Raw genomic sequence first — 70,913 nt, forward strand, 5'->3', positions numbered from 1 at the left:
TAGATGAGTCTGGCTGCAGCGTTCATAAAAGACAGAAATAATTTTCAGATTTCAGGGAACCCCTGCTCTAAATATATCCTCAGCACACAGTATATCAGCATGGTGGTCAGTAGGAAAAAGGACTCCTTTACATACAGCCAAAAAGATCATTGGTGTCAAATGACCAGAGAAATCCAAATTGCTCATTGCTCAAGGGACTCCTAACATCCTTTAGAGGAACCTAATGATGACAATTACCCAGTGGAATTAAATTAAGTCTTGCATGATAAATTTACAATTACTGTTTTGTCCACATATCGATTTCAAAGTCTCAGCTTGGGGGTCAGAGGCCCTTCAAGGTCTCAGTTTGATTGTCGAAAGGCCTATAATGTCTCAGCCTGGTAGCTGAAGGTTCCGTAAAGTCTCAGTTCAGTTCAGGTTCAGTAAAGTTTGTGGGTTGTCGGTCCCCTCAGGTCTCAGATTGATTGACAGAAGTCCCCTAATGTCTCAGCTTAAAGAATAAAGATTTCCCAATGTCTGAATGTCTCAGTTTGATTGCTGCAGGACCCCTAATGTCTCAGCTTGGTGGTTCCCTAAGGTTTCAGCATAAGGAACCCTGGTTGAGAAACACTGGAATAGAGGGAAATACTAGACGCCTTTAGGATAAATTGGAGCACCAAGTTTGAGCCAGGCCTTCTTGACCTCTCATGTCCAAGATTTGCTATAAGACCACTCCCGTGTCTATAGACTGCTATGGCACCACTCCCTTGTTTATAGACATTTATAACACCACCTTGTCAGTGGACAATCAAGGCACCCAAACCCTTTGGTCATGTCAGTTTATTAGCACCAACCCTTCTTCTTTTTCCTCTAATCATAGTTTTTTTATACAAAACTCTAATTTGAAAGCAATTTGTAGTTTGGTTGCTTAGTTATTATGTTAGAGAAATGGCTTAAAAATTAATGAATTGGTGCAAAGAAATTCCCTGATTGGTGGAGAGGCCAGTCACATGACACAGACTGGCCAGGTCCCTCTAGTTCTTTGATTTCTCCTTTTTAACATGTCCATCTTGCTTTAGAACATATTCCTCTGTTCTATAAAGGCACCTAGATGTTGCCTGTTGTTCTTAGTGCTCTTATGTGAACGCTATACAAGGGAGGGGAGCTGTAAATAAATAAAAGATCATCTTCATCAGCACCTGTTGCCTGACAGGTACACGCATGTGCAGTAGAGCCAGCAAGTCAAGCCACCACTCTGAGGCGACGTAAGGCTCCTGACGCACGCGCAGTACGTCACCTTTCAGTCAGGTGGGCGCTGGCTAGAGACCGGAAGTTGCGGCCGGGATTAGGAGCAGACAGGACACCGGCTAGACATGGAGGAGATTCGGGACCCGGTAACTGCACCTTCCCTGCTCCCTAAACCCAGCATCCAATATCATTACAGGAAAGACTAGAAGCCCCAGTCCTTTTGGTGTGTGGCACTACAAGGCTCAGCGGAGAGCAGCGTCCTCATCCTGCCCTAGAGGGGGCGCCAGTGGGCCCAGCAAGCCCAGCAAGTCTCCCTGACAGATCATTAGGGCTGCGGGGATGCAAAATGTCAGGGAGGGGCCAGTGATGTCACTTATGCAGACTGGGGGGACTACAAGTCCCAGCATGCACCTGGCCCTACACAGGCATGCTGGGATTTGTAGTCCACTGAAGGTGTTCTCTGTCATTACCAACACATCCTTGGAGAGGCCGATGGGTCATTTACCATCATTTCCTAAAGTGATTACAGGCAGAACTGTTAGAATCAATCACCGTTTATTCAGACGTTCACCTAATGCTAGGCATACACTGTGTTTTCACCCAATGTTCATACATTCATCTGAATTGTGATCACTTTTTTACCAAAATATCTCATCCTAATGATGACAACCGGTGCGAAAAATGAAAAGCCTTGCATGATAAATCGTCCATTAGCATTTTGTATAAATATTGGTTCTAAAGTCTCAGCTTCAGGGTTAGTGGCCCCTTTAGGGTCTCAATTTGATTGTCAGAGGGCCCCTAATGTCTCAGCCTGGGGGGTGCAGTCCCCTGAGGTCTCTGATTGTCAGAGGGCCTCTAATAACTCAGCCTGGGGGTTGCGGTCCCCTGAGGTCTCTGATTGTGGAAGAGCCCCTCATGTCTCAGCCTGGAGGTTGCGGTCCCCCGACGTGTCTGATTGTCGGAGGCCCCCTAAGGTTTTAGCTCATGGGGCAGAGGTCTCCCAAGGTCTCAGATTGAGGGTCCTTTAAAACCTCAGCTTGTCTGGGGGAGGTCCCCTAGGTTATCAATTTGAGGGCCAGAGATACCTTAAAGTTTTAGGATGAGGGCAAGCAATGTCATAAAGTCTGAGCTTCATTGATCAGAAGTCACCTGGCTACGCTTTAGATCACGGGTCCCCTAAAGTCATTTTTTAGGTCGGAGGTCCCCTAGGGTCTCAGTTTCAGGGTCAGAAACTCCGAAGTCTGGTCCTGAGGGTCGGTGGTCAGCTTGAGGTTCAGACGACCCCCAGTGTTTCCCCACCCCCTTATCCAGGTGCACTACCCTGCACTTTTCAGTAACCTCCCGGGCATTTTAAGGGGCTGGCACCTGCCTAAAATTTCTTCCCACCCAGATTAAAAAAAATTCTGCCCTAAAGTCAACGGTACCCCAAAGTTATTGGTTGCAGTTCAGGGTCCTCTAAGGTCTCAGATTGAGGGCTGTAGCTCCCCTAAGATCTCATCTTATGAGTCAGAAGCCATTCAAGTCCCAACATGAGGGTCGGAGGTCTCTTAAAGTCACAACATGAATTTCAGAGGCTCAGATTGAGGAACTCTTAAATCCCAGACCCTAATAAATCCATTTTCCTCTGTCCATGGGCCGCAATCCAGGTCACATGACTTACAGAGGAAACACATCTCTGGTGGTCCATGATTATTAATGTAAATATCCCAGTATTGGAAACTAGATTAGTGAATGTTGATAATGGAACGTGGATCATTCTGTAAAGAAATTACACTTTTATTCCTCCAACAAGATAAGCAGGGCTGGTGGTGTGGCTGTTTCTCTGACCAAAGCCCAGATTTGCTTGGCCAAGCTAATCATATAAATAGGGAGAGAGGTTAAGTCTGAGCCTCTTCTAGGAGAGTGCCCCCTGCTTCCTGCAGGATGTATAACACCCAAAATATGAAGCTAGAGCGCCCCTGGCTGCATGCAGGATGTATAACACCTATATTCTGAAGCTTTGCACTTTGGAAAGTTTGCTGCTCCCAGGGCTTGTTCCTGTAACGTTTCTTTGCTGGGATCTTCAGACACTCTTTATCACCACTATAGGGCTGTCCTTAAACAATACTTGGCTTGTTAATACGGTTTCCTTAAATCTTCCTGTTCCATTGGTTTACTTAATAATTTGCACAGAGCCTACAGTCACATTACAGTCATTCCTAGAACACCATTATGACCGTGCCCCAACAGTCTCCTCATATCAATATCTTTAATATCAAACGTAGAGACTTTTTGGTAATGTTATGTTTAACACAACACTATTGTAAGGCCCTGCGGCATTGGTTGGACTTTATTTTGAGACTCTTCTGCAATCATTCAGAATTCCTTAACTAGTGCAGTTGACCTATGTCTGGGTTGTATATGACTTTCTTCAAGTGGGTTTTGCACCTTGTATAAGAATGCTAAACCTGTTTCAGACAAAAAGGGCTATAGGTCGCTAATCAAATTCAAAGCATGGCATTACCCAGACGTCCTTTCTAGTAGGTAAACATCCCCAGGTAAATCTTCAGATCTTGCAGAAGATAGGCAAACTATCACATGTGATGGGATTTAATAAAGTTTTCTGATGTCTGTAGTTTCACTAAAAATAGAGAACTTTTCAGTACTGGCTGTGTTTGTGGTGGGTCTGTGTCTTTTTCCCATGTCCTCATTGTTCTCCGGTAGTGTAAGTGTGATACTAATGGGGGTCACCTCCTTATCCCTCTTTATTTCAGGGCACAGTGACATTTAATGATGTGGCTGTCTACTTCTCTCAGCGGGACTGGCAACTGATGGCTGACTGGCAGAGGAAACTCTACCGAAATATCATGAAGGAGATCCATGGAGCGCTCAATGCACTCGGTAAACTGTTTTTTCTGTGCTGTAAAGTTTTTCAGAATATGTGGGATTTATATGTGATAAAATGATCTGCTGTGGGGCATCGTGTATAGAGTAGGATCCATAGGGGGTGACCAACAGGCGGAGAATAGGAAGACTTCCTTTACCAGCCTATCCAGTGGCTTTAATGGTCACTGAAGTGTTGTTATTGGATGGCTGCTAATGGAGCGCAGTGTTCTCCCTGGCCCCTTTTAGCGGGGCGCTCCACCCGGCACTTTTTAGAAACCACCTGACTGTTCTTGGGTGGTTAATGAAGAGTTTTCACAATACATGGGCTGCCACCCACTAATTTCTTCCCTTAAAAAAAAAAAAAAAAAAAGTCTGGTTATTGTGTAATCTGTTCATGTTTATCTTTTAAAATGTTATAAAAATGTTGAAACAAAAAAAAAAAAAGACTCTGGGTTGAACACTGGAGCCTAGTCCTGACTTCAGAATTTATTGCTGTTTTATGAAATTGTAATAGTTTTTTTTTTCTGCCATTTTACATGAACAAATTGCTATTTTACATTTCTTTTAACTAATCAGTAACATTGTCTGTTTATAGTAATCCCAGACTGTTTTTCCCTTTCCTTGCAGGGTATGAGATTGCTAACCCTGGCATCCTGGTGAGGATTCAGCAGTCTGAAGAATTGTGTTTCAGCGATGAATTCAGTAAAGAGGAAATGTCAGCAAATGGTGAGGATCTCTTACATTGGGCCTGATTTTTGTAAAGCTCTCCAAGACTGGAGAAGACTATCATTGGAGTTACTGGATTTCTTAAAAATCATTTGCTATTAGATGGCAGATGTTTTAATTCCTGAACCAGATATATTCCAGGTTTGCTGGACTACCCAGGTTTCCCCATGATAGTCTATCCCCTCCGATCTTGGAAAGCTTTAATAAATCAGGCCCATTGTGTCTCATACTCAAATAGCTCTTTACAAGTTCAGTTTATTATTTACTTTTATTGTGATAAATACAGCCCAGATGTATTGAGATTGACACTATTCATCACAGATGGTAAATTACATGTATTGCTTAACTTCAACCTAATGTAGACTCTATATAGGGATTGTGTCATAAAAAATCACAGTGGCTGTCATTGCTGAGCTACTTTTGAAAGATTGTTTCCTGGGTGACGTGTTGACCCAGCTGGTTTGATGACCCAGAACAAGTATAGAAGTACTGACCCGCTGATAACACTTATTTACAGCTTGATTGTTCCAGGTTGTGACTCAGAAGTACAATAAGCTGATTTAACTCTCTACATTGTGTTTTTGGATTTCTGTTCACAGAGGAAACCAAGACATGGGGAGAACAGACCTTAGAACACTACTTAAGCTGTATACACACGTGCAATACCTGTCGTTGGAAAGGATCTTTCACGTTCCCTTCCAACGACTAATGACTGCATAATGCATGAATGAGTGCAGTACATACAGCACCATTCTGATCTATGGAGAGGGGAGAATGACAGAGCGGCACCCCGCTGTGCTCTCTACCCCTTCACTTGCATTACAATGGTTCATTGTCCATCATCCGTGGATCTGCCAAGATGGTCATTCAAAATATGAACGACAAGCCCTGTACACACACAAGATTCTTGTCCGATATCAGCCCTGAGCCGATTATCGGAAGGGAACCATTGCACGTGTGTACCTAGCCTTAGAAATTGTGTCCCTGGTTTACAGGAAAATGATTTGACTTGCAGCAGGGCAGTATGTCTAAAGCCAAACTATTTTTTGGATAGAGTATGCAATGGTTGAAGTCACCCTGTTGATACTGTCAAGGACATTATTATTATACATCATTTATATAGCGCGGACATATTATGTAGGGCTGTACAAAGTCCATAGTCATGTAACCAGCTGTCCCTCAAGAGAGCTCACAATCTAATATGCCTGCTATAGTTATATGTCTTTATTACATTCTATGGTCAATTTCGGTGGGAAGCCAATTAACCTAACTGAATGTTTTTGGAATGTGGGGGGAAACTGGAGTACCGGTGGAAACCCACGCAAACAAAGGGAGAACTTGCAAACTCCATGCAGATAATGTCCTAGTGGAGATTCCAACCTGGGACGCAGTGCTGCAAAGGACAGAGTGCTAACCACTGAGCCATAGTGCTGCCTGTAAATACATATCAGCCTATAAAAGAATCTGATGTACTACTTTGCCTTCAGCATCTTCAAGCTCTAATGCATTTATATTGTCTGGCAGCTGCTGGTATCAGACACTTCAGGTGTGTAATTTCAGCTGCAGAAATCATTAGTACATCAGAGTTTGAAGGTTGGAGCAATTGTATAAATTAATCAATGGATGTTTATCCTATTTTAAAGTGACCCTGTAAACTTTTCTGATGCTCCTCTGTTGTTTCTTTCTAGCCTGGGGTTCACGTGGCGATGTCCTGGAAGAACCCATGGCTGACACTTCTGACCGTGTACTAGAACTGCCACACACTAAACCCAACATCTTACTGCGGGTTAAAATGGAGGGTGTGACCAGCGAGCAGAGCAGCCAGACTTCTGTACCAAAAATAGAAGAAAGCACAGAATCCAGTAGGTTTGCAGCTGTCAGACCATGCTTCTTAAAATGTATTAGAAATAATTTCTTAAAGTTTATTTTAAAGAGCCAAAGGGGTGAGATCTGTTGTGTCTTTTGTGTCTGTGTTCACTTCCTGTCTTATACACACACATCATGTATTAAAAAAAAAATTGAAATTGTAGTTCCAATTGGAAGATTTCCTGTCAACTTTTTTGATTTCTTTTTGTCTTAGTACAGTGGTCACCAGGACAAATAGAGAAGGGAAATCTCCCCAATTGTGTACAAAGCAAAAAAAACCTTTGCATCTATGTCCACTCATAAGAAAAGAATACAAATTTGATGCAAATATTAGATCTCCAATAAACAGCAAGACAAAGCTGACAGTGTCTCTAATCCTTTTCTACTCTGACCCAACCTTAACAAAAAATGGCTTCAGATGTAAGGCTAGAAAACCCAGCATGAATGTGAACTATGAGGGAGTAGTGGACAATCCTGCTTAATCTCTGCTCTGTCATTGTAGCTTCTCCTGTGCAAATTTAAATACAGTAAGTAAGGTAAGCTGTTAGTGTACTTCTACAAATATTTTCTATCCACACCTTTGGTCAGCCACAGCGTTGATATCCTGTGCTGAAATCTTCTTTGCACTGCCACACATGCACAGTGTTGTTAGTTCTAGGAAGAATTATCTATAATATTTAAAAATCGAAGAGAATGATGGCAGTGGGATTCAAGTTAGTAGCCATTTGGGAATGGGACAGATGACCCACTGTTGACTACATAGAATGGGTAGAAGGGATATGTGTATTCTCTTAAGATTTTGTATGCAATGGGCCTGATTTATTAATGTTTCCAAGATATAAGCCAACCTGAGTGATCCAACAAACCTGGATTGGATTTATTTAAAATCATTTGATGTTGGCAAATGTTTTCAATCCAGAACTGATCCATTCCAGGTATGCTGGATGACCCAGGTTTTCTCATGACAGTCTTATCTTCTCTAGTCCTGGATAACTTCATTAAATTGGGCCCATGTATGTCTTTGTGTGTTTTGTTTTACACATTGAGCAGAATAATCATTGTTTACACCAGTCTTTTTTTTTATTTTGCCATCTGGTCCTAAGATTTTCACAACCCTTGTAGCCTGGTGACCTAACTTTTTGTGCTATGGTTAATCGGCACCACTCAATCACTTTCCCTTTCCAGCCTGTGAATGGACAGAAAGGGGACACAACAGACTAATATCACCTCTCTGCTCTCTTATTCTGTTATAAGGTTAAAATTAGGGCTTGACAAGTTTTTTACATCCATTCCTTTAGCTCCGGAGTAATGCGCTGTCAATCTGAAGGGCTGTGGATGAAGCTACGCATAGCTTTCACTGATAGACCTATCAATAATGCTACACCTAAGCATCTACAGCAGCAGGAAGAATTTTGTTACCCTATTGAAGTAACTATCCATTGGTTCTTGCTGATTGCTAGATTACCAAGTATTCACAAAATGTTCAAGGAGTAAGGAAAATAGAGACACTGAACTTATGGGTAGGGGCAACTTTCTCACATGTGTTTTTGCTTGCCTGTAGTTATGAGAGTGATTCCCTCTCATGTGATGTTGCTTTTTCTTGGTCAATTTGTAGGCCAGGCTACGTTCTGGACCAAGTTGTATTTGCTAATTGTAGTGGAGAAGTGAGGTCTGGCTATGCTGTTTGGATCACAAGACTGACTGAATAATATAGTTCCTGTTCTGTATTAAGCCAAAAGCCAGTAGTTATGCTTTCATTTTGAATTGTTTTATGACTTATTTTTCTAAGTCCTTGGTGTTGTTGAAGCATATTGAGGTGAGAAAAATGTGATAATTATGTTGAAGTTTTGGTAGACACCCTGCTGGTTTCTGTGATACTTTTACATATATATATTTTTTCCCTGTGCAGGCAACATGGTTTTTAATCCAGAGTTAGCACTATGGATCAAGCAGGAAGAAGCGCATTCATTTCCAGAGAAAGAGGACCGACCACAGCCTGCTGTGGAAGGTGAGTGGAGAAATTATAGTACACATAGTATAAAGTAGTATTGTTTTGGGCCCATATGTCTAAGGCTGGCACCAGGAGCCTATTGCTTGTATCTTACCTTTAGTGTCCAGTGGGCCTGGGAGCTTCCCCTGCAATACGAGCCTGTCTAAAGGTTACAGCCTAAAAGGACAAGAAGGCAGACCCCTTGTGCGCCGACTTTTGTCCGCTTTGCTCTTCTTTTTAGGTTTTGAGCGAGGTTGCTGATCTGGCTGTGCCTTCTTACAGGTTTGATTTAGATCACAAGAGTTGTTGAACATTACTAAAAATCATTTCTCAATTAACATTTGTTTCAACTGTTTATTTAGGTGTTTTCCTAAAATTGCAGGTTTAGGTTAATTTCTGTCATGTTAACTGTTAACCAAATTGTGATATCTGGACTTGTCATGGCAGGCTTTGAAGGGTATTCCGAGTATGCTGTGGTTTGTACCTACCAAAAGTGAACTGGGGTTGGAAGAAATTGGGTCTTGGGCACCCAAGGTACATTGACGCACCTGGAAGGCTGTCTTGCATTGTCCGATACCACAGAAATGTATACCGTTGCACAAATTGCTGAAAAACAAGACAAAATTCTAGTCTTCTGAAGCCTCTGCTGATAATAGTTACAGTTGCTGATGTGCTTATGTCATATCTCAACCAAGCATTCAAGCTTTAATAGTTTCTGAGGATAGGATGGTTTTAACTTGGATTTAATCATAACCTTGAGAATAGGTATCAGAACACACTGCATTGGAAAGTTTTAGGCGCTGGTTGCATAACCACAGACCAGTTGGGGTGTTCGTCCTGACCAACAAAATAGCATACAATGAGCATAATCATGCAACAACTGCAATGGAAGAAAGTGGCCTGGTCTCTACAGAAGAGATGGGACTAGTATGCAAAAGAACACTACAGACTAGTGGAGGCAATGTGTATTTCTATATGTGCTGTTAACATGTTGGTGCCATATAGCATAAGACACCTTGATATTGCGGGGTCAATGATTGATGGGTCAGTCAGTCATCTACATAGTATTAGACAGATGGCTTTATTATTTTGGCTGGTCACTGTATGGAGTATTAGTTTGCTTCAAGGTTGTGATCACTGACTATTGAGTATTTTTCAGTGATGGACATGTAGTTAATGAGGTTCGCCTAGGAAGTTTTTTTTGGTCATTCTTGCATGTTATTGTGTATCATACCAACATGTCCTTTTCTAATATAGTACCTGATTCTGACTTTGTCCTCTGATGTGTCATGTTGTAGAGGTTTTAAGGAAAAAAGCAGCAATCCAGATGTATTTTTTTTTTCACAAACCCTCACTGAAAAAGGACCTTTAGAAGCCCCTTTAATCACATGCCTTGTTAATGATTAAAATCATATAATCAGATCAAAACACAACTGGTCTAATGATTTCCTCTATGTACTTCTATCCTTATTGAGGAAAAATGGCCTCTTTACTCTAGAGAACCGTTTGAGCTTAATTTCACTCGCCATACATGACACTCAATCTGGATTTGCACCATAGCATTAAAGGGAGATTATTCTTGTATAATTGTCAGTGCTCCTGAGGTGTTTGGGTGAAAGCAGACAGTTATTCATCTGCAATCTTTCTTGAGTAGAAAATTTGAAAAGAGGGATTGATGGCCGTCTGTCACGAGGACATTTGCTGATGCTGTTGAGTTGTCACCTAAAATTGTTGGGTTCTATCTTGTCTCCACCATTGGAATGGATACAGCTTTGGCTCATCTGCGGCACACAGACCTGTAACCTGGTTCCTTCCTGTCACTTCCAGCACGCCGAAACCGAAGGGATGCAATGGATTCAGGTCACAAGCTTACCCAAGCCTTCCTGCAATAAGCCAGCCATGCAAAAGCGCAACGGACTAAAGCTGAGGGACAAGATTCTGGTGCCGTGTGCCTATGAGAATAAGGAGTCTGTGGGATCGCTGGCTGCCTAGTTCAGAGTCAGTTGGGCTCAGATCACTCGGATCATAAAATGTCGAGAGGAACTGCTGTATGCTTTTCAGAACAATGAGAGTGGAGACCGCATCAGATGGTGGAGGAGGACTACTAATGATCAGGTTAATTCAGCTGTTTGGGCCTGGCTGTTCTCTGTCTGCGGTACAGACATTGCACTGTCTGGTCGCATCATCTGGGAAAAAGCACTTCAGATCGCCCACGATATGGGAATCCAGGACTTTAAAGCTTCCAATGGCTGGTTGGAGAGCTTCATAAAAATGCACAATATTCATCGGGGTTCTCTGCCATGCTCATTGATGGAGTTTCGGGATGATCGGATGGAAGAATGGTTTTCTACCTTCACCACCACAGACCGATAGCAAGTGTTATAAAACTTCAGTGCCCTGTTATGAAGAACTATCAAGTACAGACTGAGGCCTGTAGAGACTTTACAAGAAACATTTATTTTTGTATTTATTTATTTTCCAATAAAGGGGAAGACATACAACAAATATAACACTGTACAGTGATTACAAACATTAACCAAAGTAAAAATACAGGTTTTTCTGGTGTTAGTGATGAGTACCAGTCCGAGTCCAATAAGCCTAGGTCTTCTCAGCTATAGGAGCTCAGTATAAGATACTGTAAGCCAAGATTTTTGGTTAACGTCTGAGCATAATGTCCAATCTGCAGGTAACTATAGAAAGATGTGGGTGGAATTTCAAATTTTTGTTGATCAACAGCAGTCTACATATGCATGGATGAACAATCTGTTAGCGAGCCAGGGCCGAGACATGGAAGGAATACTGCTGTCCGGAATCCCAGGAAGGTGTACTGCTGTCTGGAATCCCAGACATCTCAAAGTGCTAGTGCGGTTTATTTGGCTGTCCGTTCTCGGACTTGTGCGAATATACACTACCTGGCATAAAAGCTGCACTGAGTGGGCGGAATATAAGGATTGTTCCAGTTTTTACAAAGTTTGGGTGAGTTGTGTGTGCTGTAATAATTAACCCTTTTGAGCTTGGTGGATTCTCATATGCATTCTACACGAATTACTGCCATTGGGCCTCCCATAACATGGAGATCTGTGAAACAGAATGTGTGTTTTAGAGTGTACCTCTTCAGAGCACATCAGAGAGATACTTTAGTTGGAATTTGTCTCGGCAGAAAGTCATTTAGAGGCCCGTGGCATTTCCCAAGTAGTAGTATGCGTTTTGTGCACCACAGAATAAAAAGTGTATTGTTTGTGGAATAGTTGTGCTGCCAGGGCGCCAAATGTTGCAACCAAGACCCATTCAGGAAGAGATGACTGTGGCAAGAAAGAAAAGAAAAGGGACAGAACAACATAAAAACACACACATAAGGTAAACACCAATAATCTTGAGATAAAAGAATATCCAAAGCAGTTCGGAGGATGACCTCCCTCAAGCCCAAGGACCAGCCGTGGAAAATTTAGTCCATGGTTTAGAACTACTACTGAGCGAGCTGGGAGACCCCCTGGGAGACGTGATTGGATCGACCAATCATAACTAGTTATTGTCATCTCCTATACCTGGCTTGGAGAGGGAAAGATATTGAAGGTATTATGGTGCATATGGTTACAATACAGGTTAAGTTAAGATGGGATCCATGGTAAAATAGATAACAGAGCACAACCTAAGTAAAATATATATACAAGAATACTAAGGGTGGCATAAATCCAATGAACTTCCCAGTCCCCCCCTCCTAAATAAACTGGTATAGCAGTGGAGGAACCAGGCAGCTGGCAAAATAACACAAAGATATGGTTCCAGAGGTAAGACAAGGAAGGTGAACTATCATCATCATCTACACTGCCTAATTACAACGATGGGAAGTCTGTCCCAAATATTAATACAGTAGATAAATCAAAGTTTACAGAAGCGTTAGCGTAGGGTCCAGCTGGGATAACCCAATCAACGTCCCCTCCAGGATTCCAGACTAGCTAGAGTTCAATCCATCAAGCGAAACGGTCAAAGTAGCCATGGGGTGTCCTTGGCCTCACAGGGCCCTTTTTCTATGCTCAATGTTCTCTGGAGACTGTTGAGGTTGCAACACTGTCAACTTTTTTGAGGGCAAAGTAGGAGTGGTTCCCATCCCAATATGGAAAGACAGGAGATCCTAAGGGTGGGGCAGAAGTGTGCAGATCTTTGGTTTGTCAAACAGTGGCTGACCTCCCATCCCTAAGGACTTTCAAGCTGAAAGGGAAGACCCAGCAGTAGGGAATGGAGGCATCTCTGAGGAGTGAGGGTAGGGATTTTAAGGCCCATCTGTGCTAGAGGGTTATCCTTGAAATTTCCAAGAACTGGTAAATCAATGTTCCTCATTTTCCTGACAATCGGCTGCATCTCTTCTTTAAGTGCGATGTCATGCACTCTGCAAATTACATCCCTAGGCCTAGAAGTAGTTCCCAGAGGCTTTATGGCTCAAATTTGATAGATTTAGCAGTAGGATGACCCAGGACAATTAATGTAAAGTTAGTTTGGAGCACCTCCTGTAAATTAGAGGATTGAGAGGCTTCATGCAGACCTCTGACCTGGATATTGTTACTGCGTCCCCTGTTAGCCAAGTCCTCCTGATGGAGTTGGAAATCTCACTGGGTAGAAGCTTGTGAGGAAACCTGGGTTATCTGGGATTTTGCCGATTGCTAATCCTCATCTACTGTGTCCACCTTGTCCGCCAGATTACATGGGTCCACCCACAGTGTGTGGTTTTCAGCTCTGCAAGTTTCTTTGACCTCAGTGATAAGGTGGCGGAAGTCCTCCTTAGTGGGCAAGCCATGTAGGTAGGTGTCTGGCCAATGGGTCAGGTCAGATGTCATATCCTGAGATATTTTTAGGATGGCACTTATGCGGGATGGAGGGGAACTTCTTTAACATGGGGGGTCTGCGTGCTTCCTTCAGGTGGTCTCCCCAATGTCAAGGCATATGTCCCAGGGCTTGTCTAGATGGAAGGTGGTCAACCTTCTAGGAAAGGATCATGGAGGAGATCCCCAAGGGGGCACTCACTGATGCATGGTGCTCTAGGGAGTTGGCTATCCGATTGTCTCTGTGTTAGGAGTCTCTATGGTCTGTGCAGCCGCTGTCTTTGTAGCAGGCAGAATGGCAGTGAGCATGTGCGAGGTTGTCTGTGGAGGGCTGCTGCCTGGTGACCGTCAGGCATCCGATCCCCAGTCCTCTGATGAAGAAGATGTCTAACTACGCAGGGATAGTTGTGTGCCAGAAAAGTCTTGGTTGGAAAATTGAGTGTCACTTCAGCGCTGAGGTGGATTTTGACCCCTATTCATGGTGTTCCTTGGCTATCGTTCCCGACTCCCTCTTCTTCTGCCAGCCTATTTGGAATGCTGATTCCCACTGAAAGCTATAGTAAAGTGCAGGCTGGAGATATTGTCATTGCCAGAAAACATAACAATGGAAATGTACATAAATGCTTCAAGTTTCTGTAGATTTGGGCTCATGTCCATCAACTTTCTTTAGCATTACCTCAGTTTTGTCACTGAGACTTTTATACTGTATTTTTCCTCCAGCCATATGACATTTAGCAGGTTGGGGGGCAGGCATACATTACTTTTCTGAGTGTGTCTGAGAAACATTTTTTTCCAAAATTCATTGGTATTATATGTATTCTATATTATTTATATTGAATTGCTTGGCTTCATCCAGCTGAGGTAAACATTTTGGTCTTGGTGTCTTTTCCTGAACATCTAGTTATAATTTATCCTAATGCAGATCTCTAGCTTTGTAAAGAAGACAAAAAAGGGGTTGAGCCTTTACACCTTTACAACCTTTACATGCATTCAGTCCAACGTTGTCACCCTCGGAGTTCCCAGTTTCCCAGGTAAATGACAACCAGCATAATTCAGTCCACTCTTTGTAAACCTTCAGCTTCCTGAGAGACTCTTATACTAATATTGGACAAATACCAGGAGTTGAGTTAAAAATCAGTTGTCCCAGCTGTCTAAGGAGCAATTATCTAAAGAGCAGTTGGTTTTTAGTGTACTCCTCTTTTTTTATTCTGATATATCAGCCAATTGTATGAATTTTAATGGCTTACCTTTTAATCAAGACACAATATGGTCAAAAAAGTGTGGACATCTAACCAGCATGTTGGATTTCCCCCTTATTCCTTCTTTAATTTGCAGCTCTATATTTCAATTGGTGTTCCAGGTCAAACCCAAAGGTGTTCAGGATTGGACTGAACATCTTTGGGTTTGTTTCATTGGCAGTAATCTTCACTAAATTCAATTATTTGGAGGGTTGTCCACATAGTTTTGGTCATATGGTGTAACAAAAAGGTGGTCTCAATATTGCATCTTTAATTCTGTCCATCATGTTAACTTGTTGTGTCCCTTCACACAGATGTCACTCTACACAACCATCTTGAGGAACCCATGAAGGTCATACATGGAGGGCAGCCTCTGCCTAAGGTGCTGGTGGGGAGCCTACTTCGGTATTTTGATGAGGAGAAAGAGAGACAGGCTCAGCTAAGGGGATCCTTACCAGCATTCGTGACTGAGCCACAGCCTTTAGTAGTGACAGACAACAGGGCTCACCACTGCTCCATAGACTGGGGTCTCCCCAGTGTAACCGCTACTTTCAGTGAAAGACTGACTACCAGTGGGGTGAAACAGTATAAATGTTCACAATGTGAGAAGACCTTCTTACGTAGCACGCAGCTAAAAGAGCACCTACGCACTCACTCTGGTGAACGACCCTACCAGTGCCAAAAATGCCCAAAGACTTTCAGCAGAAGCACGCAGTTAAAGGATCACCAGCGTACGCACACTGGGGAACGACCCTTCCAGTGTACTGAGTGTGGCAAAACCTTTACACACAGCTCCAACCTCATTCATCACCGTCGGACCCACAGTGGCGAAAAGCCTCACAAATGTCACCTGTGCCCGAAGAGTTTTAGCCAGAATTCGGATCTCAACCGACACCAGCGGACCCACATGGCTGGAGACCACCCGCACCAGTGTATGCGCTGCCATCGGACCTTCATATACAAGTCCCAGTTGCGTATGCACAGTCGGGTACATGTGGTGGAGGACATTCTTCGGGGTGTGGAAAGAGGAGATGGAGGAGAGGACTTGGCCTTCAGTGAACCACCACTCTAACTGCTCTCTTTGCACCATGGTGCATATGCGTCTTATATTATATTTGAATGTATTTTATGAGCAGTACACTAGGTAAAATACTTCAGTGTTTGGAATTGATAAGAATTGTGGTTACCACTGTGTGTATGTGTATGTGACATGTCCAAGAACTTCAGCACACCTTGAAAACAAGTGTAAGCTTTCTGAAATGACACAGATATACGGTTAGGTTGCTTTCTGACTTACTGATGGATGCCTGAAATGCCTGCCGCATCAACAACATATCGATCTCTACAGTCATCAGAAGAATTCCTATCGATACTGTACAAAATGGCAATGCATTTAAAATTAGCACTTTGGGATGACTTACTACAAAATTCCCCAATGATCGACCCAGCTAATTGGACAAGTTTTATGTTTGAATAAAAACATAGGTGTCCGTTTTATACTTGTGATATTATACCACATGGTTGTTAGCAATATGCGTTGTCTGTAATAGCACTAACATTTTGATGTATACGTCGATGAACAATACAAGTGCAAACTTACCCATGGCTGTCTGTGGTACAATTATCGTGAGGTGCGGACTTCATGGGGTGGCTCAGGGCCTCTCCTCTGTATGAGATCTAGATTGGACGAGGCAGCTTCACCATTCCTCTACAAGACAGGGCAGCTGAGGACCTCTCTGTTGTGTGAGATGCGGACTGTACAGGGCAGCTGAGGACCTCTCCTCTCTCGATATAAAATACAGACTGTATGAGGCAGCTGATGACTACTCTTCTGTGTGAGATCTGGACTGGACAGGGCAACTCCTTCATGTGAAATTTAGATGACACAAACCAGCTAAGGACCTCTCCCTTGTAAAGGATACAGACTGTATGGGGCTAATGATGACCCTTCATCTGTGTGGGATCCAGACTGTATAGGGCAGCTGGGGACCATTCCTCTATGTGAGATACAGAGGTACAGATTTAGACCATTCTAATTGATTACTGCCTCCTAGTGGAGACAAAAGCTGTCCATAACCGCCGGGTTTTCCTTTATATAGCTATGTAAAGTACTTTGTTCAGGACATAAGACTGATTCAGAGAGAGGGTAGGAACAAGTGAAAGAATACCTAGACCAGCACTAAATATTTAAAAGAAATGTATGTAGATGAACAGGTGATATAAGGCTTGTGTACATAAGTAGGTAGTGGAATATCCTCCTGCAAACACTACTTCAAGCTGCTGAGATGTAGTCCAACATTTCCCCATGTTAAGAGGCCTCAGCTTCACCTTTTGCTTAGAGCTGAGCCTTGTGTAAAGGTTTTTTCTGGCTGCTACTTATTAAAAGAGGAGCATATTTATGTGTTTACAGTTCCACACATTAAGGCACATTTACAAATCAGTTACAGTTTGTGAGAACAGAGTTAATATTTTTTAGCATAAAGGGATCCTGTTGCCCAGTACTTCATTACAGGTTACCTTGTCCTCATTTGGTTAATGAATCTTCATCACGGTGCTAAACAATACAGATCTGCAGATTAATGAATGGACATTGAAGGCTCTGTTGTTTATAAAGATAAAACCCATCATTCTCTTCCCAACATGCTCTGGCTAACCAGACAGAACCTCTTGTAATACCTAAGTTTTTCAGCCATTAAAGTATTAGCTCTTGTGTTTCAGAATTTGAAAGTGATTGCTAAGCATATTGACCTCCATGTCGTTCCTTAACAATTGACTTAGTTCCTGTCTGTGCTGGACCTTATAAATGTGACTGTATATAGCACAAAGGGATATAAAAAGTATTATGTATACAAGAAAGAATTGTGTTTGTATGAAAGTCCTGCATTGTTTTGCCTGTATAACTGTAGATTGTTGTTGGGAAAAAAAACAGCTAAGGTTGTATTTACTCATACGATAAAATAAAGAAATTTCTGGGACACTGCACTATTCAAATAATTGTTTCACTTTGTACTGCTTTGACTAAGAAACATGTACCGAGTAATCTGGTTTCTTGAATGAACTGTAAGAAGTGCCAGGAACAGTAAAAGAAACTGGTTTAACCAGCAACCAAGAGAGTGCATACTATATGGAAAAAGTGGACACTCCTCCAAATAACTGGCAACAGGTGTTTCCAATGAAGGATACCATTATCCTACAACATACTTCCCATATCCATGAAGACTTTGGGTGGTTGGGATGGAGGAGCTCGGTTAGTTTGTACAGAGCACTGACCTCAACCCTACTTAACACTTTTGGGACTAATTGAAATGTCTTCTCATTTCCATAGACACACTCCAAAAACCTTTTCCAGTAAAGTGGGGGCTGTTATAGTCTCAAAGAACAAGAGGGAAGTAAAGGGGGGGGGGGGTTCTCTATATAAAATCCAAAATTGATTGGTATCCAGAAACGTTTTAAATTCAAGAGCTTTAGTTTCAGATGACCTGATCTCTCTTGAAAGCCATTCTTACCAAAAACATAGGTAATAACTTTATTTTAAAGAATAAATCAACCCAATGCTACATATATTTCCTGCTGCCCTGTCATCCTTGTAGCCAACATCAAAGGCTGGAGCTACCGCGGCTACTTCAGCTTCATTGCACCAATATCATCGCTATCGCTTAATCATTTAGAGTTGTGATTGATTACAATATGAAAGAAACAATAGCCCTTGTTTGTGAAAGCTACAACATTTGTATGTGATTATGAATATTCCCATTATGTTTGCACAGTGTTATAGCATGTGTTACAATATTTGCTGCTTGTTTAGCTTAGCTGATCCATGGCTAGTGACTTCACTAGTTCAGTAGTGATCTTTACTGTATTGCCACAAAGGATACTTGAGTGAAACATTTAATGGGAGCATTAATGGATAATCATTTATTAAGATTGCTGTCTTATTCCATATCCATATTTGTATGTTTCATTACATCATAGGTAATCATACTAAAATACAGTACAAGAGCCATTTTAGTTTATTACCGCAGTCAAAGAGATTGCTTTAACTGCCAAAAAAACTTTAATAAATGTTGGCTTGTAGGTTGTTAGGATTTATTTAAGCCATCCCAAAAATAATATAAGCGAACGTAAGCATTTACTAAATCAGTTTCAGAATTTCGTTCTTTTTTTCAACCTAGTCTTCCTTTTTCTAAAGTAGTCCATTGAACACTATAGTTTATTTAAATGATAAAACTATCAGCAGAAATCTGGGATTCTTTTGTGTGTAATGTCTTAACTCCAAAATATTTTGTTAGGAAAGTCAGGGGGCAGATAGTGGACTTGTCAGGAGGAGGAGGAGTTGGCTGATCTGTGTTTGCTAACGGAGGAGTTCTCTTCTCCGCTGTCACCTGCTTCTACATTGAGATGATTCTTCTCTGTTGGCACCCTCATAGCTGCAATCTTTCATTTTCAGCAGTAAGAATGGTAGAATTAATTACAGGTGATGCACAACAAGATATATTTTCAGTATTTCTAAATTTAAAAAAAAAACACAAATGTGTATATGGTATTAGAAAACATGTAATTGGCATCAAACATCTTTATTGTAAAGACAGTTTTGGCAAATTAGTTATTTGTCCCTGTCTAGTATGATCCTTGGATTGAAGATGAAACCTATTGAAGTTGAATCGGGATAGGGTGCAGATTGAAAGTAAAATGAAGTATTCCCTATTACAGCAGCAGAGAACTCTCGGCAGATAAAAATATAAGGCTGATTTCTGCTTTAAATATACCTAATGTTTTATTTATATATATATATATATATATATATATATATATATATCTTGTGATATCACCCGAGTTGTAAAACCCTTGTTGGGGTTGATGAAAAGTCAGTTCCTACTGACATAGGCACACCTCATTATTTTGTAAATCATTATTTTGCTGGGAAATGAATCCATTTATGCATGTGTATTGGGCAAAGGATGGGTGAGGATAGGTCATCTACTTTTTGTATAAATTGTATAGTCCATTAGGCAAGGCTGACAATGCTGGTTGAAAATTCAAGTTTTGAGATTACCAAGTTTTTAGGTATTTTATGTATTGTTTTGTATTTTCAGTGTGATTTAAAAAAATAATTAAAATTTATTTTAAATTAATTTATTTTAAATATATATTTTTTTTAATTTAGACAACATGGAGAAATGCACATTTTCTATTATGTGACCTGTAATTAGCAGCAGATTTTTTCAACAGTACATCTTACCTGTTTCCATCAGACAGTTGTTTAGGGTTTGTAGGTTATAGGCCTGAAAACTGCATCAAAACCTAAGTTATTTACAAGGTTGAAAATGAATGCATTTCCAGCAGTAGAATACAGCACCTGCATTGTTAGTACTCATAACCTTCAATGTCTTAAATCTTTGTTGACACCTAGAAACTGACGGTTGTTCCTTTCTGGTCTGAGAAGGATTATGTAACATTTGGGAAGAAAAATACAACTTAGCAGTCCAGCACTGGAGGCAAGGATAGCAAATATCTGCACAGCCACAGTGTACTTTCCACTGGTGCTCAGATAAGCTGGGATGAAGGAGATCCAGACAGAGCAGAAGACCAGCATGCTGAAGGTGATCAGTTTGGCCTCGTTGAAGCTTCCAGGAAGGTTTCTTCCCAAGAATGCCACCAGAAAGCTTATCATAGCCAGAAAACCCAGAAACCCCAGAGACAGGTAGAAAAACACTTTCTGGCCTTCATTGCACTCAAGAATAATTTTATAATTTGCAATTTCAGTGTTCATAGTCGGAAACGGAGGTGACCTATGAAACCATGCTGAACAGATACTAATCTGCAAAACTGAACAAAGTCCTACTATACTACGAGGGATAGTGGGACCCAACCATTTCCTTAACGGACTGTTAAGTGTGATAGTTTTGAAGGCCAGGACCACCATAATAGTCTTGGCTAGGACTGATGAGAGACTAATAGAAAAGATTAAACTGAAGAATGTTTGTCTTAAGAGGCAGGTGATAGTAGATGGTTGGCCAATGAATACCAGGCAGCAGAGGAAGCAAAGAATGAGAGACACCAACAGGATGTAGCTCAATTCCCTATTGGTGGCTTTAATCACTGGCGTCTCTCTGAACCTAATAAATAGCAATAGGATGCCAAGTGCTAGGATGGAGGACCCAGTAGCTATCAATACAAGCATTATTCCAAGGGGTTCTTGATAAGAAAGGAACTCAACAATCTTCGGGATGCATTGGTTCCGCTCTTCATTTGACCACTGATCTCTGGGGCATCGAAGACATTCAGCAGCATCTGGAAGTGAATATTTGTGTTATTGTACAATTCTGATGCATTCGGGTCTATTTAATAAATATCTGACGTCTTTGGGTGTGAATTGCAATGTGATAATTATCTGTTTAGTTCTGCCTATATACTAGGAACCCCACCCCTCCCATGTTTTATTAAATCATTCCAAAATAAAATTCATTTGCACCAAAAAAATATTTGGTTATTATAGTTCTTTAGCCATGTTTTCTGAGAATGGTGACAATTTTACTTGTTTAAAAAATATTTTGCATGTAAAGAATCTGTTCTGTTGAACTTTAGCTTTAATTACTTTTAACTATTCAATAATAAAGATTTTACCACAATAAGAATTCTTTTTTTGTTCTTTTTAATCCTTTAAGTCGATTTCAAGATTCTAAGTTGGTAGTGCTTTGTGGTGTGTTGCACATGTAACCATAAATTTTCCTCATTTCCTGTAGACCAAGGGTTTTTCTCCCCACATTAGCCACATAGACAATAAATGGGGTTAGAAGCTTGCAGTTAAGTACTGTTCACTGCGACCCATTGTGAAATCTAAAGATGCTGGTACTTTGAGGACCAGCAAAGCGAGCAACCGTGGGACTGGCAATGTGTCAGCCGCAGGAAGTTGTGTAGGACCATCGGATCCCGTTGCAGGTCTGGTCTCAACCTGCCCTGCCCTAAGCTGCTCTATAATGCAAATGTTGACTTTGAAAGCTTAGCTCATGCATACCCGTTCAGAATCATTCTTTTTTTGTGATCTTTGTGATAACAACATGTCAGTCTTTAAAATAAAGCTCACCTGTTATGTTGGTAATGTCCCCTGCAGAACACAACACACAGTCAAAGCAGCATGATGGCTGTCCCTGCCTGGCGACCTTCCTGTACCCTGGAGGACAACTGTCACTGCAATACGACTGGGGGACCTGCAGAGAGGGGAAAAACTTAGTGCTCATATAGAATTATAGGTCTCAGGTGATCTGTGAATATATACCCAGAAGACATATACTATGAGAAATTAGCAGGTACATTCCCAGCTTTAATTATATGTATCACTTCAATTTTCATTCACAGGGACCTGCAGGTCAAAATTGAGTATCTAAATGCTTATTTGCAGTATTTCTGCTTTCCAAAAGTTATTTTTTGTTTACATACAGTGTACCTTTGAACATGCTAGAAACTTTGGCTACTCAAGGCGAATAAGTTCTCTAATGCAGCTCCTTGTCCTCTTCCTCCCTGTATATAACATTTTATGTAGCAAGTGCAGGTATACTTTGGAGCAGGAGTTCCCAGTCCCTGTCAGAGATTCCTGTCAGTCCTATATCTTTAACAGACAGCAGTAAATTAAATAATAGTTGGTTTACAAAGAGTTGGAAGATAATTTGTTAATGCTATAATTTTACCTGTGGCCCTGGAGTTGAGGGCATGTCACTTTGCCAATTCAGAAACAAGTTTGTTTCAAGTAGATGGGTGTTATATGGCCCTGTCACCTTGCCTATCCAGGGCAAAGGCTAGCATCTGTGTAAAGCCCACTATCCACTATAATGCCAATGCTCAGAATATGTGTGTGTGTGTNTTTTTATTGGATTCAATACAAAATAACTGTAAAAGTAATTATATATATATATATATATATATATATATATATATATATATATATTATGCCTGTCTGTGGGGGGCAATGTTATGATCTGGGGTTGCATCACTTGGTCAGGTCTAGGTTTAGGTTGACTCTCTGAATATACTGAATGACCAGGTTTTGTCTATCAATCGATTTTTTTCTTGATGGCACCGGCATAATTCAATATGACAATGACAATGACAAGGATTCATCAGGCTCAAACAGTGAAAGAGTGGTTCGGAGAGCATGAGACATCTTTTCTACACATGGATTAGAACACAGAGTCCAGACCTTAACCCCATTGAGAATCTTTGGGATGGGCTGGAGAAGACTTTATATAGAGATCCGACTCTCCTATAATCATTGCAAGATCTTGAAAAAAAAAAGTAATGCAACTCTGGATGAAAATTGATGTTGGGACATTGGATAATCTTAATAAAAGAATGCCATGATGAATTTGTGTTGTAATCAAATCAAAAGACTGTCCAATGGAATATTAGAAATATTAGAATGTGTCACTTTTTATTGGCCAGGCAGTGTTTACAGAGTATTTAGCAGTGGCTACGAAAGGTGAGTACTAGCGAGGTGAGAATGAAGAGGTCAGGTGGCGGCTTTACACTGATATTGTCACCTTGCCCTCAGTGGACAGGCCGACACGTTTTCTTTAAAGCACAGCTTTTGGCTAATTGTTTTTATACATAAATGCAGGTCCGACTGCTTCACCTAACTTTATTATGGAGCTGTTATAGTGCTCGAAGTCTTTTTACATTTCTTGGGTCCTGGGCTACCCTGTTCCTCTGGGTGTCCTTGGCTTAGCTGTTCCTCCTGGGTTCCTGGGAGCAAAATTGCAAGGATCCAGCAAACTTCCGTTCATTGCAACTTTCTTGGAATGTATGAGACCAGAAATGCTCTGCTCTGATATGATTCACAACTGTCATTCCCTGGCATGAACTCTGCTTCATCCTAAATGCAGAGCAAAAGTTACATTGGGGGTGTGTGACAGGTAAAGAGAACCTGTCACCCACCCACATGTTTTTACACAAATACATAAAGGCATGCAATAGATGCACATTTGTATCAAAGCACCAACAACTCCACTCACATTAGATATCATACAATGATGCAAGATATAACCTCCGAACCAACTCTTACAGTGTGGTCAGGAGATCAGTGAACATTCTTACCTTGGAAAATCGCTCATTCCACAAAATCTGGCTGGTGTTGACGTCGATCACATGACCTGCCTTTGCGTCAGGGTTAAAGGTTCCCACTGTCACCAGCTGAAATTCTCCATTAACAATGCGGATGGTCACAATGTCATATGATGCAGAAACATCTCCATTGCCATCAAAAGTGATAGTGTCGCCAGATGGGGGGCGGAAAGGAGTTTTTTTAAGAGAATACAGAACCTACGTGTTCATCAAAGAGAAAATAGGGATGTTGTTATTTTATTAAAGTCTAGAGTACTCTTGGAGGATTCTATAATTTGAAGCGTAGATTGTAGTAGTAGAGGATCTCCAGACAAATGGACTACCAATAGATCCTATAAACTACTACTATGAATTATGTTTTACAATTGCTTTTCTGCTACCTGACATGGACATTTGCCAATGGCAGGGTAATCTCAAAGGGTTTACAATCAATGACAGCTTGCATGGCCTCATCTGCAGTACTGGACTATAATTCATAAACTGGATCATACATTTTTAATTCAAACCAATGTAAAAAAATGTAATTGTTGGATAAACGTTGAATCTTGGATGAAAAACATTTTTAACAGTATTTTTTTAAATGTTGCACATCACTTCCCAGTAGTTTCCCAACCAGGGTTCCTTCAGAGGTTGCTGGGGTTTCATTGAGCAACGAGCAGTTTGTGCCTTTCAGGTCAGTTTAGGTGACACCAATGATCATTTGGGCTATCTGTAAGAGTGGCATTCTTCCTAATGACCAACAATGTAAGAGAAATTCTTCCCACTGACTACCACACTAATGTACTGTGAGCTGTGGATATAGTAAATATTGAAGGGGATCCCTAAAGACCTGAATGTTAATTTAAGGGTTGCCCCATATTAAAAAGATAGAGAAACATCAGAATAACCGGTATGTGGTACGTTTTAGGCATAGTTTTTGCACTTAAGTGCCAGGCATATCAACTCCTAGCAACCTCTGAAGGAACCCTGGCTAGAGCTGTCTATGTTGACATTGGGACATACTCTTAATTTTTATTTTTACCTGCCAGGGCTGGATGCTGCTGATGTTGGCACAAGTACGATCAGCTGGCTGGCACATGAGCAGTGCGTGAAGAGCATGAGCATAGGCATACCCAGCTAGGTAGGCATGATAGGTGTAGCTCAGGTCATAGATCTCAAATAACTCAGGAATCTTCATCTTTAGATCTACATTTTCTGTGCACAGTGACTGATTGTTTGTCGAAGTTGCTCCAGTTTCCTGCATTCCTTCACCAGACCAGCTGCAGTGAAATGCTGTTTCCCAGAAGAGTTTAATAAAAGGATATGTAGAGTTTGAAGCTGGATGTAAACTTTGGAGAAAGGACTCAAAACCTGGCATGGGTCTAGTTTTAGGCATCAGACCCACAGTCCCATTAAGAACTTTCCATGCCTTCCTAGAGAAGAGGCCAGGAGTGATCGTAAAGGAAACTGAAGAAATGAAAATCTTCCCAATCACTCCTTCATCAAACAAGGCATCAAACAAAGCCATCACATGAGGCTCGGTGCTATGGAGGATAATCACGTTGGCCGAACTTTGCCTTATGATTTCCACAACCCTTAAGATTTTCTTTTTGGAGTAACTGAGGTGGATTTTTTCAGAAAAGGCCACACATCTTCCATTTTTCTCGATTTCGGCTCTGATCGCCCTTCCACCTTGCTCACCCACATCATTGTCCACTATCAGCATTCCTACCCAAGTCCAACCAAAGAGATTAATGAGCTGAGACAGGGCAATGTTTTGAAACATGTTACTTGATACTGTGCGCAGGAAAGATGGGAAGTTCACCTTGTTGCTCAAGGCTGAGGAAGAGGCCCCATGGCTGATCTAAAAGAGAAGAATGCAATGTTAATAAAGTAAATGTAAACCCACATGAAATTAAATTTTTTGGTATAGTCCGGTGCCATTACAGATCCTGTTTTATCCTCTTTTTCCTCCAGTGCTAGATGGATCCTTCAATGCTTTAGGCAATAGTACCTTGTACAGATGTAATGTGGAATTGGCCTGTGGGTCCAAGATACATCCTGAGTGTCCCTTAACCCAAGAAGTGATGAGTCTGGTCAGGTAATTTTTAACGATTGCAGTTTATGAACTCTTAAAAGGCTGATATATTGTAAATTTATTCCAAATGCAATTTTTTTCCACCACTTCATTAATCTTTTTTTTTTTTTTTTTTTTAAGAATCCTATATTAAACATCTGGAGATTTGGCTATGACTTTCTTTTTGTCCTTGCCTAAAGCAGATAACCTGACCAAAATTTTCCAGACAAGATCTGTAGGTGCCTAGGACAATCCTAGATGAACCAAAAAACATAGGGGTCCTAGGGGAGGGATTGGATATAACTTATCCAAAACATAGGAAGGAAAGGGGAGTAAATATTCAAATGCAAACCTATTTTAAATAAATTCTCAGCCTAAATTAATGATTACAGTCAAATATTTTGTGAAACAATTCGTAACCTTCTTCGAGTACACTCTTCTGGTGATCACTCTTCTAAATACCAGCACCTCCATGCTGCAGAACTCTGCACCCAAGATAGAGAGAGATTCTACCAGACTAAAGAGTGTCTTCATCTTTTTCCTACTAATCCACCATCCCTAACATATATCCTGGGTTAAACAACTAAAACTTGCTAATTAGGGATCTCTATACATCCCCAGAGGAAGCCGATAGTGGTCTGATTACACCCACGATGCTAATGGGTCAAGACCTATTCTACCTTTGTACATTTTAAGAATTGTTTGTAACAAATCATTACAATATAAACTTACTTTGCCAAAAAAAAACAGCTTTCACTCTTCTCTTCTGTACATATACCTATTTATTCTTGGAGTAAGATTTATGGTAGTGGTGTACCCCTAAGATTCTGGTAATGAGAAGAGACAGAAACAATGGAAACACTATGTTTCCATTTTTACTGTTACTCACCTTTGCAATACTTTAACTCTATATCACCTTTCGCTGGGTGTTCCTTTTCTCTGGAATGTTCTCACTCTTTATACATTTCTTTTATGATCCCTCAGATATACATATATATCTTATTAGTTTCTTTTACATTCCTCTTCTGGGAAGATAGGTGCCCCAGGGAAGAACCTTATATAACTGATCAAAAATCCCCAAAATACCACACTTGTCAGATACCTGTGGGAAATGGTGGACACCTAGGATCCTGGCAATGGGGAGAGACAGAGCTGATGCCATATCTCCAACTATCCCAACCATGTTAGAAGTCTTGTGACAGTTGTATTGAGGAACAGGATTTTCTACTCCTGAGAGAAGAGACATAACACTTTCTGAGGCCCGGAGCTCTGACATACAAGACTCCACAAGGATAAAACCAAGGGTGATGTTAGGCAGAAGGTCTGGAGAATTGTTAATTTCATCCACTGCAAACTTAAGGCCCAGGACATCCCGGTAATAACGAATGTGGAACCTATCAAAGACAAAGAGGGGAAACAAAAAGTTACTTCTTTGTCATCCCTATTGTTCTTGCTGTTTGCCTCAACACACTTTACACTTTTTTTTGTAAACTTCTGGAATTAACACATTTGGGGAACTCAACTATAGACTTCCATCCTTGTTTTTTAGAATGTTCATCAAGGATGGAATGTGAGAGGAAATCTCCCCAATGGGATACAGACTACAACAAGTGGGCTGCTTAAATATTCATACATATAATTCAATCTGCAAAGATTGAGTTGCATGTTCAAACTGGCCAACTGCATCATTGTCATTACCCTGAGACCAGTAACTACTCTATTGTGGAAAGTGCCAAATACTTCGTTGTTTTCTCAGTGTTGAAAAACACTGTGCTCATACCCCTTTAGCACCTTGTTCATAAAATATATAAGATACTTAAACTTGAGCACAGGCATCTCTTCAGTTTGATTCTACATTACAGGCCAATGAGAGGACCTTATTCTGTGGGTCTTCTTTAGTTATGTCTGTCTGCCTCATACTGGGCTATGGGCCTGTTTTTTAAAGCCTTCCAGGACCGGAGAAGATAGACGAATGTGGATGATCCAAACAACCTAAAATGGATCTGATCCATAAATAAAAAAAAATTGCCAACTAATAGGAAATGCACCCAGGTTCTTCCACAATAGTCTATCTTATCTAGTATTGGGGAGTCCTAAATATGTGTTTATTAATAAACAATTACACCAGGGAACAATTTTGAAAACATTTTTTTGTTGACCTCAATTTTTTAAGCTTATTTACATTAAAATAGGTATGCTGATTCTGAAAGTGCAGTTAGGTTTCTTCTATCAAGTCAGGTTTTTTCTCTACCACTTTTATTAATGCGAATACTGGAGCATGGTTTTCTATAGGCTATTCATTTACATGCAAGACAGTGTGGTCAGAGGTTGTTTGCTGCTCTACGTAGTGAATAAACAAAATTACAAAATTTATTTTTTTTACATGTAATTCCTTTCTTTCAGATTATGTCCGGCTCTGCTGTTTCACATCCTAAACAACCCTGATTCATTTTGTTATATCTGTGACAGTTTTAACATTCCCAGTCAAAGTGCGAATATCAGCACATTTATGGAGCAAGCCTATTTGGCATATTTCAAAGTTAAACTTGGTGATCAAGATAAGTCTTGGGCCCCTCATAAGGTGTGCAAACCGTGTGTCGAAGGTTTATGAATGTGGACAAAGGGAACACGTGATAAGATGCCATTTGGTATATCTATGGTTTGGCAAGAGCCAGGAGATCATTTCAGGGACTGTTACTTTTGTATAGTGAAAATTTCAAGATATAACAAGAAAAAAAAAATGTAACATAGAGTATCCTAGTCTATCATTGGCTGTACCCCCAGTGGCTCATTCAGATGAAATCCCAGTGCCAGTTTTCGTTACACTACCCTCTTTTCAGGAACATGAATATGGTGATGAACTAGGTGACAACAATGATGAAGAGTTTGAAATTGAAGAGAACTCTGTTCGTAAGGGATTTTATCAGCATGATTTGAGTGATTTGGGACTATCGAAGGTTTAAAGGTTTAAAGATTCCAATCTTTACCTCAACTGAATGGCGACTATTCATCCATAGCTCAAAGTGGAGCTTAATGTGTGTCCCCCTTCACAATGAAATATATTTGGGTCAGTCCCAATTGGCCATTCAGTTTCTCTTTGTGAAGAATATACAGACATAAAGAGAGTCGTTAAGTTGTTGCAATATCATCAACACAATTGGGTCATCTGTGTTGATCCTAAAATGGTATGCTTCCTTCTTGGTCAGCAACGCGGATACACCAAGTATCCCTGTTATCTGAGCATGTGGGACAGCTGAGCTCGTGAGGGGCATTGGGTGGAAGGGAATTGGCCTCCAAGATCTGCCCTAAAACCAGGTGATCCAAACATTCTACATGAGCTACTTGTTGATAGAAAGAATAATATATTCCCGCCTCTGCACATGAAACGTGGTCTGATGAAGCAATTAGTTAAAGCTTTGCCCACTGAAGGAGACTCTTTCAAGTATCTCATTTTGGCATTTCCTAGCTTGTCATTTGAAAAAATAAAGGCCGCTGTGTTTGATGGTCCATAGATTCGGCAGCTCATCAAAGATGAACATTTCATCAGGACAATGTCAGAAGTCGAAAGAATGCTTATGGTTATGGTTATCATTCAAGGTCATTGTCAAGGACTTTCTTGGAAACACACAAGCAAATAATTACAAAGAAACTCCTTGAGAGCTACAAAATGCTTGGCTGCAATATGAGCATCAAGGTGCTTTTTCTGCATAGCCATCTTTCTAACTACCCGGAAAACCTTGGTGCCGTCAGTGATAAGTAAGGTGAACGATTCTACCATGATTTGAAGGTCATGGACAGACGGTATCAGGGTAGATGGAATGTACATATGATGGCTGACTATTGTTGGAGCATCCGGAGGGATTGTCCTAACACTGAATACTCCAGGAAAAGCTATAAGCGTAAATTTTTACCTTAACGGCTTACCCAATTAATTTTCAAATGGTTTACTGTAAAAAAATGTATTAACAAAAAAAATGTAAATAAACAGTACATTCAAGTTAATATTTAAATATTTTTTCATTGTATGTAAAATTTGTATGTTTTCTGACAAAAATGGAGGGTACCCTGTATTGTAAAACTGGATGTGATAGCAAAAAACTGGGGTCATTTCTGGATTCACCACTTAAAAATGAGTAAAAAACAAGTGTAAGATCTAACGCAACAAAAAATGCGTTCCCCTGTGTTATGTACAAAAAATACCTTTTGATTTTGCTAGAAATTTTTTATGCAGATAACTTCTTGGGCTGTGAACAAGTAGGGGGTTATAGAGATGAGAACGGGGGGCAAAGTGAAAAGAGATTAGTGTTCTGTATAATCCATCAGAAATGAAGTAGGCAAGGCTGACTCCATGTGCTTGATAATCACGGAATGCCTCATTAGGAACTTACTACTATGCCTCTGTGTCACCCTCAAATTCAAAGCTGTGTTGTCTTTGTCGAAGTGGAAGCACAAAATATTCCTGATTAAACAGCAAGTATTTTTCTGTATTTGCAGCATGTGTAAAATGATACATAAGTGGGAATGTTTATGTATTTCAGAGATTAATTTATTATATATGCACTATATATTTTATTTTTGTCTTAACATACATTTTAGGATGGTAGAAATTTGCAAGAAACTTAGCAGTTATTCTATCTTGTTTTAGCTGAGGACGATGTTGTCACTTACCCCTTGCAGGATATTGGCTTAGGCATTTCTTGGAATTTCACAGATGGGAAATTATACCCAGAATAGACCAAAAAGATTCCTCCAACTAGGATATCACCTGGCTGGGTAAAGGTGTCCATCTTCCATCCCTGCAGCCTGCACCCCGGTGGTGTTTGTGCCGCTGAGAGGGGGAGCAGCAGCAAAAGGCGTAAGAGGGTCTTCATAGGGAGCAGCGCATGGTGTTCATTTTAATATTCCTTCCTTATAAGTAAGTTCCTTATAGAGAGCACTGGACAAAAATAAGATCAAGCATGAAATTAATGTTAAACAGAATTTATTTCAAAATACTTTTTTGGTTTGTGATACATGGGAGAAGTCTAAATGCCTAATAAAAATAAACTTTCTGACAACAGAACAGGAAATGAGGGGAATGTATGTGAAGCTTGGTGATCTACCGGTAGCCAACCTAAAAATAATCTGGTCCAGGATTCAAAACACTTGCTAGCAAATAGCAAATGATTTTGAAGAAATCCATTCCAGGTTTGCTGGATCACCCAGATTCACTGAAGAAAGTGGATCCTCTCCAGCCTTGGAGAGCTTTATTAAATCAGGCCCAAAGTTCCAAAACCATGGACATTATGATGAAGTTGGCATCTCTTTTTGCAGCTATAACAGCAAGCACTTCTCCAGGAAGAAAATATTAGAGTGTATATGTGGGAATTGCATCAATTCAACCAAAAGAACATTTTTTATGTCATCCGGTAATGTTTGACAAGATTTGACTTAGAATGATGGTAAGTAGGGCACTTGCATACTAAACTAGTCAAACTTTGTCTTTATGAAGCAGAATTCAAACACATATTGTTCCAAAAAAAAAAAATAATATTTATATATATATATATATATATATATATATATCTTGAGTATTGCTCTTGTATTTCCATACATCTGTTTCTTTTTTTTCCGAAGTTTAGGTTCTGAGATCAATTATTGTATTTTGTTTGCTCTAGACATAGAAGACAGAAACAGATGGCAGATAATTTGTTCCAAGCTAAATATTTATCAAGAAAGGAAGTCTTTTCCTGGTTAGACTGGAGATTTTCTATGATGTAAAATATTCAAAAACACTAAGCATTAGAATGATCCTTATGTTCCTAACACAGGGATACAATAGGAAGTGGTGGTTATTGTGGTTTAGGAAAAATCTAACAACAGTAAAAATGCAAATAGGACGATTAGATCTTTGCAATAGGATGACAACACCGAAATACAGTCTTCTGAAAAAAGGTGTAAAAGATAATCAAGAAACGTAAAAGTTAACCAGCAGTAGAAGAGTTTATAAAAGTAGAAAAGTTAAATTTAACAGAAAAAAAGAGTCCGTCAGCAGCACCAGGAGAGAAAGATAAATACTAGTAATGAGGTAGAAGGGTATAATGAAAATATCATAATCATTGGTGGTTTTCAGTTTTATATGGCCAGAGTTCAGATTTTGGTATTAGAAAAATTATAAAAAAATTATTTTGCAAACCAAGGAAATCATCAAACTGCATTTTTTTCAATTCAACTGAATATCTACATTTAGAGTATAGCCCAGCTTGTTGCAAATCATACAGATATTTGGGGAAATTCCTGGCACATGAACATAGATTTTAATATTTTAATAATTGCTAATTAATAGGGCGTTGTTGGGCTTTCTCACCTGATTTTATTGAGTTGCCAAGCTGGAACTTCTTTTTAATTGTCCATTAGTGATTGTGGGTGTTGAGTAGCATCAGACATTGTATATCATATAGTGGACTATAACACCAACCTATATAGATGTTCTCGTATATATATGTATTTGGCCAATGTAACCAGGGAAAGTTCTGCATCACTCAGCGAACACTGAGATGGTATAATAGGGTTGTTTTCCCTGTGAGGGCCACACAGAGGCGGCACAGTGGAAAGGCCCTAATGAGGGGCTCAGTGATTACCCGGTGATTATATACTGTGCTAATTACAGGCTGGGTCTCAGCAAATCACACTTAATACCAGCCTGCAAAGGAATCTGCTTAGTAAGCGGTGCCAGGGGAGACCCAGGAATCGCTTCCTCCTGATGACATGGTCGTCTTTTGTCTCTAATCACATAGAAAGACACATCCCCGAAGAGCTTCATACCTGTGGGCCATCTTCAGCTTTTCCTAAATTACATTTTTTTTGCTGCCACAAGCCAGAAATAATAATGTAAGGAACCTTCTAATTAGATTGTCCCTGTCTTTGTTGTTATCTAAGATCTCGATGGGGTTAAATGATGGCAACAATTTACATTTTCCCCAATAGCCCTGCAAGGCCATGCACAATTTTGTACAATTATCCTTGGATCCCATTTCTTTGGATCCCTTTCATTCCCCACCAAAGCACCCAGCCAAGTATTGCACCCACCTGTCTATACTACTACTTACCATGCTCATAAGGAGCTGTACAAACCAGACCTTGTGGTGCATTAATAGTTGCAGCCTATAATCGGCTCAATGGGGTCTGGAGAAAAAATAAACAGTATATTAGAAGGAAAGAGCTCAGGAATGACTTCCCCAGCATAATAATGCTCTTTTATAGACCAGAGCTATAAGCTTTGTTCAATGATGCCACCCTTTAAGCAATCCATGCCCAGGAAAGGGTGGCATGGTGGGATGTAAGCCAAATTATATTAAATATTAATGTTACATTTTATAACAAAAAGTTTGTGGACTGCAAACAGCAACATGTGTGAGCTTTTTAAAAAAAACATTTTCTAAACTCTGGGCATTAGGCTATCCACAAGAATTATGTTTAGGTCCATGTAGCCAAAAGAGAACTTGTGAGGTTCTACTAATGCAATACGCAATCTAATTTATTCAAAAGGTGATAATGAAGTTGAGGTCACAGCACTCTGTTGGCCATTCATTCTCTTTCACACCAAACTAATCGTACCTTGCCTTTATAGAGTTGTCTGTGCATAGGGGCAGGATAACTGCTTTCACGGTGGAAAAGCACACATCTAAAATGTAGCAGTAACTACCCTTCATGTGTAGCACCTGCACTTATTTTGAATGTGTTAAGGCTAAGCCTCCTGGAAGGTGAATCGGGAATACCTGGGGCGCAGAGTGTAAGTGCGTCTTGAGTCCGCAAGGAGTGAAGGGCCGGTGACCCAGACTACCCGGCGAGCAGAACAGAGGGCTCCAGTGTAGGGACAGCCAAGATGAAGTACTGAGTAGAATGCTAGAGAGAAAAGCAAGTTCTAGACAGACTAAGGTCAGGGAAGGCGGTGGACATGTGTAGTCGGAGTTCAGGCAAAGGTCAAAGCAGGCGGCAGGTAAGTGTACTGGAGGTCTAAGCAGGGGATAGGAAGCAAGTGAGCATAAGCAAGGTAATAAATCCAAAAAGGCTCAATGTGACAGAGTATAGCTGGGCTAAGTCTCAGATAGCAAGGCTGAGGATCCAGCAACCAAACAAGTATAAAACAGACCAGCAGCAGGATAAGATTGGAACCAGGAACAACCCTGCATATTGGCTGCAGCACATACTCTGAAATCCCCTTCATCTATGCACAGCCTTAGAATAATTACAGGGGATGCTACGAAAAGCAAATCTCTGCACAGCTAAAGGGAGGCCAAGCATACTGAAAACTCCTGGACAGGTGATCTGTGGGTGGGTTGGTGACAGGAGGAGTTGCCACATAATTTTGGCAATATGAAGCTGCCGTATAGTACATAAAATGACACACTGTACACAAACATGAACACGCATAGCTAAGTTTATTATTATCTGCTTGACCACATTCACATGTGTGCCCTTAAAGGATCACGGACTCAATTAATTTAATTCCCAATGTAACTATGGACTGATGATTGTTCAATTAGGTTTCTTCTATCTCTTTTCTAAATGTCTTCACACATCTCTGTCTCTCTTCTGAGATGCAGCATTTCTCATCCATCTTGCAGTCCGACTCATGGGTGCAGTGTACAGAACCACACTGAAGGGTACTGAATTCATCAGCATCATTCCAGGGACAAAATTCCCACTGGTTCCATTAGAGGAAACAACACAATCAGACATGATAATAACTAATAACTAATAACTACACAGAATTTGAAGATAATAACATTCTTAGGTTTCAATTTTTTGATGAGTTCTATGATTCTACGGTTTCGGTTTTATGATAAATTCTATAATGGCAAAAATTTATATTCTCTAAAGTTTATTGATCATCAGCAAATCTGACCGCTACTAAAAAAGCTGAATTTTCGTGACAGTTTGCTGATCTGGAGCATTTAGGTGTTTGTTAACACAATGCAAATGAAGAAAGACATCAGCAATGATCTTAGAGAAGCAATTGTTGCTGCTTATCAATCTAGGAAGGGTTATAAGACCATTTCTGAACAATTTTATATCAGCCATTCTACAATGAGCAAGATTATTTGTAAGAGGAAAGCACTCATGCCAATCTTCCTAGGAGTGAATGTCGCAGCAAATTTACCCCAAGGTCACAAAGTGCAATATTCATATAAACTTCAAAAATATCAAGAGCTCCATCTCAGACTCTATAGGCCTCAGCATGTTAACTGTTAAAGTTCATGTCAGTATAATTGGAAAAAGTGGGGCTTTACAGAGCCTCCTCTCTGTAAAAAGAACAGCATGGCTTAGATTTGCATGCTTGCATTGGAACAAGCCACAGAAGTTCGGAAATAAATAGCCTTTGTACAGATGAGACCAAAGTGGAGATGTTTCACCATGATGTACAGCACCACAACTGGCAAAAACTAAACACAGCATATCAGCACAAACACCTTATACCAACTGTAAAGCATGGTGCTGGAGAGGAGCTTGTTTTGCAAGGGGACCTGGGTACTTTGTAGTTATATAAGTAACAATGAACTCCTCTGTATACCAAAGTTTTCCAGAGTGAATGTCTTTCCTGAAATTGGCTCATTCCACAGGACAATGATCCCCAAGAACTCCAGCAAATTTACAACAGAATGGAGATCGAGATATCGAGATGTCGAGAAATCGAGATGTTCCTATGGCCAAGTCCAGACCTCCACCCAATCACAATGCTGTGGTGGGAGCTATTGGATTATGGGATTTACTTTCAAGTTTTTCAAACACGGCTTCTCCATTTTGGCTTCAGGGGCAAATCTGTTGATCAAATGCTTTTTTAACAAGTTCTGTAAAAACTTATATTGCAAGAGGGTACACTTTCTCTTTCCCATGACTATGTGTGTAAATATATATATTTTATACACGAACTGTTGGTGATTGTGGTACCTGGTGCCGGATCCCAGCAATTCTTCCCGCATATATTGCAGCACTTCTTATTATCAGGGCAGTCAGTATCCTTTGTACAGTTATAGGCGAGCTTCGCTTTGCACTTTGCTTTTATGTCTGGGCAGCCTTAGACTTTGACTGTGGAGAAAAGAAAAAGGGCGATGAGTGATGGCTCTGTATATCAGTGTTATCTGAATGTTACCTTAATCTGGGGCCACATAGTTCCGGCCGCAGGTAGAGGTGCAGATCCGGGACACTGGCTGTCATTGCTACAGTTTGAAGCACAATGCTTATCATGCCCACAGATGGAAGATTTGAAGGATGGACATACAAGAATGGCTTCTGGAGAAAGAACAGAATGAACCTGTGAAACATCAGATACAGGAAAAGATTTCAAACTAACATTGAAGGTCATTGAGCTCCAAGCTTTTTTTTAAATTTTTTTAAACCTATATAATGGTGGCAAAAACCCACAGGGCTAATTTTGCAACATGTGCGAAATACATAGTGCAACCCAGCTTGTAGAGGGGAGGAATACAGGCAATGTGAGCTGTAAAGGATGGGGTTTTAGGCATTGGAGACTGCATGGGAACATTTGTAGGCAGTGCAGTAACTGTGAGCTATACAGGGAGGTTGGTGCAGACTTTGGATGATAGAAATGGGAAATGGCTGCATGATGATGTATGCACTGAGATCTGGAGGGTGAAGTGGTTTAGGCTCTAGGGACTGGAGAGAAACATATTCTGGCAATAGGGGAGGAATGGATGAAGCACTATAGAGATATGTCATTGTTTCTCCTTTATTAACATGGGGGAACCCTTGAAATAACTTTAAGGTCTTCAAGGAACCCCTTCTATAATTATTAAATCCACATTGGTGGTCCTTGGGAAAAGTTCTCAAAAATTCTTATGAATTCCCAATTTATTATTAAATACTGTTTTTTAATAAATTGTGAAGAATGCCTTTTACATTGCTGACCATTGGGAGGAATGTCACCCTTACATTCACCCTTACCAAAGCGTCCCAACTGCTCATTGCTCAAGGAACCCCTGGCAACCTCTGGAGGAACCCTTGGGGTTTTCTTTGGAAGCCTGGTTGAGAAACACTGTACTATATGTACAAATGTTGACACCTGAACATCACAATTTCATTTAGCCAAATGTACTTGGCTACCCTCCAATGTATTGAGTTTTGATGATTCAGGTGAAAGGTTCTGGTAATGCACACAAAGATACTTTAAACAACAGCTGCCTCTGTGTAATTGGTCTCCTGGGCATGGTTTGATGAGTTTGGTGTAAGAGAATGTTGTGTTCTGTAAGGAGCACACAGAGAATCTTACTACAAAGAAACAGCAACCATGCAAGTCCGGAATAATGGTGACCATCCTATGGCTATACAATGTAATGGGGCAGTGACTGGCCAGCTTAATGCAGAAAGGACAACACTTTGAATCATCAAGGCATTTATCATCACTCTTGCAAAGCAAACCAAACCTAATACACCTAATATGGAAAGTTGAAGGACACGATCCCGGCTTGACTGTAAAGAGAGACCAGGTAGGGTCGATGATGCTGCAATAAATATACAATAGAAAATAACTTCAATTCATAAAGCTTTACTCAAAAATATAAGGATCTTTATTTTAGCAATGTGATTGTAATTTTCAAATATCTTTCAACTGGCTAATATATATATATATATATATATTTACTAATGTAAGGGAGTACAGAGGAACGTTTATACTCCTTCTGTATACTAACGTCATACACTCTCGCCACAAATACATATGAACAAATGATTTTGCTCAAAGAAAGCCATGTGATTTCCATGTCATCGCTGACACTGTGATAACATAGTTTTGTTAAAAACCTACACCATGTCAGCAAATCTATCCAGGTTCGATTCCTAAACAGTTTTGGACATTTTGCATGAAGTCTGTAAATTTTGGAGTTCTGACAATGAACTTTTGCAGAATATTACTGAATATGGCAACTATCACTGGCAGTTGCAATGGCCTTGGATTCTGTTTGGGCATATGTTTTCCTTTTACAATATGTTTAGCTTATTTACAATACAAGCAACCTAATATGTATTATTTCAACGTGGGAAAAAGTTTTTTTTACAGGTTATGAAGGCCTCAACACTTGATTTTTCTCAAGCACTATCCTGCCACTGGTAAATCTTCTTTCAAACTATCATTAAGAATCAGAAGACCACACATGGTCTTAAAAAATTGGAATTAGTCTTTTCCCGGTGACATCACATCACCAGGTACAGATTGGTCTTTTTCCATTGAGATCCCACTTCCAGCACCAACATGTTGGTCTTTGCATTATTCTTTCACTACACATTCCCAGGCCTCCTACATTCCACACTCCTCCTTCACATACATTCTGTTAATATACTTTATGTGTACTGCTCACTGTCATACCTTCCACACTGCTGTCCTGCACATACTGCCTGCTGTCATACGTCTATTGATAAACTGTTGGTATATAGCATTACCATATTACGCAGTGCAGTATAATAAATAGGGATAGCAAATGACAGACCAATAGAAATGAGACGGGAGGAGGAGAGGACCCTACCCAAAATAGCCTACAATCTAAGAATACGTATGAAAGGGAACTGAAAAATACTAATACCAAATCAAATTTAGGTTCTTTTATTGCTTTCATCTAAAAAATACATTGAATGATGTATTATAAAACCAGAATTGTATTATTTGTGTGTTTTATTTCTGCCTAGAATTTACCTTTCGTTGCCAAAACAGACATTACTGTCAGCCATGATGTCCAATGACAGCTTAAAATCCCACTCACTTTGTATGAAAGTAATGTTCAGCATAAGAAACAACAAAATAACACTTTTTTTTTGATTAGTAAATTGAATCCAGTCTACACTGGAGGGAGATCGGATAATCAATTTCATTCCTTGGAGGACAAATTGTTATTGTCTCTGCAGGAAAAATTACATTTGCAATAAACTAACAGCAAATGAGAGAAGATAGGAATCAAAAAGCAGCCACTGCTGGGCTGTCTCTATATGTAAACCAAAATGTGCTGGGAATCCTTGAACATGTGTTTTTTTTATATATGCTTTGTATATATATATATATATATATATATATATATATATATATATATGTATATATATATATATTTGTAAAGCAAAGGCAATGTTAAAAACACATAAAAACATAAGTTTAAATGCAGTATTCTTTAAATCAAAAGAAACCCCAATCCATTATACTTTTCCTTTTAGCCTCTGTGCTACAGCCATAAACCAGCACAAGTATTACCCTTGCATTGACTATCTCTCTAAATGGCAAAATTTGGTGCTAAAATACATTGATAAATAATTGGTGCAGGCCTTTTAAAACATGTTGTCCTTTGATTTCTGAGGAGTCAATTGGTGGTACCTGTATCTGGGTCAATGCATTTCCTCCCACATATATTACAGCATTTCTGGTTACTGGGGCAGTCACTGTCCTTGGTACATCCATAATCAGTTCTGGTTTGCACTCTGATTTATTATTCGGGCAGTGGCAGTCAGTGATGGTTCTGTACGTCAATGTTTTCAGAGGGTGCAGAGGACGTTACCTGTATCATGCATATCGCTATCTGTATCATGCACTTCAGGCCACAGGTGGGATGCAGCAACATTTCTTGGCTGTCATTGTGACAATCTGAAGGACCGGGTTTGGCATAGAGACAGACGGAGGAATTGAAGGGCGGGCATACAAGAGTCACTTCTGGAAATACAAAGACAATTAGGCTGTAAAATATGAGATCTGAGAAACATTAGATCTGAGAGATATTACAAGTAAATTTAGAGGAAGGCAGCTGGAAGAAATTGTGGTGATGTAAGATATTCGATCCTGGAAATTAAAATGAAGTTCATTGAGTTTTAAGCTTTTAATAATTCATTAATTGTGTTTGAAGAAATCCATAAATAAATAATCAACACTGTTTTGCAATTCAGGTGATATGTATAGAAAAAATGGGCTGGTTTTCCTTAACATCATCCTGGGAAAGGAAAGCCAGCCCATTTTGGTGGTGGTAAAAGCTGGCAGCAAATGTTTGTGGGCACAATGGGGACCAAGGAAGAGGTCACACAGTCTTAACAGTACACAGGGGAGTTTTTTAGTCACTGGGGAGGACTAGAGAGAAACATATTGAGGTTCTGAAATGCACCTTAAATTCTGAAGCACTGTGAAATAAAAATGTTATAACCAATAGGGGCTGCAGAAGTTGTTTGTAAGAACAAGAGAGAGTACATAGTTGTGTCCCCCTCAATTCTAAAACTAGACCTTCTCATGGGCTTGGGACTGTCATGGATAGGAAATAAGAACAGGAAGCATGCGCCCACCTATCCATAAGAGTTTCTCTGAAAACTAGATTTCCAAAAAGGAAGGACAAAAAGTATGTACTCATTTCACTTTAGGCAAAAACCATATCCCCAGGGCCCATCGTTGGGGGGAGAGGTCTTTATTCCCACAATGTGACCTCAGTATTGTGAGGGTTTGCAGGTAGGAAGCTTATTTGGAATCTTGAAGCCCTCTTTAATAGAGGGGCCCTAATTATCCATGCCATCACCCTGGTGAATGAATACAGGGGTACATACTGTAATACTTCCAACCATTCCCATAGATAATGTCAGAAAGGAAGACAACACACCATTGAGTGAACAAAAATTAAGCTAATACTTTTGTACGTCCAGCAATGTCCAAGAAGTACCCCATGACGATTGATCCAGTTCTCTATTTTCCTGTCCTCATTGTTTCCATTCATTCAGCCAATCATGCAAGAGGGCTACTGGGGGAAGCCATCCCTGGTTACCCCAACTGAATGCCATAACAGGAGCTCTGCCTAACTGGGTGTAGCTCCTGTTATTACGCAGAGAAAAGCGGGTGACGCTGGATTGAACATTGTGGGACATCTGCACATTGATGTAGCTAAATATTTATATTTATAAAAATAATTATCAAGAATTTTATACCTGTGGATTACTTATTCTTAAAAGGGAGTCACACTTTTAGGTTCGTGGCACCCATATTTGTAAACAGCAAAGGATTAGGGTCACAGGAAAGTAGCTGTTACCCTGGTACTACAGCCGCAAAGTCATCCTTATGCACATTTCATGTGATAAGGGAATAACCATTCACCATTTTGGTTATCATGGGATACTTTGACCATGTAATTATCTTTTGTCATTTGCATAACTGTCCACGAGAAAGGATGTTTAATTCCCAGTTAATTTTAGGAATGATCAATAAATGTAATAAATAATAGTTTCCATGGCAGAAGGGCAAACAATAAAACCTGTACTGCTCCCTAATATTGGTTTTCATTGGAGAAGTGCCCCCTTACATTGATAGTCAGGGGGGAAAGGAAAGAATTTTATTGGTACCTAGTAGGGAACAGACACAATAATTTGTGGGTCAATAAAAAAAAAAACACCTTAACTTTATGGTCAATAGTTAAAATCCCCTCTCACATTGGTGGCCAGTGGAAAATAGCACTTTACATTGGAGGTCACTGAAGAATGTACCCTTAACAACCTCTAGAGAACCAGAAATACCAAAATCAAGATGGAGAGACAGCAAAAGAGCAATTAAAATGTGCAACAGAAAATTAATAAAATGTGAAACTATTTTTAGGTTTATGCTATGGGTAAAGCTTACTGAAGACAAACTATAAATCCCCCCGATAGTAAAATTGCCAATATTTCCTAGTGTGGCACCTCTCTGCAACCTGGTTACTTTGTACGGCTGCTGCCGCCACTGACCTGATGACGGTAAGATTGTCCCAGTACACACAGCGCACAAGATGATGGCCAGCCGGACGGGAAACTAAGCTCTAGCCATGATGTCTTTGGATCTAATCGTCAGCTCCTCTGACCAGCAAATATAACACCTGCAGACCTGGGTGGACAAAATATAAAGGAACATCCACATCCAAAAATGTGAAGATAGAAGTAAGTGTTGCAAATAGGTAAAAAGTTATTAAATATAAACCATAAACAAATATATGTAAAATATTACATAAACTATATTTGTAATTTTAGGCTTGATTTGTTCCTAAAGAAGCGGACCCAGGTCTGAGAAACGTGTTGAACCTTTAAGGCTATCTAGAAAATAACAGACCAACTTGTTTGAATACCTACTTGGTTTTATAGAATTTAACTCCTTTTTAAATTGTATTTTTTGTTGAATAAATTATTGAACTTTTATTAATGTTGAGCTTTGTATACAGAATCCCTTTAAAGTCCCAAGGTTATTGACCCACCCAAAGAAAAGTAAATATTTTATATGTATTTATTAGGAATGTGGCATATGTTAAATTATGTTGTTTATTAAGAGGAAGAGCCTATAAAAGGATTTGAAGTACACACATATGAGTGGCTGATCCAAGGTGGGTGGGCATGTAAAAACATGTCTCACCTATGGGAAGGCGGGAGAACTCATTATTTCCAGTTCAGCTCTGGCTGCATCAGAACAAAAGCTCCGATGCAACGGAATCAATAGCAATAACAATAAGGCATCCTTAGCAGTATATGGTATATTCCCACCCTAATATGGTTACAAAAAGGGCTTGAAGCTAAATGCTTTGTTTAATCCTGGTGGATATTTGGCTTTTAGTGATAAAATCCACTTGGTTTCTTATTAAAGTAGGATTTTATCTAAATTTCCTCCTCTAGATTTGGGAGGAATGTATTCAAGGGTGACAAATTGTATATAGTCAGTGTCAAATTGGTGTGTTGTACCAACATGTAAACAAACAGGTGTTAATATTTTCCCATTTTTATTTGTATAAATATGCTCATATATAAGGTGTGGAAACTTTTTTTAGTTATTCCTACGTAATATCTCCCACATCTGCAAGTAATGAGGTAGATAATGCCTTTTGATTTGTGTGTTGATCCATTGGGTAATATCAATGCTTGGTTCTCATATATCCAGTTGCATTGTTTACAATGTCAACATTTAAAGGTACCTTTTGGCCTGCTAGTTTTTTTGATATTCAGTGTCCATTGGGTCATAGTGACTATGGACCATAGAGTCCTTTAGTGATCCAGACTTTCTAAATGTAATCTGTGGTTTATCATGTATATGTGTTGTAATATTGGGGTCTCCTAGGAGAACATTCCATTGTTTTGATAATATTGTTTTTACATTTGTATGGTTTTAGTTGTAACGTGCAATTAGATGGACTTACCATTTGTTTTGGGTTTTTTGTTTGGTGAATCAGATTGTCTCTTTTCAGTGTGTTTGCTTTGTGGTATGATTTTTTCAGAAGTTTTTTGCTATACCCTTTGTTTAATAGTCTGAAAGTCAATGCTTTGGCTAAACGGAATGCTTTTAAGTAGAGGTTTAAGATGAGAGCTCTGGCATGTAAAATCGTGTTGCCCGCCATCTCCTTCCTAAAGAGGGTGGTGGTAATTCTGTGGTCGTCCGTGATCATGATGTATACATCTAGGAAAGGCACTTTATTTTCATGTGAGTACATTGTGAATTTTAAATTGAAATTATTGAAAATAAATTAAACAAATCCTGAATAGTTTCAGTGGAGTTTGTCCAGATTATTAAAATATAATCGATATAGCGACGCCACAAAAAGATATGGGGTCGAAATATTGCAAAATTGGGGTCTGAGAATAATACTTTTTCCCACTCGCCCAGGTATAGGTTGGCGTACGATGGGGCACACTTTGTCCCCATCGCCACCCCCTGGATATGTAGGTAATGTTTGTGTGTTATATGTGAAGACAATCCTGGTGAGGATGTATTTAAATAGGCTTAATATGAAGTTGTTGTATTTTCGATGTAGAGGGTTATTGGTCTCAATTACTGACCTGATGGTTTCTAGTCTCAATGAATGGGGGATGCAATTATATAGTGACTCTACATCAATGGTTACTAACCTTGAGTTGGGGAGTATTTTTAGGTCTTGCAGTAATTGGAGTAATTGTATGGTGTCCCTAAGGTATGATGAAAGATTAGATATATAGGGTCCGAGGAATGTGTCTACTAAATCGCTCGCATTTGAAGAAATGGAGTCAATTTCAGACACTATCGGGGGTCCGGAGGGGTCCCTGGGGTTGGTTCCAAAGATATTCTTTGGTTTTCATATCAATTGTGCGTGTAGGGAATCCTGATTATATTATCCAGTAATATTCATCATCAAAGGTATTAATTGTTTTTAGGTCTATTGGCTGGTACCAGTCTGAATTATTACGATTTTGTAGCACATAATTACTATGTTACTGCCTTTGTCGGCTGGTTTTATAATGATTGGGTATTTTAGAGTTTTTTTAGGGCCTTTTCTTGTGTTTTGGAAAAATTGGAAAGAGGGCGCATTTTTCTAAAGTCACATTCCAAAATCTCTTTAGTTACTAAGTTGACAAATGTTTGAATAAAGGAAACATATGAGAGAGGTGGATATAAGGTAGATTTGGGTCATTTGACAGGAAGAATTGTATTATTCTCAACGTGGGTTCTATCATGAGATGGCTCCATTATATCTGACTTACTGTTGTTTTCATTGAGTAAGTCCTGGATCTTGAGATTTTTAAGATCGTTATGATCTTGTGGTACATTGGGTTTGGAGGTACTTTCAAACATTAATTTTAGAGTCAAGTTTCCTGCAAACAAGTTTAAATATTTGATTAGTTCAAATTTCTTTACTCTCCCCGAGGGACAGAAGGACAGACCCATTTTAAGGACGTCTTCTTCCTCCGGACTTAGTTGGTAGGAAGATAAATTTATAATTTCTAAATTGGGTTTTTGTTTGGGATCTTCGAGAAAAAAACTTTGGATTGTCCCTTTTTACCCCTTTGGGGATAGTATTTGTGTGTGTCTTGGGTGTGTGTCTTTGGGATAGCTCCAAATGTAAATGTTGCCTGGTGTAGGGAGGTTCGAGTAAATGGTACAAAGTCTGGTGAAGTTGAGAGTGAGGGTATTTGATCTGGGGTAGTGAGGCTGGACAGATTACTGACTACTTGGATGACAATCAAAGTGTCAAATTCTGGGGTACTGTGGGTAGTGAAGGTGCTATTGGCAGATACGGTTTCAGTGACTAAGTTAGGTGCCGTGGGAGTGGGCGACCTTGGTGGAAATAGTGAGAGTGTTTCAACTGTGAGAGATGGTTTTGATATTGTGTCTTGCTGTGTGTGATCACTAAGGTCACTTTTGTAAGATTTTTTACCGTGTTTGGTCACCTGTGTTGTTTGATGTCACTTGTACTGTGGCTTGCATGTATATACCTGAGCCTATCATTATATGTATACCCTTATGGGCTGTATTACTATTGTATTTCATGGCTGCACAATATATACCTGTGTCAACATTTAAATATATATGAACTTAAACTAGGTGAAATCAATAGGCAATGCACAACAGCCAATGAAAAATCATGCATGGGCTTCTTTGGTTTACTATAGCACCTCAATATAGTCTATGTACCATACCTTTTTCTTTCAATGCAGGTCTATTGGAAAGGTGTCCAAAAAGGCATTGCACACACCAACACGTATTATTTACACTGATGTGCTTGCTAATTGTGAATCGGGCCTTTAACATGACCATCCTTCGCCTTTTCATCATGCTTGCTTATGAAAGGAAGGTGTCAGATACTGTGCGTTACATGTGTTTGTACTCCAGGTCACGCCATACAGACACTAGTCTAATAGTCTGAGCTCCTCTTCCATACACCTTTCTACTTCAACACAAAAGGATAATACAGCAAAAGTCATCACCGACTGCATTAAGGAACACAGCAAGTCAGTTCTACACCAAAACAACATGGCCTTCACCAAAGGGCGACACAAGAACTTACACAAAACCGTTTGACCAAGAAGATGCTTCGATATGAAGACAATTCTGCAGCCAACCTGTCATAACCAAACTATTTTTTTAGTAATCAATCATGGACTCGATGTGGAACCATCTAACATATTGATAAATATGTACACAAATCGAGATATGTGCATGAACTGACAATCTAATCCTTTGGGAATTCAGATCTTTTTCTCATGTGAAAGATTGGAATGCCATTGGAATGGCATAATATTGTATGTATTGTGATATGTTTTGAGTTCATCAATTGGACTGGTGGATTGAGCACAAAATTGGCAGCAGATCTGCTTGCTTGCAAATGACTTGTGCTGTATTTCCCGAGTCCTAGGACTTAGTTTGCAGAGATGAAGACCACAGGGTGTCTAAGACAGTCGGTCAATGGGTCTTATTGGCATCTTCAGGCAATGAGCCTGCTGTAATGTTCTTCAATAAAACTTTAGAGTTACACAATTGGGAAGGACTGGGGAAAAAACTGCAGAGCAATATGCTTTAACGTCAGGATTTCAGTTTTCTCTTCCAAGAGGTTTAATCATCATTTAGAACAATGGGTGGAGAAGAACAATTACAGCTTTTGTGCTCCAGTCATCACTTTCTACTACATAGGATTTAACTTTCACTTTGAGACCCTTCGACAGAAAGAATGTCCATTATCTTGAGGCTTTATTTGGGATGTCAGGGTTAGGTTACAAAACAGCAAAGGAGGGGGTGAATTAAAGTTAGAATCATTTAAAGGAGGACAGGGTGGGCAATGGACTTATGCAGTCCGGTTTTACTGTTGCTGGTGACTTGTCCTGGCCCTGATCTACTGGAAATGAAAGTAGATCAACCCATCCCATCTGGAATTAAAGACCATTCAGCCATTTTTTTGTTTGATGTTGGATAAATTAAGGAAAAATATAAGCTTGTTGTGTTTGTTTTGTCATCTGTGTTCTTGCATGGTTCAAAAAACAACAAAAATGGCTGAATAGCTGATTGGGTTTTAAAGCCAATCTCTAGTAGCCTGCTTGAAAGCCATCCATAGATCCTCGTATTAAAAACAGCTGCATTTCTTCTTATGTTCTAACTTATGTTTTTAGAAATCTTCTTTTAAATCCCAGCAGCCTGTGGGAAGAAATTTACTGGCATGGCACCGCATCTCATGTGCACAGGGAATCATTTTCCTATAATTCCATGGGAATGGGTTATGGTAGGGTTTTCAAACGTTACCAAGTCCCACCAACAGTCCATGTCTTGTAGAATCCCAAACAGGTAGGTTGTACCACACATGTGGCAATGAGGTTACCTGCAAAATATGTTGGTGGGACTTGAAGACAGGTTTGGGAGACATTGGACTAAGAGATGCCAATGGATGCTGAAATCAGCTAAGTCAGTGTTACTTAACCTTGAAAAAAACTTTCAGCTCTTTAGGCCCCCCTGTTATAATTACTATATCCACAGCTCACAGTTCATAAGATGTGATAGTCACTGGGAAGAATGCTTCTTACATTGCTGGCCATTGAGAAGAATGTCACCGTTACAGATAGCCAAAAAGATCATTGGTACCTGAACTGAGAAATTCAGATTGCTCATGGCTGAAGGAAGTTCCAGAGAAACACTGATATAGCGGGATAAACATGGCTTTAGGAGGACTGGGTTCGATTATGCTGTAGTCCATCAGCCTGAGGTAAGGTCATTGTAGAGCCTTGGGTATCTAATGCCCTAGTCTGCTAATGAAACAGTGAAGCAGTGTTCAACCAAGAGATTTTTTTAAGAGTGGGAAGAAATTGTAGGTGGGTGGCAGCCCCTGTAATATAACCCAACTCTTTAGTAACTACCCGAACACAGCCGGGTGGTCACTGAAAAATGCCGGGTGGTGCACCCAGTTAAAAGGGACCTGGGAGCACACTGCAACAGTGTCACCAGAAGAAGATGATATCCTATAAAAGTCATAAGGTAACACGGGAGTTCAGCTTTGCACATTTAATTCAAGATTTAATATCTGGCCCATTAAAAATACATTTTTGGGATGGGATAATACAACGCTATATTAGGGTTACAGGCTTTGCTGCTCACCCAAAGTGACCCTGTTGTCAATGATACCAAACCAGATGTTCTATGCCACTTTCTCACAGCGGCTATCATCCCTAGAATGTGGAAACAATCTGCAGCGCCTTCCATGAGAGACTGGCTAATTGAGCTGGAAAAGATACAGCACATAGAACAACTTGTCGTAGAGGACAAAGACCTGATAGAAAAATACAAAATGACATGGTCAGCTTGGGATTGGTTTAACAAATCACCCCAACGCCAGGTGTTATGGCTATAGCGATATATCTATTTTACTGGGCGCTGGGGGTGCGGATTTACTCCCCTATTGCAACAACACGATAGCTCCTATTTGTAGCCCCAACCCAAAACATCTGTTTATACCCCGCCTTCCCTTACCACCCCAGAATGCTAAGGCTACTTGTTATGGGATTATTGATATGGGAATGTAACTCTATAACAAAGCAAATTGACTCTCACTGAAAGGAACATAGGCCGGGCGACACATGGTTGAAAACACAATGTGGAGGGAAACCACTTTTATGTTACACACACAAATGATCACCTTTCATAATATTACTGAGAAATGGCTCTCACACACAATGATATTTTTTGTTTATCTGCAATAAGTAAACAATGTAACTATTGCCATCATCCATGCGTTTTATCTGAAACAGAGGTAACATGTCTTCCCCTCTTTTTACGCCGATTCTACCTCTCTAACTTCTCTTGTTGGTCCCTTCAGACTTATATGGTTAAAGTGTACCTAAACTCAGAATTTTCACTTTACATAAAAGGTAGACAACCCTTTTATGTAGAGTAAAAATTCTGTCTGTTTTTGGATACAGGCAGGGGTCCTGGTCAGAAGGGAAAGAAAATCTGCAATAAAATCCTGACTATAGAAAGGAGCATGACCCATTCATCTTTAATGACGATTATCTATCTTCCACGTGTGGGATTGTTTTATCGCCAGGCACGTCTGAACCTAACCTTAGAGATACATTGGGATTGATTTTACTCCCTGAAAGTTGCAAGGTAAAAGTTTTACCTGTGCAGTACTCTGTAAGATGAACCCTTTGTCTTCCTCCTAAGAATTATCAGTCACTTCCTGTGCTTGGACACTCCTGTGTAGGTGTAGTGTAAGATGTAAGGCACCGCTGCCTCCGGATCTGGGATGAGATTTGGGGAGCTCACTAATGTGCTAGTTACTTGAGACAAACATGTACCTGAGGACCTGCAATGCAAGGATCTCCCTGCTTCATGCATTCTGTGGATCTACGCTTCCATCACCACTCCTGCTGCTTCTTGCATCAGTAATCAGTCTGATATGAGGAAGGAAAGGCACTCCTCCACCTAGATGGCCACAGAACATGGTGAATTAACAAAGGAAGAGATTAACTGCACAGAAACCATGAGAAATATCAGGATCTTTTTGTCATATTTCATAGTACAGGGCCCCTTTCATAATTCAAATCTTTATACTGAGTGCAATAATGTTTATACGCATCCATAAGACTGTCACTTCCTGCTAGCGAAATGATCCAATATTGTGGTTAGTACAAACTGACAAGCATGAATAAAGGCGCTTGAGAGCGCCACCTTGTGGCTGGATAAATAACTGCACAATATTCATATTTCTATTCACTCAAATACAAAACATAAGTCAACGCTACAATAATTGGAAAGAGCACACGTGTAAAATATAGAGTCTATTTAATGAAATGACACAACTAAAAAATGTTATTGCATACAGGTTTCCAGTTTTATTTATATAATATGGAATAATCTGCAGTCGTTTTACACAGAACATAAACCATTCTTGTCTAATGTTCCCGCAGCACACAAACACATGGGGACCGTTCTGAACAGTTTGCTTCAATTAACAGAAAAGAAAAGAAACTTCCCCAAAAGAAAATTCTCCTTCTAGATATCTGTGGCCGTCTGCTACGCCTATGCAGAGGAACTGGCCAACTATGGCTCCCACACAATGGTGACCGGGATGCGTCTCCCAATTCACCAGCGTGCCTTGTCTTTGCGTCTAGCCAGTGTTCAACCCAGAATTTTTTTCATGCCGGGTGGGAAGAAATTGTAGGTGGGTGGCAGCCCCTGTAGTGTAACCCACCCATTCAGTAATCACCCAAAAGCAGCCAGGTGGTTACTGAAAAGTGTCGGATGGTGTGCCCAGCTAAAAGGGGCTAAAGAGAACACTGGATCTAGTATTTGGCAAATGCTGGATCGTGCTTCAGTCTCCTTGGATTCCAGTGATCAGAGTTCCTGTGTGCTCAGCAGCAGTAGCCATTATTAAAGGTTCCCCCCATCATTTCCATTATGCATTTGGGTGCATGCACCCTCTGTATCCCTCTCCGAATTACTAGGGCCCGGCTTTTATAATAAAGCTCCACCAAAGGCGGTACCCACTGTCCAGCAGCAGATATCGGTGTTCTCCCTACAAAAGAGGTGGCATCCTCTGTATCGTGACCCATCAGTAACCATCCAAGAACAGCCAGGTGGTAACTAAAAAGTTCCAGGTGGTGAGCCCTGCTAAAAGAGGCCGGGGAGAACACTGAAAAATTATACGGTATGAAGTCTGGCCCCAGGAAGAGCAAAGCTACAGAGGAAGTTGAAAATGAATTACAGATTCACTTGGAGCCCCAGCATCTACCAAGAAGTACCACATCCAGGTGGATCTATGCACCTCAATACTATTATTATCTTACTAAAGCGTTCCATTCAGAAATCAATTGAGTCAAATGATCACATTGATGTTTGAACCACATTGAACAATTCATCCTGGTGGTAAAATCTGAAATCAGAAGTGTCAAATGTTCACTTTAAATGGATCTGGTCCAAGATGGAAAAACAATTGCCAATACATAGCAAATGTTTTTTAGGGAATCCATTCCAGGTTTGCTGGATGACCCAGGTTCTCCCATAATAGTATCTATCCCAGTCTTGGGGATCTTTAATAAATGAGGTGGGAGGTGTCCAGAGAATCTTTACCCAGATATGGGCTTAAAACAGGATTCTGCTGACCCAAATTTCAACATAGGACAACAATGCCTGTATGCACAGCCCCGAAGGCTGTTTGGAGGACCTGTCTTCTGAGATTCAGCCAGCCCTGTGTCCTATAGTCGGACACTCATACAGCAGTGTCTACTCACAACTAGTCAGCTCATCTCTACATAAAGGCAAATTTCAAAATAAGTGCTAAAGTTTTACAGAGTTCATGTCAGAGCCACTCCAGCAGCCTCAGCCTTGGTACAGCCTGGTCCAGGACCGGTGAAGAGGCTGCTATAGGTTTAGTCCTTGTACAGGAAATATAGAAGCGATGATCACCAATCTCATGACTGGAACTGCAGATCTGCACCATTTCCTGTCCGCTTATAGATCATCATGATTACAGGACTGTGCATATACATCACAAGACTGTCCATTCCAAGAGTTTCCAGAACCGCAGGGGTGCTCCTGGTCTAGCCGAGAGCAATGATTCTGTGTTATTACACTGTAAGGATATTTTAGGATTGTAAAAATAATCCATATATAACACTAGAGGACAACCTAAAGACTGGTCCATTATATGGTTCGCAGGAGCTTCAATGAATTAGCTCATTAGGATCATCAGTTTCATGAACACTGCAACGATTCTCCTAAATAAGTCCATCATCCCCACCACAGAAGTGTCCTTGAATCAGTTCATGGATAACAATGTAGTGTTGTCACGGGATCAGTCTATTTATTAGACAATAGGGTGGTCATGGGATCATCTAATACCGTAGTGATGTACCTATACTGGTCAATATTCAGCAGTAAAGAGGTTGTGCCCGTTTCAGTCCTTTTTCAAACATTTCAGGATAGACGGTCCACAAAAATAACAAGGCAACAAGGTAGTGCAATCCATCCAGGAACTGACACCTGGAAAAAAACAATACGAATGGTGAGAGATGTGGACAGAGGGAGAAGATGGGGGGGTGAGAGCTCTGGACGGAGACAGAATGGGGTGCAGAGGTGAGAGCTGCAGATGGAAAGAACAAAAGGTGTAGAGGTGAGAGCTGTGGCTGGAGAGAAGAAGGGTGCAAAGATAGAGAGAAAGAAGGTGTGAGCTTGAAGGAGGGTGCAGTGGTGGAAGCTGTAGTTGGAAAGAAAGGATGCAGAGGTGAGAAGCGTTGTTCAGAGTTAGGAACTCTGGATGGAGAGGGGTCAGCTGTAGATGGAATGAAGGGGGTGTAGAGGCGAGAGCTGCGGATGGATAGAAAGGAGGGTTCCGAACTGTGCACAAAGAGAAGGTGTAGAGGTAAGAGCTATGGATGGCAATATGAGGGATTCAGAGGTAAAAGCTTGGGATGGAGAGAACAAAGGTGTAGACCAGGGGTGCCCAAACTACGGCCCACAGAGCTGCCGGATCTGGTCCTCTCCTCGTCTCGCTGTGGATGGGGCATGCACATCTATGTTTCTCTATCGAGATCATGCTGAGAGGGAGCTTCGTGAGCATGCTCAGTGTGAGCTCCCCAAGAGATGGTTAACTAAAATTATTTTCAGGCCCCTAAGCATAACAAGTTGCCAGATACTGGGTCACAAGCATAAAATTCTAATAACAATCAGGGATTTTTTCACATTAAGGGGGGCTATTTCAAGACCAGGGTCCACAAATTGAGTTTGCATGTTTGGGACCCCCTGGAAGTCATTCTCATGGCAAAGAAAATGTGGGTACTTGGTAATTGTCTGTCAAGACTGTGTTCAGGTTGCAGTGCTTTTTTACCCCTTCCTCATGCCATGGAACCCTGCCTAGGGGGGAGACACTCCGTTCCACTCACTGCCGCCTGGAGTTAAATCTGCAGACGCTGTGGTGCGAGGAACTGAGAAGGTGGCGAGTTGCCTGTTACACTTAGCTGCCCATTTACCTTCTCTGAACCCCACTTTCTCTGGAACGGGGGGGATGTTGGCAACTGGAAATGGGGGAGCCCGTAGGAAACTCCCCTTCCCTATTAAATGTTATACCCATCATATCATGCCTACCCAGTTACACATAGCTATACCCCTACTCACTATGAACCCCAATTTCTCTGTAAGTAAAGGGAAATGTGACTGCAAGTGGGTAACTCCCCCTAAAATTTCATCACTCCGGCACCATCACAAGATACAAAAAACTATAGCTGTCGTACCATGCTACCCTGTCACACATAGCTGGCCACTTACCTTTTGTGAACTCTAGAGGAAGGGAAATGAAGGATAAATGGAGGACTCCTGTGGCTACCCCCCTCCCCACTAAAATTTTATCACTCATACCCTACCATGGTACTCTGTCACAAAAAAATGTCTGCTTTTGTTCTCCAAATCCCAATTTCTCCTGAAAGGGGAGCTGTAGGTATATTAAAATGTAGGATAAGTGGCTAACCCAGACTAAACCTGTCATTCGGGGCCATCCTGTCACACATATCTGGCCACTTACCTTCTGTGAACCCTAATATATCTAACAGGAAAGGGGAGATGTCGGGACCTGATGATGTAGCAGTAAGAACATGTCCCCTTGGCTATGTGCCACATGAATTGCATTTCCCTGGGAGTATCTATTGCACGGGGTACAAATTTAGCAGCCCCCATAACTGGCAGGACCATTGTATGGTGTAGTTGCTGCTCTGTGGTACAGGAATGGTGAGCGGGGAGCAATATATGACCGGCAGCATTGTATGATAGCTTTAGTTTTGTATCTTTCAATAATAAAATGAGCATTAAATGGTGAGAGCAGAGATTCTTGATTTGTCCTATGTCTTTTATTTGGTGCATGTACATAATACATAACTAAAAACATTTAAATTTAATTTAATTTTCAATTAAAATCATTCTAGTTTTAAATATACAACTTTAAAGTTTGTTTGCATTGTGGCCCGCAGGTTTTATCTCAGTGTCAACAGCGGCCCCCAGATGAAAAAAGGTTAGGCACCACTGGTGTAGACGTAAGAGCTGTGGATGGTGAGAAGGTAGATGAGCTCAGGGATGGGTACAGAAATATAAAGGAACTATGGGGATTAAACTATAAAAGCCAACTTTAAAGCTAAAGTAAATTCGGGAGGGGAGCATGTTAGGTTTGGGTTAGAAGGTCTTTTTATGGCAGTCTGATTGCACTGGATAGATCTTACTGTTCCCTACCTATACGGAGTCCAAGTATACAAAAAAAAAAAAAACTCCAGCAGAAACTTTTAATATTGTCTAAAACATTCTGCCCTAATGCTTGGACCGAACCTTAATGCACCCCAACCAGTCCCAAAAAGAGCACAAAAAAATGGATCGACTTGGGCCTAAGGAAGACAAGCTTTGGGGAAAATGGTTGACTGATGTGAGGTTTTTTCTTATTTAACAACAAACATTTACCTCTCACCTCTACAGCCTAATGTGGTATTAACATGCGATACAGGACCTGGGTGCCATGCTAGTCATCTCAGAACAAAGAATAACATACCTCTTGTGTCTCTTAGTCTCGCATAAACTGAAATATTATCCATAGAAAATCTTCAAAATAAATTTCAGGCAGACCGTCTTCACATTAAAGAGTTTCTGGGGAAGAAAAATAAATTGTTAGAAATAATCACTGGTGGCAGAACAGATATTCCAGTGCGGCTTCTGACAGTTTGCACCTTGCCAGCAACAGACATCACTAATCCAGCTCATGAAGAACCATTGTTTGAGGGTGATAGCTGGAGGTATTGAATCAATCTCGGCCGCCCCCATTCATTCTCTATGGGCTATATGTAGTGTAGAAAGCAGTGCAATGGCGTGGGGACGCCGCACCTCAAACTCACTGCCAGTGTAAACATGAGTATAATTATAAATTGTAATAAGGAAATCTTTATCACCGTTTTCCCCATTTTATTGGTATTACAACGGTGCTGACAAGCCCTTTATATAATAGTAAATGTATTGCGACAGGTCCTCTTAATGAAGACAATGTGGTCTACTTACACACGTCTTAATTTTCATCTGATAATCGCTTCAGGGCCGATATCTGACATGTGTACAGGGTTCATCCGACATCCTTCATGGATCTATTCTGGCAGAACAAGGAAAGGCAAACAACCGCAGTGAAGGGGAGAGAGCACAGCGGGGTGCTGATTGTTTGTTCTCCCTTCTCTGTAGAACAGAACGGTGCTGTATGTACAATGCTTGTTCATGCATCTTTCAGTCATTTGGTTGTTGGAAAGATCCTTTCCAACGACAAAAGCCTAACGTGTGTACCCAGACTAAGCCTCGGCAATCAAGACTGAATGGGAGCACAGAGGCTCTGGGAGCTCCTTCTGCGCATGCCCTAATATTGGACATGCGCAGAAGGGTCATTTTTTCTAATAAGGGAAAGAGCTGCCGATCTCATGCAAGAGCAATGAGATCGGCTTCCTTTTTTTTCCCCCCTTTACAGCGGGCTACATTACCGGATCTTGCACCTGCACATTGCGAGATCGAGTGACGTGCCAAGAAGACAAGAAGAAGACAGAAGGGAGGACTAAAGATGGCAGCGCTTGGCGCTTTCTCAGCGCTGGGACGAAGAGGAATTCCAGGATGACGCCGCACCGGATGGCGGGAAGGACCAGCGCCATCGAGGAATCTGCAAGATTAAAGTGTTTTTTTTTATGTTTAGTTCTGCTTTAAGAGATTTTCCTTAACCAATTCGTTTTTCTAATTCTGCATATTCCAGGTGATTGTTAAAAAGCATGATGGTTGGTCAGCGATAAAACTAGCATGAGGGTGGTCAACCTGGTAGCCTTCGTATCCCTCTCTTGGCAGGTTTGTCTTTGTGACTGCCCCTATTAAATGTCTTTTGGATTCCAGGAGCTCCCTGCTTCTGGCATCCCTGGGCTTCATAGAGGGATCTTGGAGAATCCCAGGGTCCAAATTCGATAACATACTGTACAGGATGGTGTTCACAAAGGATTTAGGATTCTCCACATTTCCAGGATTCAACAAGTTGACCCACTTAGATAAGGCAAGCCCACTGAATGTCTGGGAGTAGGGAAGTCTGACCCCTCATATGACCCAAGATCACCTGCATGCAGTCTATTAGGAGACTTTTTGGTGTTTAAAGTCATTAAAGAATGAAAAAAGTTTATAATTTCCAGACATGTATATCCAGTTTGTCACCCGTAACTGATAAGGAATCCTGCCTACTCATTCAATGGCAGACTGAAAGATGACATTACAAAAACATTAATTTGTGTCTTGATCACACTGTACAAGGACTAGAATACCACTTACAAGAGAAGTAGTGTTCGATCACCCTGGCGCGGACATCCTGAGCGTTTCCCTTTGGGGGTGGCTGAAGCTCTGGCAATGCCCAGCCTGCATCTCCTCCTCTCCTGCAATGGGGAGATTTCCCCAGCCTGCATCTCCTCCTCTCCTGCAATGGGGAGATTTCCCCAGCCTGCATCCCCTCCCCTCCTGCAATTGGGAGATTTCCCCAGCCTGCATCTCCTCCCCTCCTGCAATTGGGAGATTTCCCCAGCCCACGTCACGTCCTCTTTTACAATGGGTACATTACCCCACAGTGGTCTGCGTCTCACCCCCTCCTACAATTCCCTACAGTGGTCCCCCTCCCTTACCCTCCAACGATGGGTAGATTATCCATAGCAGTCTGCCGCGTCTCCTCCCTTCCTACGATGAGTAGATTACTTAACAGTGGTCTGCATCTCCTCCTCTCCTACAATTGGAAGATTTCCCCATACCGCGTCTTCTCGTCCCCTTTGATCGGCGTCCCCTCCCCTCCTACAATGGTGAGGTTTCCCCAGCTTGCATTTCCTCCCTTCTGACAATGGTGTCTGTCTAACAAAGGGGATAAAGACATCCCCCCCCAATTAATTTGTGCCTCTGCCCCTCACACTATGGGGTGATTGTAGGGAAAACAGAGGTTTCATTTGCACCACAGACTTACCCAATAGCCAGCCACCACTAAGCCTGCCATTCTCAAACCCCTCGTACACCGAGGACTGTCTCAGGATGGAGGAATTCTGGGAACTCCCAGGAAAGGCAGAGAAGAGGCTGAGAATTTTGCAGTTGCTGTCCACAATCATCTGCACGTTGACCGAATGGTAACCCTCCTTATTCCTGTAGATTTCCTCTCTCTCGTGAGGAGCCGACACAGCAATGTGCATACAATCCAGAGCCCCCATAACGTGTGGGACCCCGGCCACTTCATAGAAGTCACTTTTCAGTTTCTGCCAGCCAGCCTTGTCTTTGGGAAAGCTGATAAAGGTGTGAACGTGTTTCTTCAAGGCCTGAATAACCGGCACCAGGAACCGAGAGAATGTGGATTGTGAGACGCCGCCAATGGCCGATGCTTTGGTTTGAAACGATCCGGAAGAGAAGAAGTGCAGACAGTTTAACAGTTTCACGATGCCGGGGATGGCATGACTTCTCTGAGTCAGCGGGTCAATGTCAGATCTTATTAACTCATACAAGTCTATAATGGTGCTTTTGGTGAGTCGGAACCTTTCCAAGACTTCCTCGTCGGTCAGTCCTTCCATCCCTGTGCGCTCTCTGAATATCCGAGGCCGTCTGATACCCAGCACCTGCGGCTTTGGTGCTGGGGGGCGCTTTGGCTTAGGCCGAGGTTTTTCTACAGGCGGAGGCCTAAGGTTCTTCTTCGGTTTCGGCTGAGGTTTTTCATTCTTTTCGTTCTCCTGGACTTGGAGTAAGTACAGCATGACTGGCCCAAAGGCCTCCATGGTTTCTGTTAGTGAGCGAAACGCCAAATGTCACCTCACTATCTCCACTCCATAAATGAAGAAATAAACATGATTAATGGATGACGAAGATCCCACAACTCCTTAGGATTGCATACCATCCCAGAAATCCTTGCCAATGTACTCCTACACTGATCCCGGCAGCAGTCCCTGCTGTTGTCACGACTTCTAAATGTCCAATGGCAGCCCTGCAAACAAATGAAAGAGTTAGGAATGGATCCGCCCGGTTCCTGGAATTCATGTCAATGCAAATTGTAATCTGAATATTCCATCTTATTATAAAATACACAAAACTGGCAACAGTATGAGAGAACTTCCAGACAATTGTGGACAATTGTGCCCCGTGGTACTAGTTTGGTGAAGGAGCTTTGTTCTGTTCCAGCATGGCTGCTGTTCCTCGTGTACAAAGCCAGCTCCGTACAGACACAGTTTGACCATTTGGTTGTGGAGGAACTTGGGACGGTCTACACAACCCTGAATGTAACGCTACTAAATACATTTAGGATGAACAGTAATGCTGATAGAAGTTAGGACGTCTTATCCTGCCCCTGACCTCACACACATTCTAATGGCTGAATGGGCTCCAAGCTTTTGTAGAAAGACTTCCCAGAAGAGTGGAGATTGTTATGGCTGCACAGGGGCCCAATTCTATATTATTGTCCTTGGTTATGAAATGGGAATCCCATAAAGGGGATGGCCATGTGCTCAGAAGATTTTGTCCATGTAGGTGAAGTATAGGAAGATGCCAAGCTGATCTCCTTAGAATCTATAGGGAGTGGAGGGGAATCATGATGGGTCAATCACCTGAAGAGGAGCAGAGGGCTGGGGAGGGAGGGCATGGTATGGATGGAGGTTACAGGAGTGTGCGTTAGCTTTAGGGCTCAGTGTACATCAAGGTAAATCTGTTTTCTGCTGGTTCAGTCAATATAAAATGCAGACACAGGTCCAAGGACCCAACGCCCTGCTGGATAGGAGAGCCTGGGGGCATGTAATTATGGGGCAGGGTATAGGTGGTACCCTGACACAAGAAAAGAGCCTGAGGACTTCTCTCAGCACAGAGGGACCTGGGGGGGACCCCGGACACCACTCCACAGAACAGGACCTGGGGGAGGGGAGGAAGACCATGGACACCTTTTGGCACAGCGGGACCTGGGGGGGACCCCGGACACTTCTTAGCAGAGTGGGACATTGGGGGGGACCCCGGACTCCTCTCAGCAGGGCAGGACATGGGGGGGACCCCAGACACTTCTCAGCAAAGCAGGAACTGGGGGAGGGGGGACCCCAGACTCCTCAGCAGAGCAGGGCATGGGGGGGGGGACCCTGGACACCTCTCAGCACAACAGGACTTGGGGGAACCCCGGACACTTCTTAGCAGAGCAGGACATGGGGGCGGGACCCCGGACACCCCTCAGCAAAGCAGGACCTGGGGGAGGAGGGACCCCGGACTCCTCTCAGCAGAGCAGGTCATGGGGGGGGACCCCCAGACACCTCTCAGCACAATGGGACCTGGGGGGACCCCCGACACTTCTTAGCAGAGCGGGACATGGGGGGGGGACCCCGGACACCTCTATACTTGCCAGAAACTGAGGGCCCCATCACCTCTCTGCAGAGCAAGGCTTGGGCCCCTTACACCCCTTTGTTGATCAGGACTGGGGAACCCAAACATTTGTGAACAAAGAGGGCCCAGAATTCCCCCTGGACTCTGTTATCTCACCCCCACTCCTGGAATAGTCCCTCCCCTGCGGAGCAGTCCGGCCCCGCGCTGCCACACCCCCCTCTAAACTAGCGGTGTCACCAGCCCATCATCCCGGCTTCCCTTCCCCATCCTGGAGCTCACACACAGCTACAATGGAGGTTCTCACCAGGCTCCCAGTACATCGTCTTGTGACAGAAACCACCCACCGCCATCTCTCACCCTTTATTCTCCCCCTGGAAGACGGCCGCAGGGATCCCTCACAGCTCCTGACATTCACCCGCCGGATTCATCCAGGTAACAAAAGATTCTCTGCGCTCGCACTGCGCATGCTTCCTAAGCCGTGTGCCTTTCATCGCGCACGCGCCGAACAGCAGCCGGGTTCCCGCGCCTGCGCACTGCCTATAGCCGAGATCGCGTCACGTGATCTAGGAGACTTGTTCTTCTGCAGCTGTGGCTTAGTGGGGCATGCTGGGATTTGTAGTCCTGCTGTAGGGCAGCAGGTTGGATATCTAGTCAGAGGACAGGATGGCTTGTAATGTCACTTTGGTTCAGCCAGTATGTAAGGACTGAATTCGCTCATCTAGTCCCCATGAGCCAACTTTGTCTAGTCAGAGTTCTGCATGCTGGGATTTGTAGGTCTATACACTGTAGAAGTGTTCAGTCATGAAAATATCCCATTGTGTGTGTGTACATTGTGCACGACCTAAAATCGCCATGAAGGACAGCTTTATGCAGCCGCCAGCGTTCCCATGGCAACCTGACAGCCACCTAACCTCACACAGAACCCGAAAGAGCGCAACGCAGTCCATGGCGGCCAGCCCGTTCTATTACATTGGCATTGCAGACATTGGCGCTTCTGGAGCTAAATCCTGTTTATTATTATTATTATTATTATTAATAAACAGGATTTATATAGCGCCAACATATTACGCAGCGTTGTACATTAAATAGGGATTGCAAATGACAGACTAATACAGACAGTGATACAGGAGGAGAGGACCCTGCCCCGAAGAGCTTACAATCTAGTAATAATAATAATAATAATGATAACACTGGCTTAGGAAGGTCAATGATCCCTGAAACGTGTCCATAGCAACTAGGGAATAGGAGTCTGTGATTGGCTGGGCTCCAGGTGGGTGGAGATTCTAAATCTTTCTGAGAACTTCATTGGTCCTATGATTGGTGGCCCTTGCTATATCACACGGCCCCATGAGCACCAATGATCGTTTCCAATGGCGACGACTCATCTTCTATTCTGGGCTTATGTGGGCATCCAGGCAATAGCATGGAAGTAGTCACCCATTGAATATTATGATCCCCGTTCAGTCTGAGGTTGGCACTGATGATGCCCGGGTCTAATGCCACTTATTGGGCAGACAGTTCTTGTAAAATCCCCACATACAGAACCAATTTGCTCCTTGCCTATCTATCATTAGCTCTTGCTCTCTGTAATTCAAGGGCCACAGAGCTGTTCTCAGTCAGCTAAGGGCCACAATACAAGTCTATATCTGCCTATCCAGTGTCCTAAATCCTCAGTGCAGTGTGTGGGCAGCAGTAGGCTACACACAGGGCCGGGTATGGGGCAAAGTGGGCGATTGCCCAGGACACACACCTTCTCCATGCCCCCAAATGACAGAATGACATGGGTGCAAGGAGATTCAATGTTGAGCTTTTAGGGACCCCCACTTCACATTTATCCAGAGGCCCATTTGCTATCAAACCTAATGCACTGAACTTTGAGAGTTTCTCCAGAACTTTATGTGGCTGTAATCAGTTTGTAAAGTGAACCTGTGCTCAGATTATGCACACTCCAATACTTAGGTATTCTGAACAAGGAGAAAAAGCCTATAAAAGTTCAAAATACGAATCTATAGTACCTTAGAGTCAATGATCTATAGAGATGGCGATGTCTCCTTCCTCATTGTTTGGTAGAATTGCAACAATTACAATGAATATTTTACCCACATTGCTATATTTATTTCGCACCCTGCCAATTGCAATTCCCAAAGTCATTCTTTGCAACATAAAAAATAAGATACTCAAATTTATATGGAATGGTAAACACTTTATACTCACTTTGTACTCCACTTTATACTCGGTGGTCTAGGGGTTCCCAATCTGGCAATATACCATAGAGCAGCTCAAATAGTAGCCGGGGTCCAATGTACGCCAATGGACTGACATCGAAGCTCTGTGTCCTGCCCAACTATTCCAATTGAAGCATTACTGTGGGATACAAGTAAAAAACGTCCCGCAATTCTCTGTCCCTCCTTTTCTGTATGGGATGGTCAAAAACTAATCAAGCTCTTTATTCCCAGCACGCTCTTTTGACTCCAATATGGCGAAACCCGGATTCCCCTCCCGGATGTGTACAGGGGCGTAAGGCATGGTGGCAATGGAAGGGATTTTTCCCTATTGGCGATTTTTTGGATGGTATTAATATCAGCAGCTCTCCTCACATCCACCGAAATGTTTCACTATTGCAAATCAGGTCATTTATCCAGTCTAAATCTATAGACCTATCTCTCCTATATCAAAGTACAACATTTCAGAAGTCATGCAGTTCCATCACTGATGTTAAGGGTACAATTTCAGTGGTTTTGGCAGCTCTTTTTCCCAATGACAAAAGATTGTTTTATATGTCTCAATGGGTCGCAGATCTGGGAGTGAGAGGTTCAGGACTGGCAAGCTTTGGCTGCCTCTATGTCTTCAGTTTCTTTAAACATGTCCCTTACTGAAGCTAACTACAAAGACTTGCTGAGATGGTATATGGTGCCCAATAAATGAATCCTACTAATTCTCCTTTGTGTTACAGACGCTGCGGGGCACCATGTTTCATGCTTGCTGGACTTGTCCTAAAGTTCAAAGGTTCTGGATCCGCAATTTTAACTTGCTGCTCTCTGTTACACAAATCAACATTCCGAAAAAAGCGGAGAGTGCTTTGTTCTCTAAACTACCGGACTCAGTTCCTAAATTTCATTGCATATTAGGTAAATATGTTGGGGCTATATAAATCCCGTTTATTAATAATAATATTATTAATAATAATACTAATAATAAAAAATATATTCTTTCAGCAGCTTGCATCACGATTGCTTGCTATTGGAAAGCCTCGGTCATTCCATTTGATTTTACTAAACATAAACTAAACTGGATCTTGACAAATTATAAATTAACTGATACCCTGCAAAATAACATGGTTACATTTTATAAAACTTGGGACTCGTGGTTAGCCTACACTCAACACTAATTTTTTTTAGTGACAACCTTTCCTACCATCGACTTACCCACCCTTACCTGTTCTTGTCTCCCCTCACCCCTTCCATAAGTGGTCCCATGTGAGGTATTCAAGTTTAGGTATTTCATACTATTCTTAGTTTGATTATATTTTGATTTCTTTTTTTGAGGAAATTTTCTGCACACTTGACATTGATATAACTAATATTTCTTTTGTGTTTAAATTGTTGTAACGCCATTCCTCTATTGTTTTAGCCATCATATATAACTGTTTAAATGTCATGTTAGTTTTATTGAGGCTTTGTTATTTTAATTTATATTCAGCTGAAGAGAAAAATCTTTCTATATTGGTTGTTACTGTATGTGTTACCGTATGTAAACGGTGTTAAATTATAAATGAGTGGATTATTTGTTTTGTTATATTTTTATATATGTCCAACACAACTGCTGTAATTTACGTCTGAAAAATTTCAATAAAACCTTAGAAATACAAAATACAAATCTATATTTACTTTCCAGCATTTAAATCCTAGGCCAAGCTCTGTGCCCAGCAGATTCTAGCAGCCTGTTCCCTCTAAAGTGAACAACCAACAAATGAACAGCAGGTGGCGCTAAGGACACACAGAATAATAATACAGGGATACCTACAGGGTGAGTTCAGTTTTGCATTGAGAAGTGCTGAGAATGGGCATCAAATTTCTGAGTCTGACTGCAGTCAGAACAAATTTGAAATCCCAGTCGGATTGCAGATTTTCTATAAATGATTTAAAATCACTCAGTTAAGCTAATTTTAGAAATCTTGAAAGGCATCAAAGGGTCAGCTTGAATTCTTTTTTCTATTCTGTTCACTTCTAAATGTGCTGGGAAAAATGGAAAGTTTTTATGATACAATGGAAAACAATTCTATGTATACCTGGAACTTATTGCAGATTTTCCCTGGATACAATAGGTCTGATTTATTAAAGCTCCCCAAGGCTGGAGAAGATAGACTATTATGGGTGAACCTGGGTAATCCAGTAAGCACCCATCACCAATCCTTTGCTATTAGTTGAATGTTAAATGTTTTCAATCTTGGACTAGATCAGAGGTCAGCAAACTTTTTTGGCCAATAGGTAATTTCAGGGTTAGGCAGGAGCAAACTAGGCTGGACTCTCTCTCTCTCCCGAGTCCCGCCTTAGTCCCGAGTCCCGCCCTAGTCCCACCAGGAATGCCCCCTTAAGGGAAACCCCTCTCCTCCTCATTGCATACAAAGGAGAGGGAATGTTCCCTATTTACCCCGGCGGCAGAAGTGTTAACGGCGGCCGCAGTAAATAGGGAAGCAAGCCACCACACGGAGGCTCAAGAGCCGCATGCAGCTCCTGTAGTTTGTTCTGCGGCTCCGCTGCAGGTTGATGGCCAGCATTAGGCCGGATCGGCCAGGGGGCGTTAGGCCGGAACAAACTACCTGCTAGGCTGTATCCGGCCAAAAGGCCGGACATCGTCGACCCCTGGACTAGATCAAAACCAGACCCAATGTTTGTGTCTAAACACACTAAAAAGATTTACCCTGTGCCTTGAATACTTCTGAAAATGACGAATGTACTTTTGGTGCCTTCAGATTAATTGCTTTATATCTGCAGCACAATATCTAAGGCACTTCTGTCCCTGACGGCTGGTATTTACAGGTTTGGAATGAGTTCTCCTTTGCTGGAGAGAATAGTGCAGGATGAGGATATTCCTGCTTCTGCTTTATTCTTTCTGTGCTTCCTCCACCTGATGTAAATATTTAAACTGAGGAGTCTAAGCTATAGTAAATCAATCCCTGTATGGCAGTATTTCACAACCAGGGTTTCTCCAGAGGTTGCTAGGGGTTCCTTGAGCAATCTATACCTCTCAGGTCAGTTTACGTGACACTATTGATCCTTTTGGCTATCTGTAAGGATGACATTCTTCCCAATGGCCAGCAATATTAGAGGCATTCTTCCTACTGACCTACTGGAATTCCCTATTTTTTTCCAATGAAGTGCCACAATCTCTGCCCCTACTCCAACAGCCAGCAGCCAATGGAAGCGCTCCTTGCTAATTATACCTAACATAGCTTTGCTTTCTCTCTCTTTTATTGTAAAACACAGGGTTCACAATGCATTATCCTATTGGAGAAAGGAAGAGGGGGTTTGTGGCTCTCTTCGGGGCTGGTGGATGGGTGCTTCATGGTTATGCCTTGTAAACAGTTCGTATCAGGGAGATATTATTGTTCTACCAGAATATGCACCCATCAATTATTATTCTTATTCCTAAACAGTATTTGTATAGCGCCAACATATCACACAGCGCTGTACATGGAGGAGAAGAGCTTACAATCTGTCATTGTTTAGTAACCTTTGTATCATTGTGAAGTGAATATGCCACAACACGGCCTTATGCATCCTGTAGTCTAATAACATTGATGGTCTCATGTCTGTACTAAGTCCATACTCCTCCTTTACTTATTCCCCTCTGATTTTGGCAATACAATAATGTATTCAATATAAATCAAGAAAGATGAGAGGGGATAAGAGAAGAAGAGAAACATAGGAAATGGGGTAAAGAAAGGTAGATAGTATAAACAGAATGGATAAAAGTGGGATTAGAAGAAGGAAGGACATTCAGACAGGTGGTGGGAACAATCTCTCCTGGTGTCTCTCTTTTCCAGCTGCTTGGTTGTGCCATCTACTGTACCAGTTAATCGGTGTACCTAATTAATCAGTGCTTCAACATTTTACCATGAGTGTTATTAAATGGCTCATTATTACCCTAATTATTCCCTATGTGCTGCTATGAGTGAGATGCTACGATGTTGGTGCAGGTCTAGTGCAAGGGTGTAAGGAAGAAGTAACCAAACTGATCTCTGGTCATCATGTGTGTGGGAATTTTTCAACTTTTCCAGTAAAATGAAAACTGTGAGAAGTAACCAACACTCATCAACACCTCCTTTTGTAGACCTAGATAGACCTAGCTACCTACCCATGAGATCAAGAAATTTAAAGCCAGGTTTAAGGGAAAAGTAGAAAAGAGGGAGATGGAGGCATAAAGGACGAATACTTCTAGACCAGTGGTCGCCAACATTTTCGGACTTACGGACCACTAAACCTATGACCCGTAGTCGGGGCATGAGCGGGGAGCCATGTGCCACTCAAAGTGGAAGAAACTTCCCCCATACTGACGTTATGATGAATCCATCCACTGTTCTATCGCAGGTCTGAGCCACAGGTCTGTTCAGAGACACAACCTGCTTACCGCCATAAGCCTGGGATCTGTATGGGAGACATGGCCTGCGGCTCTGGCCGGTGCTCCCCACCAGGGGGGTCCTTCTCCTGGCCAGACCATCAAAATGTTCTCAGGGACCACCGGTTGGCGACTGCTGTTCTAGACCAAGGAGATATTAAAAAAAGGAAAAGACAAGCTTGGATTGATCTCTGAAGCCACTTTTTCCTTGACTTCTATCTTCGCTTGATCCTGCTCCTTTTATAACTCTGAGGGTTTTGGTTACTGTTTTGCAACTCTTAATGGTTCTTTTTTTTATTTTGTAAAGCTGAAGCTGTTAATAATTCACAGAGTAGGCCATGGAGATCTGGCTATATTTATCTGACTTAAACTTCCACATTAGTCCCACAGGGAAAGCCAAATAGCTTTTCTAACAAAACAAAATGTTAATCAGCATTTCCCTCCTAGATACTATCTCTGGCCTCTGAGCTCCACTATAAGATGGCGACTTATTAGGACAACAGAGGATTCTAAATGTAATGGAACCTTGTGTCATGCCTCCAGCTACAGTGTGTGGATGACTTGAATGAGGTAACAGATGACAAAGATGAATGCCCTAGAGCATAGGGCCAAAGAGAGATAATACATTTTAATAGTTTTCTTTTTTTCTCTTTTTATTGATTGGGTAAGAGGGAGAAGATTTGTCATGATTATAGTTTAACGTATTTTCGTATTGGTCTTCAGGAGTCTAAGTGAGGGGAAATTTCCTCCAACAGGGACACAATAAGAACCTCACAGTATTAAATATCCTTCCTCATTCTACCCAAACCAAACTTTGTTTGCTTGAGTTGGGTTTTAAATATATTATAAATTAGTTTTATTATGAGTCTCTTGTAGTTCCCCCCACATCACAACACAGGCAACATTGCAAACTGTTTAGGTTTTAATACATAATAGATTGGGACCTGGGAAATTGGAGGGGAGTCCTAGTGATAGACTTAACCAATGTAGAGCAGCTGCTTTACTGCAGGTTCTGACCTGCTGCAGGATCAGGCTATCCGCATGGCTTTCAGCAGCTGGCACCTTGCCACTTGGTCACTATGTATCATCACATTTGACAGCAAATTTCAGTTAGAGGGACTCTTATCACTCACTGCCATCCCCATTCATTCTCTATGGGGCTGCCACTGGGAGAAGGTACATGTGGCACCCACCAAGAAGCAGCAGTTATCTGGCATGGGAAGCAGTAAACAACCTCATGGCCAATATGAGCCTTACTGTGATATGATGTCTGACCAAATTGTATGGCATTTATCAAAGCAGAAAATAGAGGTGTAATCCAGACACTGATGTCTTGAAACTGCTTGTCATATGTGCCTGGACTTTATCTCAAACTATTTTACTTCATTCAGCATGGTATCTGATGATGGTGCCCAAGTGTTTTCCATACAGTAAAGCTGTACAGAGAAAATAATGAGTGCTTCCATCACAACCTTAATCTGTTAGGCTGTCAAAGTCAAAATGATGTCAGAACTCCTGAACACTTGTTCCAGGCCTATGGCTGGGATAGTATTAAAGCCGCTAGAATAACATGACTTCCAGGCAGATGGCATTGTGTGCATAGGGAGATAGCAATGGCAGCTTGTGTATTTGTAGGTTGAGGTCACAACTGTGCAATATGACAGGGCCAGGCTCATCTCTATGAGAACATAATAACCACACCTTACATTAGTTTATTGCAGTTTGAAATACAGCTTGGTCTAGACCAGGGGTCGGCAAACTTTTTGTGCTACCCGGCCATTTCAGGAGGTCAAGAAGGCACACTAGGCCAAAAGAAACAAGGTGTCCAAGGAAATGTTTTTTCCAACCATGACTGCAAGCGAGCAGCCTCAGTCTTTCCCTCATCCGCGGTGTAGTCTCTGTACTTATGCATGTGCTTGGCATCGAAATGCCCCTTGAGATTCATCCGCTTGGAAGTGCTGTTGGTGTCATTGCACACTATACAGGGTTTTGTTGCCGCGTTGGATGAAGAATAATTCGTCAGTCCATTCCGGGTTGAAGACACAACGTTCATGGTCAATGGAGACTGGTAGCCGCGCGTTGCTTCTGCTCTTTAGGCATAGTAATTGGGGTTACTGTGCAGGAACTCAATGATATTGCCGGAACTCGCGATAAAGCAACAATTCAATTAGGCCGGACCAAAAAATAAATAACTAGGGGGACGTTAGACCTGGATTGGAATACTGGCTGGGCCGTATCCGGCCTAAAGGCCGGAGTTTGCCTACCTCTGGTCTAGAACAATGTTTCTCCAGGGTCTTGTGGATCCCTAGGGTTCATCCAGAGGTTGTTAGTGGTTCCTTGAGCAAAAGCTAATTTAGAACTCTCAGGTCAGATTAAATGACACCAATGATCTTTTTGGCTATCTGTAAGAGGGACATTCTTCCCAATGGCCTGGAATTGAATGTCTTCCTACTGACCACCACACTAATAAACTGTGAGCTGTGGATATACAAATTATAGCAGGGGTTCTCTGAAGACCTGAACATTATTTCAAGGGTTCCCCCATGTTAACCCTCCTAGCGGTATTCCCGAGTCGCTTTAAGCTAAAAAAAATCCCCACTTACCTTCCTCCGTTGTCATCCCACATTGTCCTTCTGGTCCCCTCAGGTCCTGGGGACATGTCTTCTCCCTCCCATCTCCAGGCGCGAAGTGAAGAGCTGAGATCTCCGGGGTTTCCTGTGACGTCGGTGCGGACACCGGTTCGTGCGGGCGGAGAGGCGGGCAATTCAAAAATTTTGGATTGGATTCATTACAAAATAGCTGTATTGAGTCCAATACAAAGAGATCTTCATATAATATATATATAATTATATTATATATATATATATATATATATATATATATATATATTAAATATGCTACTGTACAGTTATATTACATTTTTAACATTTTTTTTAAAGTGTATTAGTAAATTTATTAAAATGTATTAAATTTAATAACTATTGGACATATTTTGGGGAGTTATGCCTAAAAATGATGTCCTACGATGTAAAATAACTTTCCATGCAAAAAAATTGTAACACTTTTGCACAGGAATTGGGACAGAATTAGAACACTAGTCAAGAAGGGCTGATCTAGAACCACCCGGATAATGATTGGGTTATGAAGGATGAGAAATATAGAGGAAAGGTCAATACCTTTATATGTGATGTACAGGAGAACAAGGAACACAATGTAAATATAGACTTTGATCCCGACATGTGATACATTTTAATGAACATACAAGTTTTTATTTTATACTTGTCCATTCTGATTTAGTACTGCAGAATTAGGAAACCCATGAGGGCCCCTGGCTGTGTTTTGAGGCGATGAAGCTTGACAAGTAGGTGAGCAGAAACCTCAGGAAGGCTAAAGGTCCAGCCAGAAGAAAAGACAGAACAAATTACATGGCGACTGCACGATAAAAGCGGACCGTTCCTCCAGTCTGAGATAATAAAATGTGAGAGTGAATACATGAACAGGGCACTCACAGCTTGAAGCCTCCTATTCACACCAGTGTCAGTATAAACAAAGATTGCTGCCCCTGCCTGCCCCTATAAACACATAGTCTGCTGAACACTGCACAGGGTAACATGGAATGTCCTAACCCATTGTTACATACAGCCAGAATATTAGATACACCTTGTATTGGACAGGAACTTTTTCGCTATATACAAAAGACGACATGGCTTGTGAGCTGGGTTCATCAGGGTGCTGGAATTGTTCCTGAGGAAATCTGGTTCATACTGTACGCACAAAAATTGACCACTACCCATGAGAATCAACAAGTTTAATGGGTCAGCATATTATAAAAAAGCTTTGAACATCAAACAGATCTTAAAATGTATTCTCCATTTTACTGGCATCCAGTGGAGAGTTTGCAGAATGGGAGATGTACAGAGGCAGACAGTGACACAGGGAGAGACCCTGCCCCGAAGAGCTTACAATCTAAGAGAAAATGTGTGAATAGCAGGTAGTGTGTACCCTTATATCGTGCTATATTTGCAACAGTCAAAGGTTTGAGAATAAAGCAATCTTTTATTCCCAATGTCATTACACCACCAGCCTTACTAGGGCTGGACCACCTCTAGGGCCTAGTGGGTGTCCGAGGGCACTTCATCAAATATCTAACTGGCGCCAAACAGTTTTAGAGTTGTGGCACTTTCCCAGTCCTGTGGAGCTTTTCAGTTTGCAGAATGCACACATGAGGGAAAGAAAAATAAGAGGCAATTGTATTATGTGTCCTTACAGCAGAGAGATACTATGCAGAAAGATGGGGAATGGTGAATAGTGGGTTCTACCCATTACCTTCTCCAGAAGTTTTCTACTGACTGATCTGGGCCGGTGGAAAGAGGATGGGTTGCCTCTCACCTCAGCTTGTTATTATTTTGGAGACAGGTTTTTATTAAAATATCTCTTGGATGCCACTTGATTTTCAGTAGCTCCTCCTGGCAAAACACAGCAATCTCATGGCCAGGGCTGCCAGGTGCACAAGGTTGGCACTGTATCTGGCTATTTCTCCAGGGTTCCAACAGAGCTGAGAATATCAAGAGTGCCCACAAAGCATTGCCTCCCTTCAGGGGTATGAAAGTTAGTGCTGCCCAACACTTAGTTTGCATCAACACTGGATACAGATGTAGAAGAGCTTGCAATCTATTAGGGGATGAGGGAGGATACAGAAAGTAGAAGAACTTACTATTAGGTATAGGAGAGGATAAAGAAAGTGGAAGAGCCTACAATATATTCAGAAATAAGGGAAGATACAAAGGCAGAACAACTTACAATCTATTAGGGTGTAAGGGAGGATACAGAAGGTGGAAGAGCTTACAATCTACGGGGGTATAAGGAAGAATACAGAAGGCAGAAGAGCTTACAATCTATGGGGGTAAAAGGGAGAATACAGAAGGTGGAAGAGCTTACAATCTATGGGGGTATAAGGAAAAATACAGAAGGCAGAAGAATTTACAATCTGTGGAGGTAAAAGGGAGAATACAGAAGGTAGGGTAGAAGAGCTTACAATCTATGGGGGTATTAGGAAAAATACAGAAGGTAGAAGAGCTTACAATCTATGGGGGTAAAAGGAAGAATACAGAAGGCAGAAGAACTTACAATCTGTGGAGGTAAAAGGGAGAATACAGAAGGTAGAAGAGCTTACAATCTATGGGGTAAAAGGAAGAATACAGAAGGTAGAAGAGCTTACAATCTATGGGGGTAAAAGGGAGAATACAGAAGGTGGAAGAGCTTACAATCTATGGGGGTAAAAGGGAGAATACAGAAGGTGGAA

At 41.4% G+C, this 70,913-nt stretch overlaps 3 protein-coding genes and 1 long non-coding RNA gene across 6 annotated transcripts; 1 reads left to right on the forward strand and 3 right to left on the reverse strand.

The window, feature by feature from the left end:
- The first annotated feature begins 1,274 nt into the window (after positions 1-1,274).
- On the forward strand, positions 1,275-17,714 carry LOC140328036 (zinc finger protein 324B-like). The gene is made up of 6 exons (XM_072407347.1): positions 1,275-1,373; positions 3,981-4,107; positions 4,720-4,818; positions 6,507-6,680; positions 8,594-8,692; positions 15,044-17,714. The coding sequence occupies exons 1-6, from the start codon at positions 1,353-1,355 to the stop codon at positions 15,799-15,801; spliced, it is 1,278 nt and encodes a 425-aa protein (XP_072263448.1). The 5' UTR covers positions 1,275-1,352; the 3' UTR covers positions 15,802-17,714.
- A 2,140-nt stretch (positions 17,715-19,854) lies between these two features.
- Positions 19,855-38,957, reverse strand: LOC140328030 (extracellular calcium-sensing receptor-like). Of its 3 annotated transcripts, none has more exons than XM_072407330.1 (7): positions 35,830-38,957; positions 30,568-30,727; positions 27,002-27,293; positions 24,865-25,686; positions 23,817-24,041; positions 21,814-21,937; positions 19,855-21,020 (listed from the first exon to the last, which is right to left on the reverse strand). In XM_072407330.1, exons 2-7 carry the CDS (start codon positions 30,684-30,686, stop codon positions 20,110-20,112), a joined length of 2,493 nt encoding a protein of 830 aa, XP_072263431.1. In that variant the 5' UTR covers positions 30,687-30,727; positions 35,830-38,957; the 3' UTR covers positions 19,855-20,109. The 3 variants fall into 3 exon arrangements, with proteins under 3 accessions (XP_072263431.1, XP_072263429.1, XP_072263430.1); XM_072407328.1 differs by having other exon boundaries at positions 30,568-30,835; XM_072407329.1 differs by lacking the exon at positions 35,830-38,957 and having other exon boundaries at positions 30,568-31,375.
- An 11,596-nt stretch (positions 38,958-50,553) lies between these two features.
- On the reverse strand, positions 50,554-56,029 carry LOC140328037 (uncharacterized). Its single transcript, XR_011920216.1, has 3 exons — positions 55,952-56,029; positions 54,168-54,262; positions 50,554-51,625 (listed from the first exon to the last, which is right to left on the reverse strand). It is a non-coding gene; the product is annotated as an uncharacterized lncRNA (long non-coding RNA).
- A 518-nt stretch (positions 56,030-56,547) lies between these two features.
- Positions 56,548-59,457, reverse strand: LOC140329669 (putative nuclease HARBI1). The gene is made up of 2 exons (XM_072410061.1): positions 59,298-59,457; positions 56,548-57,623 (listed from the first exon to the last, which is right to left on the reverse strand). The coding sequence occupies exon 2, from the start codon at positions 57,415-57,417 to the stop codon at positions 56,548-56,550; it is 870 nt and encodes a 289-aa protein (XP_072266162.1). The 5' UTR covers positions 57,418-57,623; positions 59,298-59,457.
- Positions 59,458-70,913: the final 11,456 nt, after the last annotated feature.

This window comes from Pyxicephalus adspersus, chromosome 4 (genome assembly GCF_032062135.1).
Source record: "Pyxicephalus adspersus chromosome 4, UCB_Pads_2.0, whole genome shotgun sequence".
NCBI classification, from domain to species: domain Eukaryota; kingdom Metazoa; phylum Chordata; class Amphibia; order Anura; family Pyxicephalidae; genus Pyxicephalus; species Pyxicephalus adspersus.

What these genes read in the sequence shown, in the direction of transcription:
- LOC140328036 (XM_072407347.1), top strand. Translation starts at nt 1,353, where the DNA reads ATGGAGGAGATTCGGGACCCG. An exon ending in AGAAGAAAGCACAGAATCCA is followed by an intron (nt 6,681 to 8,593) that starts GTAGGTTTGCAG and finishes TTCCCTGTGCAG; the next exon opens with GCAACATGGTTTTTAATCCA. An exon ending in ACCACAGCCTGCTGTGGAAG is followed by an intron (nt 8,693 to 15,043) that starts GTGAGTGGAGAA and finishes CCCTTCACACAG; the next exon opens with ATGTCACTCTACACAACCAT.
- LOC140328030 (XM_072407328.1), bottom strand. Translation starts at nt 30,770, where the DNA reads ATGAAGACCCTCTTACGCCTTTTGCTGCTGCTCCCCCTCTCAGCGGCA. An exon ending in GTGTCCACCATTTCCCACAG is followed by an intron (nt 25,687 to 27,001) that starts GTATCTGACAAG and finishes CTTCTCTTTTAG; the next exon opens with ATCAGCCATGGGGCCTCTTC. An exon ending in GGACATTACCAACATAACAG is followed by an intron (nt 21,021 to 21,813) that starts GTGAGCTTTATT and finishes ATTCACTTCCAG; the next exon opens with ATGCTGCTGAATGTCTTCGA.
- LOC140329669 (XM_072410061.1), bottom strand. Translation starts at nt 57,417, where the DNA reads ATGGAGGCCTTTGGGCCAGTCATGCTGTACTTACTCCAAGTCCAGGAG.